A 72089-nucleotide genomic window follows, 5' to 3' on the forward strand; every position below is an offset into this window, starting at 1 on the left:
TTGAGTTCAAACCTCAGGAACCCTCCTCTCTCCTAAGAAAGTAGAAAAGCTATTGCACTATCCCCCATTATCCACTGGGAGTACAGTCCAAGATTCTCAATGGATGTCTGAAACAGCAGATAGTTCCAAACCCTTTAGGTCTGCTGTTTTTCCTATACAAACATACCTATAATGTCCATATGTAGGTTTCCTATACATTTATTCCTAAATAATAATACATACCTATACTAAATATATACATACCTATACCTAAACTACATACATACTTTAAATTTATAAATTAGTGTGGTGAACACATATAAGATTGTTGTTGTATTGATGGATTGTATTGTGTTAAAGTATGAAAAATTGTTGAAATAAGTATTAGCTAGTGTGTGTTAGAACTAAGAAACCAAGCCAGAGTATGACAGGCTGATATGCTAATAAGCCAGCCCTAAGGTGGTGGATGATATGCTAATAAGCCAAACCTAAGGTGGTGGATGATATGCTAATAAACCAAACCTAAGGTGGTGGCTGATATGCAAACAAGCTAACCCTAAAGTGACAGTGCAGATAACAGGGGTGGTGAGGTCACCACTAGGTATATAAACTCAGGCCAGAACCCAAAACCTCTCTTGCCTCCTCACCCATCAGAGACCATGCTGTCAGAGTCCATCCCAAGACCCTGATGTGGGGATAGCAACCACTTGTGAGCCTGCCCCCTTCTCCCAACGACCACTGGGTGTCGCCGGTGAACCTTGAACTGGACCTGCACTGAAGGCAGCTGTGAGGATCGCCTGGGGCGCAGCTATGTTCCCCCCATTGACTGAGAAGATGTCGCTTGGTGAGTGAGACTTGAGGGAAGGTCTGAGTAATTCCTCGCTGGCTAGGGTACAGAGACAGGCATTAGGATCCATAGGAAAGTGCAGTGTGAATTTGTTTGAATAAAAACCCTGTTCTCTGAAATAAGAGTCTCCTGAGTACTGTCTCTCTGTACTCAATTGAACCAATAAGTGTTTGCGACAATTAAGCACTGTAAGAATTATGACAATAACAAACTAAAGCAATTATAACAGTACACTGTAATAAAAATTGTGCGATGATTGTGATCTCTCTCCCAAAAGATCGTGCTTCTTTTTGTGATGGTGGGAGTTGGTACAATGCCCATGTGATGATAAGAAGTGAGGGGAATAGTGCAAGCATTGTGACTACTGTTAGGCTACTGCATGAAGGTTACCCACACACAAACACTATGTGAAAGCCAGAGTCCATCTGATAACAGAGATGGCTACTAGACGAGTAATGGGCTGTTTAGTGTGCATTGCCTGGGCACGCTAGATAAAGGAACAATTCATGTCCTAGATTCATGTCCTGGGCAGAACAGGGCAGTATAGTACTGGATTTCATCATGCTACTTGATGTGGTGTGGAATTTAAAACTCAGGAATTGTTTATTTCTCAAGTTTAAGGTTTTTTGGGCAATTGTCAGCTGTGGCTAACTTAAACCTCAAAAAACAAAATCTTGGATAGGAGGAGGGAATGATGTACCCAGGATTTTGATCTCTAAATCAAATGCTTGCTTCAGTCTTTTCTGCCAACAATTGTCTTTGGTTTTTGTACACAATGGGGTATAAATTAGGGCAAAGGTGATCTTGAAACATAGCCGTTGGATAAGTTCAATTCTCTTTTTCCTTTCCAATATGTGAATTTGCCTTCAGTGGATGGGAATGCTAATGAATGTTAGTACAAACATTTTAAAGGAAATAGTTTAACAAGTCTTATAAATTCAGTTGGGAATATAATATTCTCAAGGTAACAATTATCTGTAGAAGAGAGGAGGAAGTGAGAAAGGAAGGGTGAGTGAACAAGGGAACAGGATAGTAGGCGACCAAATATTGGGTTGTAAAAGGAGAAGGAGACAAGCAGGATGGTGGAGGGAAGAAAAGAGAGAAGAGGAACCTGTGATCTGGGGTGATAAAGTGCTGGTGACAGCTGCTTCAGGGGCTTTTCAGCAGCTCCTGGGCTCCCTTGTGTCCCCCAGAATCCATCTTTGCTGGTTTTCAAGGCAGGAGCCTGACATTTAGGAATGAGGGATGGAACCTAATCTGTTGCAACCCATGCCCTGACTGTATGAAAAACTGGCGACTGGCAGTGTTGAACGTGGAACCAGACAAGATATTAGAAGGGTGAGGAGAGAGGAAAAACTTGAACATGTGGGAGCTCTAGCAGGCGAGTCACTGAAGTGTGTGACATGTAGGTCTTGTGCCTGCCAAGTGGTTCATTAAATGGCAAGTCTACTACTTTCAGTTCACAGCAGAAGGATGCAATGACAGCTCGGTTGTCACCACTAGAAAGGACAGCCTTTCTCAACACATTCCTCCAATTAAAACCAGTATCAAATCCAACAGGAATAAATGTAAAATGTAATTGAATTATTTGATGGGAAAACTTTCTACATGAAAATATCAGAAGTACAAAAGTTGTATCTAGAATTTGTATACAAAAATAAGGAAATGAACTTGCTGGAAATATTTCTCATAAATTATGATAGATTTTTAAATACTACATTGTAGGTGATGTGTATTTCTAATAAGTAGGAAAGATAAATATGCATGGAAAAATTGCTAATTGGATTAAGTTTATAAACTACTCATCTTTCTGTATGGAAGATTTTTCTGATAATCCTTGCTTTTTATTTATCTATCTATAAATATATACTTATAAACTAAATATATACTTATTTACTAAATTCACATGTTGAGTACCAATTGTGCATCCATGAAGGTTGGTGAAATTCTACTTCTTAGTGACTTCAACCAGCCCTGCAAAGTAAATTGACAAGGTGATTAACAGGAGAAAAGTGCCCAGACTCTCAAATGCACACAGGACCTCCCATAGATAAGTGAAGACCCTAAGATTGGTAAATCCTAAATGCTTTCACAGATGCTCCTTGACTTACAATGGGGTTACTTCCTGATAAACCCATCATAAATTGAAATGATAGTAAGTTGAAAGTGAATTCAACATACCCTAGCCACATCATAACTTAGCAATTCAGTTCACTGTAAAGTGTCAGTTGTTGACCTTGACCTTGTGGTCAAATGACTGACTGGGAGCTGTGGCTCACTAGAGCTGTCTACATTTCGAAAGAATATTGTACTGCATATCACTCAGAGAGAGATCAAAATTCGCAATTTGAAGTATGATTTCTTCTGAGTATGTATCAGGCACTAGAATTCGAAATCAAGGCTTTGCACTTGTAAGGCAGGCGCTTGTGCCATACCTCTAGCCCCTTTTCACTCTGGTTATTTTGGAGATGGGATTTTGCTTTTTCCCCAGGCAGGCCTGAACTGCAATCCTCTTGTTAACCCTTCCAGCTGTAGCTAGGATGACAGGTGCACACCACCATGCTCAGCTCTTTTTCTTGAGAACTTTTTGCCTAGGCTGACCTGGAGCTGCAATCTTCCTGATTTCAGTCTCCAATATATCTTGGAATGGCAGGTGTGAACCTCCAGCACCTGGCTTGTGTGTCACTTTTGTACCATGATAAGGTAGAAATAGCTTTTGTTGAATCATTGTCCCATCTGTGCAGTAGGTTCAACGAGCATCACTATTGTGAATAAGAACTAAAATGTCTACGGATGCTAACACAAGATAAGAGTTGTCTAACAAGGTCTGTTTGCACGTATTTTTCTTGGTTTTGACTCACCATCTTTGGTACTAAGTATATTTCTTCTCTCCTGGTACAAGTTGGGCATCTTTCACATGGAAGTTTTCTCCTACTTTTGGTGATAAGAGTGTTTCTTCTTCCTTGGTATAGGGAGGGCATAACGTCCCTTTTATGCTCTTTTCAAGTACCTTTAGCTCAAAATAATCCTTATGTCAAAGTGGCATATTTTGGGGTGACATATTCTGCCACCCTTCATGAAGCATTGTTCTGGATGGTTGGGACATGTAAGTAAATCAAAGACACAAAATTACCTGCTCTTATGGCTTATGTCCTCAGAATCTTCCCCTCTTAGGATACGCAGAATAGGTATAGTAAATAATGTAACTATATCATTAACTATGTAATTTTATAAAAAGTGGTAAGTGTTACAAAAATCAAAGAGAATGAGACAGGAAGTATGTGTACGTGGGGAATGTAAGGCCATAGAGCAGGACTTTGCAGTAGGGAAGTTCTCATGAGAAAAGAATATTTGAGCAGACCTTAGAGAGAAGACTATTCCCAGCCAATGTCATGGAGGCCATCATGACGGGAACTGATGAGCAAGATGAAGGGAAGAAGATGACATCAGCAAGGCCACAGAGGTCAGAGGACAGAGTCCACAGGCTGCTGTAAGGCGTTGCCATAAGAGTGTTTTGAGAGGAAGGGAGACAGGACCTGACTTTATTCTGAAAGGATCACTATGCTTAGAATAGGCTGAAGAATAATAATAAAATCAAATTAAAAGCTTGTAAAATATATATATATATTCTCTTCACAATTATTTTTAATTCGTGAATATTAATAATGTTCAAATGTTTATATTTGCTAAAATCTAGAAATATTTTTAGGTAAAAGTGGAAGTCTAATTTTTAAAAATAATGTAAACAAATAGGCAAAGTAAGATATAACAAAGAGACTAATATATTTGATTAGCGCTTTGGAACTCTCCAAATGTTTTCACCTATGATTCTAAGAGCATTTTATTTAGGATACATGGATATCAACATTTGTATATTATCAATATTGACTGTGAACAAAATAATAATTTTATTTGTTAAAATCAGTTACAGTGTATAGGGTGCAAATGGGTTAAACCACAAGCCACTATGGGAATAAAGAATATTAGAACCTGTGTTAAAATTTATACCATTTTTCTAAAAAAAGAATGGCAAGTGTTGAAAGCTGCAGGCTGGTGAGGATGCAACTGCAATGACCCGAGTAAGAGAGGGAGGTTGCAGTCAGGGGCTGAACAGACCAAAATCGGGATGTATTTTGCAGTAACCCTCTCTTACCCATGCTTTCACTTTCTGTAGATTCAGCTACCTGAGTTTAACCATAGTTAACAAATATTAAGTGGAACATTCCAGAAAGAAGCTATTCACAAATTTCAAATAGTAGCTATCATAGCATACTATAATTGTCGTATTTTATTATTAAGTATTGCTAGTCTCTTACTCACTTAATTATAATTATTGCTTGTAATCTATCATGTCTAATTTATGAATTAAACTTTACCATAGGAGCTACAGGACATATAAAGTAGTGCATTTGAGTGCATATGTAGTGCACATGAGGTTCCAGGCATCCGTTGAGGGTCTTGGAAAGTATCCCCCACAGGGAAGAGGGGTGTCATATAGGCAAGACAGCAAGTTTTTTGGATCAAATGTATAGAAAAGCTGTGGTGTGAAAGAGAAAGACAGAAGTCAAGGGTGACTGACATTTTGACAAGGATGGAGTTGGTGTTAACTAAGGTGGGAGTTCTACAGGTTTGGACTAAAAGACTAAGAGTTTAGTTTTGTACATGTTATTTCAAATGCCTATTAGACAAATAGAAATGCTTTGTAGGAAGTTAGATAAGGAAACTGGAATTCAGAAGAGAGGTCTGGGTTGGAGATATAAAAGTTGTTCTATGGCCCAAAGCCCTGTGATTAAAAAATGAGTGTGTAAAAGAGGGGTCAGAGGTCAAAAGTGTCATGGTTGTTAATGGCTTTTGGAAATGGTGGGTCGGTGACATCAGAAAGACCCACTGTGGAATGGTGTGGGCACAAGGCTTACTGATTTAAACTTTCTTCTCAGCTTCATTGTGGTATAGTTGACAAACAAAAATTGTACATACTTAGGTTGTGCAATGTGATGAATTGCTATATGTGTATATTATGAAATGATTACCATAATCAAGTTAGTCAACACTTCAGTCACCTGACATAATTAATTTTTTTGTGTGTCTGGACAAGAATCCTTAAGATACACTCTTAGCAAATTTCAAGTCAACAATACAGTGTTATTAACTTTAGTGTTACATAAATACAGTTATTTATAAAATTAGATACCCAGAGTTTATTGATCTTGTAACCTAAAGTTTGTACCTCTTGACTAAACCTGTCCATTTCCCTTACCTTTCAGATCCTGGCAACCACCCTCTGTTTGTTTGAGCTTGACTTTTTAGATGCAGCATATAAGTGAGGTCATACCAAGTTTGTCTTTCTGTGTCTGACTTACTTCAATTAGCATGATATTCTATATGCTCACCCATGTTGCTGTGCAGGTCAGGATTTTCTCATTTTTATGGCTGAATAATATTGCTTTATAGAAATCTACCATATTATCTTTATCCTTTTATCTGTTGACTGACTCTTAGGTTGTTTCCCTAAATTTGCTTTTGTGATTGAAGTAGCAATGAACATGAGGGTGAAGATATCTCTTTGAGATACTTATTTCATTTACCTTGGATATATACCCAGAAACGAGATTGCTGGATTAAATGGTAATTTTATTTTTTTTTCAATTTGAGGAACCTCTATATTGCTTCCCATAATGGCTGCATCAATTTATATTTTCAGCAATACCTGTAGAATTCCCACCTCAGTTAACACTAACTCCACCCTTATCAAAATCTCAGTCACCCTTAATTTCTTTCTTTTCATACCACAGCTTTTTAATATACATTTTATCCAAAAAACTTGCTATTTTGCCTATACAGTACCCTCTCTTGTCCATGGAGATTCTTTCCAAAACTCTGAATGGTTGCTTGAAATCTCAGGTCGTAGCAAACCTTATATGCTATTTCTATGCACTGTGTATACTCTTATATGTGCATGCATAACCTATGTTATTTATTTCTTCTCCTCCCCCACTCTTCTCCTCCTTTTTCTTCCTCTCTTCAGTGATGGGGGTTGAACTCAGCCCTCACAAATGCTAGGTAAGCTCTCTACCACTGAGCCCTAGCCAAGCCTCTGACTTATGTTTTTAATAGTGGCCATCTTAACAAGGGTGAGGTGATATCTCACCCGTAACAGATTGTTTTGCATTTCCCCAATGGTTAGTGATGTTGGGAACTTTTCATTTACCCATTCACCTCACCATTTGTATGTCTTTGAAAAAATAGCTATTCAGATCCTTTCCCTCAGTTTTAATCAGGCTTCCCCACCTGGCAAATTGTATTAGTTCCTTATGTATTTTGAATATTAGTTCTTTACTGAATATATGCTTCACAAATATTTAGTCCCATTCTGTACATTGCATTTTCATTTTGCTGTGCTGAAGCTTTTTAGTTCGATGCAGTCTCACTTGTTTACTTTCGCTCTTGCTTCCTGTACTTTTGGTGTTATATAAAAAAAAATTATTGCCAAGATGAGATCTAAGGGGTTTTCCTTCCATGTTTTCTTCTAGGAGTTTCATAGTTTTTGGTCTTACATTTAGGTCTTTATCCATTTTGAATCAATTCTTAAAGACAAGGGTCCAATTTTATTCTTTTGCATGTGGATAGTTAAGTTCTTCCAACTCTCTTTACTAAAGAGACTATTCTTTCTCAACTGTGTATTCTTGGTAACCTTGTCAAATATTAACTGTGTTCTCTCTTTTGCTCCAATGTGTCTGTCTTTCATGCCAATTTCATCCTGTTGTAATTACTGTTGTAATATTCTATACTTTGAAATAAGAACGATGATGCCATCAGCTTTCTTCTTTCTCAAGATTTCTTTGGCTATTTGTTGTCTTTTGTGGTTCCATATGAAATTTGCCTTGCTTTATCTATATTGGCAAAACATGTTATTGAAATTTTAATAAGACTGCATTGAATTTGTAGATTGCTTGGGGTTGTAACAACATTTTAACCTTAATTCATCCAATCCATGAATATGGGACACTTTGCATTTCTACGTATCTTCTTCAATTTCTTGCATTAATATCATTATTTTCAGTGCACACATCTTTCATTTCCTTGATTCAATTTATTTCTGAGTTTTTTTGGGAGGGGCCAGTGACACTGGAAGATGGAACCTAGGTTTTGGGACTGCTAGGCAAATGCTCTACCACTGAACTATATCCCCAGGCTTCTATGTTTTCTTTTGATACTATTATAAATGGGAATACTTTCTTATATCTTTTATTAATAGTTCATTGCTAGTGTATAGAAATGTAACCATTTTTGTATGTTGACTTTGTTTTCTGCAACTTTACTGAACTCATTTATCAATTCTGTGTGTTTTGGGAGGAGTCTTTAGGATTTTTCTCTATTTAAGATTGCTGGTGGTGATTTTTTAATAACATATTTTAGAAAACTTTTTTTTCAGAGCCTTACTAAAACTTACACTTAAGTCTGCCATTTAGAGTAGATTTCATAATGTAATTTGTCCAACATATATTTTTCTTCTTAACACTTTTCTTCTTTGCTGTTATTGTTTTTGCAATATAACCATGAATGTGTCAAAGTGATACTGTTTGTAACTGTATCTCTGAGTCAACATTTTTCTCACATTTATTTTTTCACACAGCAGTAACTATGGCAACTTGAGGCCAATTGTGTCATCATTTTTGTTTTTGGTGGTGGTACTGGAGTTTGAACTCAGTGCCTCATGCTTGTGAGACAGATACTCTGCTGCTTGAGCCACTCCATCAGCACTGATACTTTTTCTTCCAAACTATGATACACTAATTGAAAACACTTTGCTTTAACTACATCAAGCATCCTCAGTGCATGAAAGTTTATCCTCAATGCAAAAACATGTAATTTTTAGACATAAATGTTGAACTATTTCATCCTGAAATATTTACTATGACAAAATAGCCTGTATTCATCACATTTTAAATTATTGAGCAAAAGCTAAATGACAGTGGCCAATTCTTTACCTGTCCCAGTATTCACATCTTTGAAGTGTCGTTCCATTATAAGTGGGGTGACTTGTCTTATCCTGGTTCACCCATGTGACTTGCTTTGGTCAATGGCATAACAGAGGTAGAGACTAGAAATGGGCTTATGTGTTGGGGTTTGCTCTCTTGTACCTCTGCCACGATCATGGGAACATGCCTGAACTTTCTTGCAGGCAGGTAAGAGACAAGTGGAACAGAGCAATGCCACCCTAGTTGTTCTAGTTAAAGTAGCCTACATCAGCCGACTGCCAGCTGAACCCTGAACATGTAAGCAATGAACAATTGCAGTTGCATACCACTGAAGTTTTGTGGCAAATAATCATTGATACCATACTTTTTCTTGGCTCCTATATTCAAATGATTCAGTAGGGTCACTGCATTAGATGTAATGCAGCTTAAACTAGACTAATTGGTGGACTGGTCTGAAGTGAATGTCAATAGAAGTCAAGGGTATCTTTCTGCCTCAGTTGTAGAGACTGTTGACTGTCTGCCAATGCCTACTGTTTTCTCATTTTGTCATTAATAAAAATCATCTGATTTTAACTGAACATGTGACTATCCAGATAAAGACTACATTTCCCAGCTTCCACTGCGGCAAGATGTCACAATGGGACTAGATTTTTTGCCAATGCAATACGATTAAGCTTATTGTGTACGACTTCCAGATAATGCCCTTAAAAGTGGAAAGGGCAGATTTTCAACTTTTCCCTCTCTTTCTCTCTGTAGTTGGAGACAGATATAAGCAGAAGAGGTGCAGAAGTCATTGTGGACTAGAAGTTGACAACACTGGGTTGAGAATGAGATAATAATAAGGAAAATACATGGCATCTGATATTACCTAATTGCAATATCCAGACTTTTACTTGTGAGGAGGAAATTTTTTTGTATTATTTAACTTCTTATATTTTGAGGCTTCTTATTATTGCAGCCTAACCTGAATCTTGACTAATATTTCCAGGTACCATAAAATTTTGATAAATGAGCAAGTACTTATTATTATTATGATATATTTGCTCTGATCCATTTACTATACTAATTGAACTCATGGAGGATAACTGACTGGGATATAATTGTGCATTAATACAGTTAGATGGTTGCAAATTGTTATATTAATAATATAACAATTTGTCTAGAGCGAAACAATCAATTAGCATTGAATTTTGCAGGTTAGTGCCCATATTAGTCATAAATGATTTTGAGTGGCTGATATTGTTGGGGATTATATTAGGCATAAATATATAGAGATATAAAACCAGTCACTGTCACCAAAAATTATGTCTCTACCACCATAAAACTTGAAATTTAGTTGGAGAATGAGATATAAAATTATAAAACCTCTCAAAAAACTAATCCATGCTTTGGGCCTCATGCCTGTTAGAGTATTGCTTGCATTAAGTGCAGCAGGTCTTTAGAAGCACAGTGTAGTGTGACATCTAGTATGGTGCCCTTTAAGACAGGGCACAAAGGCATGAAATTCAAGTAAAGTGGTGCAACAAGTAACCTCAAATGTCTTCAGTTTCTGAGTACCGTCTTGAATCTCTTAATAACAGGGATGCATTCAGAGAAATGCATCCTTAAGCAATTTGCCATGTATGAACATCACAGAGTGTGCTGATACAAACCTTAGTGGTGTGACTTACTGCTGTATAGGCTCTTGCATATATGGTATAGCTATTGCTCCTAGGGTTATACAGCAAAGATTAAACTGACCACAAGAGGAAACGATGCAATCAAAAGATGTAGAAAACACATTACACCATTGGTGTAATGAGGTGTACTGTGTTATGGTTAACCGTTTTTAATAAGTAGAAGGAGGAGTATGCTCTAAAATAACAATAAAACATACAGTATAGTCAGTACTTAAAGCAGTAACATAATCGTTTTTTACTATCAGGGATTTTCTGATGTACCTAATTGGTCTGCTATCCTTTTCCACCACTGGTAGTGAAGTAGATTTGTCACACCAGCACGACCTCACACATATGAGTAATGCATTGCACCATGACCTTAAGATAATCGCAGTGTCATCAGGTGACATTATAATCCCATGGGACCATCATTGTACAGCTAGTCCATTGTTGACCAAAATGTCGTTATGTGGTACATGACTATATTAGAAATGCTTGACAAAATTTGTCAAAAAATTGTCTTAAATACATAGCCAAGTTTACAGGATAAAAATAAAAATGGTCAAGGAGCAATGAATTGGTAAGAAATTACAGAGGGCAAAGATATTACTTAACTTAGAATCAATGTGAGCTTTATTTATTTTTCTTTAAATAATCTGCTTCTCTTCAGTGTTTGCTGAGAAGGAAAAAGGTTTCCAAATTATTTGATGGCTAAACACAAAGTTTTAGTTTACTTACCAAAGAATATGGCTTCTGTGTGACAAAAGACACCATGAGTAGGACATAAATGTGTGCCACAAACTGCTAGAAAATATTAGTGAGGCATATCAAGCACAGATTAGTTCTAGACTATGTAAAGAACTCATGTAGATAAAAAGAAATTAGCAATCAACCCAATAAGGAAATGTCCAGAGAACATGAACTTCCAAGGAACATGAAACTATGTCCGACTTCGTTAGTCATGGGGCCAGTCTGCCTGAGTACAAGTCAGATGCCATTGCCTGTCATTAGACTGATAAGCATTAATAAGACAGACATTCATAAGTATTGGTGAGAAGGTAGGTAAATGAAAGTAAATTGCTGTGGGTGAGTAAACTGGTTTAAGCTCTTCAAAAGTGATTTATAGAACCTTGTAAAGTTGTTTATACTTTGTGGTGTAGAATTTTTACTTCTGACTGTTTTAGGAATTTTTTTTTTAAGTGTGATTGGAATTTGAACTCAGGGCCTTACACTTGCAAAGCAGGTGCTCTTACTACTTGAGGCACACCTTAAGTCCATTTTGCTCTGATTGTTTTGAAGATACATTACTTGCCCAGGCTGGCCTTGGATTCGTGATTCTCCGGATCTTAGCCTCCCAAGTAGCTAGAATTACAGGCATGAGTCACTGGCACCCAACTGTCATCAGAATGCTTTTAATATGTGCACAGTAAATAATGTCCAGAAATTTTTATCATAAATAATAGTGAAACAGTGGAAACAAACTATATTTTTTTATTAGTGGAATGAAAAATATGCTACAGTTAATTTTTCCATATAATACTTTCTAACTATTAAAATAAATGAAGTAGATTTACATACATCTTAAAAATAATCTTTTGAGTTGGGTTTAGTGGCTCATGTCTGTAATCTCAGCACTCTGGAGGTAGAAGTAAGAAGATTGTGAGTTCAAGACCAGCTGCATCTACTCAGTGAGTTTTAGGCCAGTCTGGACTACATAAGCAAGACCCTGTTTTCCCCAAACAAGCAAACGAACAAACAAATAATCTTTAAACATAGTGTTAAAGACATGTTACTATTTATGCAAAATATTATATGCATACTTGTGTCAATTCTATATATCAACCTCTCAATTATTTCCCTACCTCCTATGCTTACTGTTTCTTATCTCGTATTAGCTGAATGAATAGTTGAGGTGTGTTCTAAGGTTTTATGCTGAGGACTTGGAGGAAGAAAAAGATGCTTTTTGGTTGTGATTGAACTTGAATATGTTACAAGCACCTGCTTTTTAAAACATTTAAAAAATGTACATCTGCCAGACAAATCCAGCCCAAGGAGTCTGATGCATTCTGAGAAGAATCTCAATCCCAGAAGAATCTCAGAATCTGAGAGATTACCCTTTGTGCATGGTGGTGGGAGAAAATCTAAAGGCATCTGAAAATGGCTGTGCCTTAAAAGGACAAAGTTTGAGTCTTTCTACAAATATATGTTTGGATGAGAAATAAGATTTACTTGAACAAGAGTTGGAGTTATCACATATCTTAGCATTATGGTCATATTGTTTGATAGAACTCAAACTTGGTGGTTAATCTGCTGTGTATTTTAGGGACTTTCTTATCTTAGTAAATACTGAAGAAAGGCATTTTCTTTAAGGAAAGCAATAAGCAGAACTTTTATAGATTTAGATTTAAGTAATATTATTGCCCACATGACCAGTACAACAGATCTTTGCTCATTTTGCTCCTGGTATTGGTAGAATAAAACCTTCTCTTCCGTAGGGACACGATGACTAGCACAATGCTTTCACCTCTGAAAGTGTTTATTTCATAATATGTGTTCAACCCAGGGCTTCTCTCCAATACCACCATGACATACATTCTACTTTAATTTTATTCAAGTCTGAATCAAAACCTTGGATTTATAATTTATGCTTTTACTGCAGCAAAAGAATGAAAACAGGCAGGAGACTGACATGCACTCATTTCCCATGGCCATGAGCTCTGGATTCAGTGAAGAGAGAATGTTTGCTGGGGTCTCTCTAGCCCACGATACACCAGTTTATCTCTTTAAAAAAACGATAACAATCTGAAGCAATTATAGCAAAATATTAACATCTGCTTGATCTCTGTAGAGTCTACATATGTAGTGAATTATTTTCTGTTTGAAATTTTCTGTAATCAGACATTTTAAAAAGAGAGAGTAAAAGAAGAGATATTACTATCAGAATAATCCTGGAATGGTCTGATCACCTGAGAGTAAACATATATTAATCCTAAATATCTGTATGTATTATTGTTATTGTTATTATTATTATTACTACTACCATTTTTTTTTTGTTTTTGATGGTACTGGGGTTTGAACTCAGGGCTTCATGTTTGCTGGGCAGGTGCTCTACCACTTGATCCATGCCTCTAGCCCTTTTTGCTCTGGTTAATTTGGAGCTAGGTTCTTGCATTTTGCTCAGGCCAGCCTGGACTGTAGCTGGGATGACAGGTGTGCACCACTGTGTCCAGCTATCGGTTAAGATGTGGTCTCTTGAGCTATTTGTCTGGACTGGCCTCAAACCATGATCTTCCTGATCTCAAGCTCCCAATTAGCTAGGATTATAGGCGAGAGCTGCCAGTGCCCAGCTACTTAGCTTTTGTAGGTAAATAGATCCAACTTCTCTGGGAGTGGATAGTTATCTGCTTTCTGACAGCCTCAGTTCAATGCTCCCATATTCAGAAGTCGTTGGATCAATACATCTGTAACTCCCCATCTTGCACCTGGTCAAGCTCCTGCATTAGTTCCTGCCTCTGTCCAGACCTGCAATCAGCCTTACTTCCTCTCTTTTATGACTCCAATTGACTTGACACCAACAATATCTTTGAACTCCAGTTTCTCTTGCTGGATAAATCTACTTAGTCACTAGCTTTATGTTTTCTGGCCTGATGTCACTTAGTTCACATGGTGTCTTTGTAGTCCTGTACAGCACTTTCCCAGCATTTCCTAGACTTTGTGTAAGCAGTCCCACCCACAGTCTTTCTGAAAGGCTGGAATTTATTTAGTTCTTGAAGGCAGCTCTCTGGGGATCACTGGAAGATAATAGCCACCATGAAGAAGACAGACCAGGACTGAAAATAAAGATTTGGGAATTACATAAATACACACAATGGAAAAAGTAATGGGAATGAATGAAATTATCCCAGAAGTCAGTGTAGTAATAAAAATAAGGACTGAATTCGCAGACAATCTATGATGTGTGGCTCAAGGCAGTGGAAGAGGATTCATCAAGAACAGAAAAAACAAAAACAAAACAACAACAACAACAACAAAATGACTCCAGTGAGTAGGAAAAGAACCTCAATGGAACACTATCTTGGAAGCTGGTGAAGATGACAAATGGCATGTCATTATAACCTTGTTGTGCTGAGATGGCTTCTCCCTGGCAGGGCTGCTCTGGAGGAGCCAATATGAAGAATGGTTTGCCAGCAGTGTGCTTTCCACTGTAAATTATTTAATTGTACTATGTCATATGAATTTGGACACCATGACATAAAATATCCCAGGGCCAGGTAAACCAAATGTTGATATTTTAGCCTCTTTCAATAAATATTTATTGTTTGATTGCAATTCTGCAGAAGCCAATGTGTGAGAATTAAGGAAAAACATTTCAAGATTCTTCCCTGCTCATCTTCTTATCATCCTCCTTTTCTGTTGACCAAGAACACAGGTTACTAGTGGCAACCTCAGAAAGTAAATCATTGAGAACCTTCTCTTCTTAAAATCTTGCTATCTGAGTTCTCACCTTTCTAGTCTACTAACATTGTGTAACATAGGACACCAAATGACTCCAAAATCCACATGTAATTACTGCTTTAGTTTCTTAATTTTTGATTACTCTGAAACATTAGAGGTTAAGCCTCCTTTCTTATGTTTCTGTAGCCTAAATGTGGATGGCCATGATGCATTTGGTTTTCAACCTCATTGTCTCATCTAATCCTGCAAACACAAACTTAAATTCCATGCACATTATTTAGAAATGCCTGATTTCCAACCCCATCTCTCTCTTTGTTACTCTCTTACATTTCCAACCAACAGAATTTTCAGCTTGGTTGACATGAATCAGACTGACCTGGAATCTTTATTTATCTTTATTTATGTCTTTGGTAATATAATGGTGCTTTCAGAATAAACACATTCCCTGGGTGTTACATAAGACTAGTTGTTAACTTCCATTATTTCTTTTTGGTGTATTTTGGAGTCAGCCTCTTAATTTTCATTTACATGCCACTAAATTTAATTTGGATCTTTTTGCAAAAGTATTTTTTATTTTGGGGATTAATGGGGTTTGAACTCAGGGCCCTGTGCTTGCTAGGAAGGTGCTCTACTTGAGACATGCTGCCAGTTCTTTTTGCTTTAGTTTATTTTTCTGGTAGTGTCTCCCTTTTGCACAAGGCTGGCCTTGGACTGTGAATCTCCTACCTATACCTCCCACATAGCTGGGATTAGAGGTATGCGACACCATGAATGGCTTGTTTTTTGAGATAAGGTCTTGCTAACTATTTTTTTTTGCCTAGGCTGGCTTCAAACCACAATCCTCCTTACCTTCATCTCCTGGTTATCTGCAATTACCGACATGAGCCGCTGTACTGAGTTCTGGGCCTGTATTTTTTAGGTTTATTCAGGTATAATTTATGTACAGTAGAATCCATTCTTTTAAACTGTATACAATTTTGATGCATTCTGACAACTGTATACAGTTATAAAACCACCACTACAATTAAAATACAGTATTTTCAACATCCCAAAATATTGTCTTGTGGCAAGTTTCAGTCAGTTCCTTCTAGCAACTGCCAACCTATTTTCTATACCTATGATTTTTGTCTTTTCTAGAATGTAGCATAGAAGGAATCATTCAGTGTGCAAACTTTTACATGGGACCACTGTCACTTAGTAAAATGCTTTGGAAGTCCATTCATATAGAACATTCCTTTTTTATTGCTGAATTGTATTACGTCATATGATTGTATGTCAACTTGCTTATTCCCTGAGCAGTTGGTGGATATTTGAGGCTTTCCCTTTTTTTGGCTACAATGCACCCAGCTCGTTGTTGGGTATGTTTTCCTTGCAGTAGCTTTTGAAATTCCCTCCCTGTATGCTATTTCACAAGCTCATGGCAGCACCAGAAAAATTTTAATAGTTTTGGTATTCTTTTTCATTTGCTCTAAAACTTTTAGTAGTTTTTCCATTACATTGGATTTATTAGAAAGAGATCATTTATTAGATACTCTTAGAAAAATGTCAAACTACTTGCCTTTCAAGATTGACCTGACAATACCAGGACTTACCTTATACTCAATCTGTTCTTCTGTATGATTTACCATTCCTAGCATAATTTATGCCTTAAGATTTTTTCTTCTGTTTACAGCATTAACTTAAATAGAATTTAGCTGTTTAAACATTCATTGATCACTTACTATGTATGAGTACCAATGCTTTTAGATACAAGTATTCCTTGCATATTAAATCTTATTGGTTCCTGACTTTGTAAAAGCAAATAAGTTCAGCTAATGAAGGATACTATAGTATGTCTGTCTTACAATTTTATGTAGTTTTTCTGACCCCAGGGCTAGGAAAGTCTCTAACGCTAGAAAATTCTCGTATTTAGTAGGTGCTTAGTAAATGCTTGCTTAAATGAAATTAATTGATAATAATAGTTTGGACATTAGAGTAGATTTCAAGTGGTTTTGGTGGGTTTATCTTTAGAGATATTGAGACAGGTAGCATGGGAACAAGGGATGAAAATTAAAGGGAAGACTTAGCATTAAGTAATAATTGCCCAGAAGTGGTGGGTAATACCAAGGGATAGGTACCCATAGAAAGTAAAAAATGAGGAATGACAGGATTGGTAAATCTCTGGGAATGTGGGCATTTCATAGCAGTTTACTAGACTGAAGTAATTAATGAGTAAAAGCAGTAGGAAATAGAAGAAAATGCAGGGAATGGGGGAAGTGGCAAAGGAGTGGGAAGGTGAAATGCTTGAACATTTATAGAATGGTTAAGGATTGATAGGCACTGTACATAATCTGCTTCATTTAATCTTCAAAACATTCTCTATGCATAGATAATATTAATTTCCTTCTATAGACAAGAAAATTTATGCTCAGATAATTCAATAATTTCCCCAAGGTAATATAGCTAGAAAGTGGTGTCACTGTCCAAGATATTAAGCACAGTGAGGACATGTTCCATGTCTCACATGTCTTGCTTATCATTGATCCCCAGAATCTAGTTTAGTCTATGGTGCCTACTGTATAATCAATAAACACTTACTGATGGCATTAAATCAAATTTAGATCTGTTTACTTCAAAACTCACCAATTCCCTAACAAATGACCATAGAAACCAAGGGAGATTCAAGTTTGAATAAGAAAGAAGTGCTAAATTCTTCAGAGATGTGGAATTTTCACAAGGACTTAGAAGAGGTTATTGATTTTCTCAGAATGGAGGTAGTTATTAGCAACTTTTAAAAGAGCATTTTCCATGGAGTAGGCTTTGAAGTCAGAATGCAATATATTGGAAAATGCATTGTCTCAGCAAACCCTGGGATTGCAAATTCTTGTGTACACAGAGAAACAATGGTCCAGTGCTCTGGGATAATTGCAGTTCAGTAGATGGTTTCTTGGTTGGGCATCAGACACAAGTCTCCTGTGTGCCTCCCAACTTCAGTTCTTGTGCTAGGCTTCCAGGGCAAACTCATTGATGCTTCCTCATTAGGCTTGAGGGCTCTTCCTCCACTCAGGAATATGGGAGTCCAAGAACAGTCTTAGAAAGAACTCCACTGAGAAAATCTTAGTAAATACTGAAGAAAGGCATTTTCTTTAAGGAAAGCAATAAGCAGAACTTTTATAGATTTAGATTTAAGTAATATTATTGCCCACATGACCAGTACAACAGATCTTTGCTCATTTTGCTCCTGGTATTGGTAGAATAAAACCTTCTCTTCCGTAGGGACACGATGACTAGCACAATGCTTTCACCTCTGAAAGTGTTTATTTCATAATATGTGTTCAACCCAGGGCTTCTCTCCAATACCACCATGACATACATTCTACTTTAATTTTATTCAAGTCTGAATCAAAACCTTGGATTTATAATTTATGCTTTTACTGCAGCAAAAGAATGAAAACAGGCAGGAGACTGACATGCACTCATTTCCCATGGCCATGAGCTCTGGATTCAGTGAAGAGAGAATGTTTGCTGGGGTCTCTCTAGCCCACGATACACCAGTTTATCTCTTTAAAAAAACGATAACAATCTGAAGCAATTATAGCAAAATATTAACATCTGCTTGATCTCTGTAGAGTCTACATATGTAGTGAATTATTTTCTGTTTGAAATTTTCTGTAATCAGACATTTTAAAAAGAGAGAGTAAAAGAAGAGATATTACTATCAGAATAATCCTGGAATGGTCTGATCACCTGAGAGTAAACATATATTAATCCTAAATATCTGTATGTATTATTGTTATTGTTATTATTATTATTACTACTACCATTTTTTTTTTGTTTTTGATGGTACTGGGGTTTGAACTCAGGGCTTCATGTTTGCTGGGCAGGTGCTCTACCACTTGATCCATGCCTCTAGCCCTTTTTGCTCTGGTTAATTTGGAGCTAGGTTCTTGCATTTTGCTCAGGCCAGCCTGGACTGTAGCTGGGATGACAGGTGTGCACCACTGTGTCCAGCTATCGGTTAAGATGTGGTCTCTTGAGCTATTTGTCTGGACTGGCCTCAAACCATGATCTTCCTGATCTCAAGCTCCCAATTAGCTAGGATTATAGGCGAGAGCTGCCAGTGCCCAGCTACTTAGCTTTTGTAGGTAAATAGATCCAACTTCTCTGGGAGTGGATAGTTATCTGCTTTCTGACAGCCTCAGTTCAATGCTCCCATATTCAGAAGTCGTTGGATCAATACATCTGTAACTCCCCATCTTGCACCTGGTCAAGCTCCTGCATTAGTTCCTGCCTCTGTCCAGACCTGCAATCAGCCTTACTTCCTCTCTTTTATGACTCCAATTGACTTGACACCAACAATATCTTTGAACTCCAGTTTCTCTTGCTGGATAAATCTACTTAGTCACTAGCTTTATGTTTTCTGGCCTGATGTCACTTAGTTCACATGGTGTCTTTGTAGTCCTGTACAGCACTTTCCCAGCATTTCCTAGACTTTGTGTAAGCAGTCCCACCCACAGTCTTTCTGAAAGGCTGGAATTTATTTAGTTCTTGAAGGCAGCTCTCTGGGGATCACTGGAAGATAATAGCCACCATGAAGAAGACAGACCAGGACTGAAAATAAAGATTTGGGAATTACATAAATACACACAATGGAAAAAGTAATGGGAATGAATGAAATTATCCCAGAAGTCAGTGTAGTAATAAAAATAAGGACTGAATTCGCAGACAATCTATGATGTGTGGCTCAAGGCAGTGGAAGAGGATTCATCAAGAACAGAAAAAACAAAAACAAAACAACAACAACAACAACAAAATGACTCCAGTGAGTAGGAAAAGAACCTCAATGGAACACTATCTTGGAAGCTGGTGAAGATGACAAATGGCATGTCATTATAACCTTGTTGTGCTGAGATGGCTTCTCCCTGGCAGGGCTGCTCTGGAGGAGCCAATATGAAGAATGGTTTGCCAGCAGTGTGCTTTCCACTGTAAATTATTTAATTGTACTATGTCATATGAATTTGGACACCATGACATAAAATATCCCAGGGCCAGGTAAACCAAATGTTGATATTTTAGCCTCTTTCAATAAATATTTATTGTTTGATTGCAATTCTGCAGAAGCCAATGTGTGAGAATTAAGGAAAAACATTTCAAGATTCTTCCCTGCTCATCTTCTTATCATCCTCCTTTTCTGTTGACCAAGAACACAGGTTACTAGTGGCAACCTCAGAAAGTAAATCATTGAGAACCTTCTCTTCTTAAAATCTTGCTATCTGAGTTCTCACCTTTCTAGTCTACTAACATTGTGTAACATAGGACACCAAATGACTCCAAAATCCACATGTAATTACTGCTTTAGTTTCTTAATTTTTGATTACTCTGAAACATTAGAGGTTAAGCCTCCTTTCTTATGTTTCTGTAGCCTAAATGTGGATGGCCATGATGCATTTGGTTTTCAACCTCATTGTCTCATCTAATCCTGCAAACACAAACTTAAATTCCATGCACATTATTTAGAAATGCCTGATTTCCAACCCCATCTCTCTCTTTGTTACTCTCTTACATTTCCAACCAACAGAATTTTCAGCTTGGTTGACATGAATCAGACTGACCTGGAATCTTTATTTATCTTTATTTATGTCTTTGGTAATATAATGGTGCTTTCAGAATAAACACATTCCCTGGGTGTTACATAAGACTAGTTGTTAACTTCCATTATTTCTTTTTGGTGTATTTTGGAGTCAGCCTCTTAATTTTCATTTACATGCCACTAAATTTAATTTGGATCTTTTTGCAAAAGTATTTTTTATTTTGGGGATTAATGGGGTTTGAACTCAGGGCCCTGTGCTTGCTAGGAAGGTGCTCTACTTGAGACATGCTGCCAGTTCTTTTTGCTTTAGTTTATTTTTCTGGTAGTGTCTCCCTTTTGCACAAGGCTGGCCTTGGACTGTGAATCTCCTACCTATACCTCCCACATAGCTGGGATTAGAGGTATGCGACACCATGAATGGCTTGTTTTTTGAGATAAGGTCTTGCTAACTATTTTTTTTTGCCTAGGCTGGCTTCAAACCACAATCCTCCTTACCTTCATCTCCTGGTTATCTGCAATTACCGACATGAGCCGCTGTACTGAGTTCTGGGCCTGTATTTTTTAGGTTTATTCAGGTATAATTTATGTACAGTAGAATCCATTCTTTTAAACTGTATACAATTTTGATGCATTCTGACAACTGTATACAGTTATAAAACCACCACTACAATTAAAATACAGTATTTTCAACATCCCAAAATATTGTCTTGTGGCAAGTTTCAGTCAGTTCCTTCTAGCAACTGCCAACCTATTTTCTATACCTATGATTTTTGTCTTTTCTAGAATGTAGCATAGAAGGAATCATTCAGTGTGCAAACTTTTACATGGGACCACTGTCACTTAGTAAAATGCTTTGGAAGTCCATTCATATAGAACATTCCTTTTTTATTGCTGAATTGTATTACGTCATATGATTGTATGTCAACTTGCTTATTCCCTGAGCAGTTGGTGGATATTTGAGGCTTTCCCTTTTTTTGGCTACAATGCACCCAGCTCGTTGTTGGGTATGTTTTCCTTGCAGTAGCTTTTGAAATTCCCTCCCTGTATGCTATTTCACAAGCTCATGGCAGCACCAGAAAAATTTTAATAGTTTTGGTATTCTTTTTCATTTGCTCTAAAACTTTTAGTAGTTTTTCCATTACATTGGATTTATTAGAAAGAGATCATTTATTAGATACTCTTAGAAAAATGTCAAACTACTTGCCTTTCAAGATTGACCTGACAATACCAGGACTTACCTTATACTCAATCTGTTCTTCTGTATGATTTACCATTCCTAGCATAATTTATGCCTTAAGATTTTTTCTTCTGTTTACAGCATTAACTTAAATAGAATTTAGCTGTTTAAACATTCATTGATCACTTACTATGTATGAGTACCAATGCTTTTAGATACAAGTATTCCTTGCATATTAAATCTTATTGGTTCCTGACTTTGTAAAAGCAAATAAGTTCAGCTAATGAAGGATACTATAGTATGTCTGTCTTACAATTTTATGTAGTTTTTCTGACCCCAGGGCTAGGAAAGTCTCTAACGCTAGAAAATTCTCGTATTTAGTAGGTGCTTAGTAAATGCTTGCTTAAATGAAATTAATTGATAATAATAGTTTGGACATTAGAGTAGATTTCAAGTGGTTTTGGTGGGTTTATCTTTAGAGATATTGAGACAGGTAGCATGGGAACAAGGGATGAAAATTAAAGGGAAGACTTAGCATTAAGTAATAATTGCCCAGAAGTGGTGGGTAATACCAAGGGATAGGTACCCATAGAAAGTAAAAAATGAGGAATGACAGGATTGGTAAATCTCTGGGAATGTGGGCATTTCATAGCAGTTTACTAGACTGAAGTAATTAATGAGTAAAAGCAGTAGGAAATAGAAGAAAATGCAGGGAATGGGGGAAGTGGCAAAGGAGTGGGAAGGTGAAATGCTTGAACATTTATAGAATGGTTAAGGATTGATAGGCACTGTACATAATCTGCTTCATTTAATCTTCAAAACATTCTCTATGCATAGATAATATTAATTTCCTTCTATAGACAAGAAAATTTATGCTCAGATAATTCAATAATTTCCCCAAGGTAATATAGCTAGAAAGTGGTGTCACTGTCCAAGATATTAAGCACAGTGAGGACATGTTCCATGTCTCACATGTCTTGCTTATCATTGATCCCCAGAATCTAGTTTAGTCTATGGTGCCTACTGTATAATCAATAAACACTTACTGATGGCATTAAATCAAATTTAGATCTGTTTACTTCAAAACTCACCAATTCCCTAACAAATGACCATAGAAACCAAGGGAGATTCAAGTTTGAATAAGAAAGAAGTGCTAAATTCTTCAGAGATGTGGAATTTTCACAAGGACTTAGAAGAGGTTATTGATTTTCTCAGAATGGAGGTAGTTATTAGCAACTTTTAAAAGAGCATTTTCCATGGAGTAGGCTTTGAAGTCAGAATGCAATATATTGGAAAATGCATTGTCTCAGCAAACCCTGGGATTGCAAATTCTTGTGTACACAGAGAAACAATGGTCCAGTGCTCTGGGATAATTGCAGTTCAGTAGATGGTTTCTTGGTTGGGCATCAGACACAAGTCTCCTGTGTGCCTCCCAACTTCAGTTCTTGTGCTAGGCTTCCAGGGCAAACTCATTGATGCTTCCTCATTAGGCTTGAGGGCTCTTCCTCCACTCAGGAATATGGGAGTCCAAGAACAGTCTTAGAAAGAACTCCACTGAGAAAATCTTCCCCTATCTCCATGCTCATTCTTTTTACATTTTCAATGTCAGTTAGGAATTTGGATATTGTTTTTAATCAACTATTTTAAAAATGGCTCAACACCTCATTTGGAATGTAGCATTGTTGCATGGGTACTTCCATTGAAATTTATCTCTTAACATCCTGTATGTCAGCAAATATTTGCAATATGGTTTTTGTTCATAGAATTCAAGGAAGGTTAAAGTTTGAATAAGAAAGAAATGCTGTCTTTCAGAGATGTTGGGTCACCACAAGGATTTAGTGAGTATCATATAAGAAATCGTGTAAGAGTGTTGTATAAGTGAAGGCATAGAGCAAGGGAAGTGGCTATCTGATCTTACCAGGTCTGGGTGTGTGGTCACACAAAACTTCGCAGGGAGTGTGATGTCTGACCTGGGTATTGAAGGAGGGCAGCTGGGGTGGGGGACACGGGGCTTTGACAGTGCTTGGTACACAATGCTCTCCCTGTAGCTATGTCTCCTTTGCTGGCCTCTTCCAGAATTATTTTAGTTTAGGTGGTATCTAGAACTATACAGTCTTACACTTTTGTATTTGGTGGAATAAACTTTTTTCTTTCCTTTCAGTTTATGTAAGAAGTAGTTCTGCTGCTACTGTCTTGTCTCAAGGTTTGCTCGTGTGGAAAATAAAAGGAAGAAATGACTTACACAGAAATACAAAGGAAGCATAACTGTTTAAAAAAGGCCCAAGGAAGAAAGCTCTTAAGGAATCAGTCATGGCAAGGGCTACTATTAAGAAAATAGGATGTTTAGTAAGAATGTTATTGTGCCTACTGAGTTGCTTTACACAGGAAAGTTGAGTCATAGACATAATTTAATATGACAAAATAGATTCTCACAGATTAAACCAAACCAAACAACATTAATATGAGTATGGTAATAGAGTGATATTTTAAGTTGAGTTTTAGACAATGCAGATAGACTGGAAGAATGTTGGGATGCTTGTCATTTAGGTGATCATGAATGACTGTTTTGGGGTCCATGGGGGTTGGTGGTGAACGGGGCCATGAGGATCTTGGCCTCAGATTGTGGGCCTGAGTTACAACTCTAATTTTGTCATTTGGTATGGTTTAACTTTAGGAAAATTTACTCTTAAAGTCTTGCTTTTCTCATGTTAAACATGGAAATGTATCTTGGCTGCATTTTGTTATGAAAATTACATGAATTTATGCATTTAATGTAACTTACATAGAGCCTGGACCAAAGAAGTTTCTCAATAAATATTAATTTCTCTAGAGTTTGAGCATGGAGGCCTGTGCCTGTAATCCCAGCTCCTTAGGAGACAGAGATCAGTAGGATAACTGTTTGAGACAAGCCAGGAACAAAATGTTAGCAAGACCCCATCTTGACAAATAATTTGGGGTTGGTGGTTCAGGCCTGTAAAGCCAGCTATGCATGAAACATAGGTATCTGAAAATTAACTAAAGCAAAAGGGCTGGAGGTGTAGCTCTAGTGGGACAGTACCTGCTTAGCAAGCATGAGGCCCTGAGTTTAAACCCCAGTGTTGCCAATCAATCAATCAATCAATAATATTCATCTCTCCCATCTCTTGATTTCCTTTCCATCCCCTCTTTACTTCCTAGTGTCTTCCTTCCCACCTTAACTCCCATTGAAGGATGGGAAAAATGGAAAAGGAGGCTACAGTGTATTGAAGAAAAGGCTTGGGAATCATGGAAGATTGAAGAATGAAAGCTTCACATTCGTATTTAAAAAGTAGCCCAGTAGAGGTCATGCTGGAGATTTTACTTGTTACTGTCATTTTACATGGGAGGGAACTAAGGTTTGAGGGGATTCAGTGATGTGCCAGGATTAGAGCCTAGTAACTGTCAGATCCAGGACACTCCATTCCCATCCTATTGACTCTGATGAGCAAGCTCCCAATTCCGATTCACATTGGGAAATCAGCTAACTTCTTCAGCTCTTAGTTCACCTGCTGCCTTCACACCACAGTTCCTCAGGGTGGACTTGCATAACAGAATTTTTTCATTTCTTTTGTTGTTGCACTGACATTTCATTTATCCTGATTACATTTCATCTTGTCAGGATCGGTTCATCTCTCTAGCCTGTCAAGATCTTCTTGACTTATGATACTGTCACCCAACAGATTCCTTACCCTCCCAAGCTTTGTAGCATCTGCAAATGTAACACACATCTATTTCCTGTCTTCATTCAAGTCATTGATAAAAATCATTGAACAACACAGGGTTGAAGGCAAAGCCCACAGACAATGACATCATTGCATTAATCAGCATCCTCGAGAGGTAGCTTTTTAATTCATTTCAGATCCTTCCAGTTGTATTAGCATTCTCCATCCCTTTCACAAGGGTATTCAAACAGACTTTTTCAAAGCACTTCGCCTTGATGAAGTCTAAATACCTGATATCCACTGTATTTCCCTGAGGTATCAAATGAAAGAACCCTGTCAAAAAGGAGAATCTTCAGTTTTCACCTTAATTGCATGCATTACATTTTGTTTGCTAAAATATTTCCATTCAAAAAGCGATAAAGTCTCATGTGACCTTCCATTTCAAGCTACATACTTGAAACACCGAAGACAGAATGCCTGACTATAACTTCTTTGCACAGAGTTCTCACTCATGCCTTTTCTAAATACTATCGGTTCATAGCTCATTCTTTTAGCACTAAATTAAAACAAGCACCTTCTGCTAATTTTTACAGCTCACATATTCCCAAGAGAATATGTCTTAAGCCTCTAATTTTCCCCGGGTATGGAACTTGAAGATCAATTCCAGGAAGCTGAGAAAAATCATAACATTTTATATTAAATGTGACTGACTTAAAACAGAATTTATTTAAATCAAGGATATTTAAAGTTGAAGTCAATGTGATTGTATTTTCATTAGAAGAGGAATATTAAGCATACTCTCTTGGTGTGAAGAAAATGATTGTGTTTTCACTTAGATCTTTGTATGTTGCTTTTTAAGGAGACGGATACATTTGTAAAACTCCTGCCCTTCCAACCTACAGATTTGGTGGTGGTTTTGAGCAGGCTAGGGATATGCAAGAAAAGGAGTTTATTAAACATTTAACATAATTTGATTGCTTTTGTCTCAGTACTAAAAAGGACAGATATCTGTCATTGAGTATGGGCTCAAATTCTAAAAATCCAACAGAGGAAATGACAGATAAGAATCTCTAGGTTTAGAAGAACATGAGTGGACTCAATTTTTTAATTTGTGGATGTGACTGTTTTAGAGTGACACACTAGCCCAAAGATTCTGGGATCAAAAACTAGGCAAAGAGGAGATTAGAGATTTAAAAATTTATAAATAAAAATTTCATCTAAAATAATAATTCTACCTTCTATTCTACACTGACTTTCTCTTTCATACTGCTGTTAAGAAATATTATTCAAAACTTGGAAGCAAGGGGCGAAGGTACAGCAGGTTTATCTCTTGGTGCACCGGGGTATCACCAATTACCTTACCTAAGGATTGTTAACTATCTAGGGCAATGTATCTGGTTTGACTTTGCTAATTTCTATTTGCTTGTGAAGATTTCTGTTCGGAAAGAGAAGATAAGAAACAGAAGATAAGCCTAGAGGTTTCAGTTTTATTAACCTGTAAGACTAATCAAATTTGTATCTTACCTAGTGATCTTATTTTTATACTTATATTTTGTTTGGTGAAATGCCTATAAATGCCAGCTCCTCAAAATGTTCTTAGAACCAGCTTTAAGGTTTTACTGGGTCTCACATTGATGAATCAAAAATTTTTTGACATGCATTAATTTATATGTATAAGGGAGATGTTTTTAACTATTTGAAAATCATACTTTTTGATTCTATAGACAAAAACCAGATAGAAATTAGATTAGTTATAGAATCTCTCAATGGCTTTGGTTGTCACCTCAGCTCTCTGTGAGGTGAATGGCTAGAGAATGGAGGCAGGTACGAATCATTTTCTAACAGTGTAATGTATCATTCTTCTCCTGAGATGTCTAAGTTTTAATTAGGAAGTAAAAGCATGAGGAATCTTTGGTTCATTACATTAGGGAGAATGATACAAAACTGCCATTTTCATAAGTCAAATAATTGAATATTGGAAATTTTATATGGTTTAGCCTAATAATGATGTGTAATTTGAGAAGGAAATTTTATTCAAGAAATCTCTCTGTAATTGGTTAATAGCAGGAAGAAACTAATTTGTGTGATTTCTGATGTAACAATGCCATTACCATCGTGCAGCTTATTCTGCTAATTGGCACTGTATAATTTCCCATATTCTGAAGAGGAATGAATGTTCCTATGATGCCAGAGAAGGAAATATACAATGTTTGGATGCCCAAATAGAATCTTTATAGTGATGAAACAAACAAAACGTGCAAAGCTTGCCAAGGAGAATAATCACTGCTGTAATAGAGTTGAGCCAGAGCAATGTTTAGTTTTCGAGGACGATGAACAGATGGTCTGTTCTCATAATAGGAATGGTACCAGGTCACTTACTGGAGTTAGTTACTGTGATTCATTGGTCTTACGTCATATTTGGGAAAGAAGATTAGTTACATAGGAGTGTTTGGATGGCTTTGCTTGTCAACTTGTTTTAAAAATACTTCAAAGATTTAAAACCCTGAAATAAAAAAATGAGATGAATGTGTTGGATGAATTATATCTTGTTCATTTGTAGACTCTGGTATTGATCCCAACAGCAATTTTGTAGGTACTCTAGAATGAGATGAGGCACACAGCTGTAAACCCTCGCATAAATTTTTATTATAAAATTTGGTGTCTTTTCCAAAATAACACTTTGTCCTTGGACTGTCTTTCTGTTCTTCCTGTATCTTAACCTAATAAGTGGACCCTTTTTGTCAATTAAATGCATCTTGAAATCTCATCTCCTTTTCACAATCTTCTAGTATTGATCATATTTTAGAACCATATACTCATGAGGCTTTATATCCATCTTTTTTAGTTTTGAATTTCACTGGATGTGTGCCTAGTGAGTCTTACTTAGAAGCTTTTGTCCTGCTGATTTTCATAGACATCTGATCAATTTACAGTACCTCTAGATGGATAACTATATCAGCACAATATTCCAAATTAGATATTATAAAGTACTTTTTAATAATAAAACAGTAGAATAATATAATAATTATTAGCCTAGTTCTATTAGATTATAGAATTCCATAGAGTAGTGGCTCAGTTTATGAAATTCTTTATCACTATGTTAAGACTAATCACTTATACTGATGGTAGTTAAAAAAGAGCAAGAACAAGAACCAGTAAACTTTTATATGTTCTTGTTTCAGTTTGAGACCTAAAGTAAAAGAACAATTATCATTTATTACACAATTGTAAATATTTTACATTCCACTATGGTAGGAGACTTGTGCTTTTTGTTATATCCCAGTGTTCAGTGAGTAGGAGCTCCATGAAATTTGTTAGTTCATGAATGAAAATGCAACTAGAGAATAGAGAATTACTACTTTTAAGAGTACAGATATCCTGTACTATTAATTTGTGTTAATAAAAAGATTACATACATCCTTTCTAACTTAGAGTCTTAGTATTTACTGAATTTTGTTTTCTATTATGATCCAGTTGAAGTAGTGGCCAATGAACATAGATGTATGAGAAATTAACCCTTGACTAATTAGAAAAAGATACTGCATGATTAACATATCCCAAATTTTAATTTGTATGGCATTGTAAAGTTTTTCCCTATCTCCTCTCTCTCTAAATACACATACACATATACATATATGAACATAAGAATGTCGTAGGGTCTTATTCATTCTATCTACTAAACCAAACTTTTTCTCTATTTGTATTACCAAATAATTATTCTTCAAAGGAATAGTACGTCAGTGTATTTTTAAGGAACTTATGTGAGATTGTTTCTCAATATAGATTATGTATGTATGTATGACTTTTATTATGATATTATACATATTTAAGATATTAATTGACAATGATGGAGGAAAAAACATCATTAGATGTCACATCAAAGTAAAATGAAAGCCAAAAATTTCTAAAGCAGCTTGAGATGACTCAGATTGATAATTTTTCACAACAGCACTAATATTTGTATTCAAAGAATAAACCAATTTATATCTGTTCCCCTTTCATTCCATTAAAAATGCTTTCCTACAGTAAGTGCTTATGAGTTATAGAAATAAAAGAAAACTGCAGTAAATCACATACCAAACCAAAATCACCATCATACTTTATTTATAACTAGGTACTAAGCATAATGCAGAGAATAAAAATAAAGAGAAAACTCATATGGGCACCAATCTTTGCAGCTAGTATGCCCAGAATCCTGGACCTGAGCCTGGGCAATGAAAAAGAATTTTAATTTAACTACAGTAGACTTAAACATTTAAAAAAAATTTCTTCTGCAAAAGAAGACTTTGAAATAAAGGAATCAAATGACAAAACAGCAATTTCTCCTGAATTCAATTCCAAAAATATTTGACCTGAAGTAGTTGAAAATAGGAGCATGTTAGGCTCAGAAATAGGACATATTTATCTAATTTTTGTAACTTTTGTGCCAGTCATTAGAAAGTCTATATTGGAGATTTGCACATACTAATCTTTCTCCTTTCTTACCTGGATAACCCCTTGTCACATTTCAGATTTCAACATATGGGTCACTTCCTTGGAGAAGCCCTTTTTGATTGCATAAACCTCCTATTGCAAACTCTCATATTACCATGTCCTTCCCACTTATAGCAATTATTACTGCTTAGTATTAATTAATTTTATTAATGCTTTTGTTATGATTATTTGATTGTCCTTCCTGCTGTTCCCCAATATAACTGTAATCTTTGAGATTAAGGACTATTGTGCTAATTAGCCTTTGATTACTCTAATAAATACATGAGATAATGAGCTTATAAAGATAAAAGGTTTATTTTGGTTCATAGTTTTGGAGGTTTCAGTTCATGATGGCTTGCCCTGTGACTTTTGGAACTGTGGCAAGACAATATACCACCACAACAGGGCCAGAGTGCATGGTGGAGCAAAATTGTTCATCTTACAGACAAGCAACTAAAACAAGAGAGAGGAAGGGACTGGGTCCAAGGTACTCAAGCAATGACAGGAAGCATTCCCATTAGGCCTTACCTCTTAAAAGCTTTCCCAATCCTTCTAGTACCTGTTGGGGTCAAGCCGTCAAAGCTTGGACCTTTGGGAGATACTTAAGGTCTAAATTCTACTGAAGACTGTTTTGGATTTTGAATGCATTTTTTCCCCTCCATCACTGAGTGTCATGGTTGACTCATTGTAGCATTAAGTACATACCACTGAATGAATCAATGAATCAATGAGTATGTTATAGTGCACTCAATTAGTTTATGGGAAGTGAGCTAAATGAAGAGAACAAAAATAAAGGAAAAATGCACTTGGGAATGAGAGATGAGTAGTAAAATAGCCTCAATATGGAGGATGGTACATATAAATTGTTATGTCCTAGCATAGTTTACTGCATTATTTAATTTGAAGTTACCAAAATAAGAAGGGAAGTGGATTTAACAACCACAGTTTAACTAAGGATTTTATGGGCATTGTGGGCCTTATCAGAGCACATAACATCCATTGTTATATTTTTACAGAGCACCATTAAGGAAGATAGTTGAATGACAGCCATTACCTAATTTTCTCCAGTGTTTAATCCCTTTAATTCACTATTTCTGTACCCAAAGAGCATGTAAAAATGAAGGAAGGAACCTGTTATAAGAAAGTGATTATTATGTAGTTTCTCAAATTGTTAGGCAATTTAGGAGGCAATGGATTATCATTCTAATGAGTTAACCAAATAATTCTTCAAATCTTTCTGTTAATATTGGCCAGAGATGGGGAAACATAGACATTTGAATTATCTCAATTGTACCACCTATTTTCATTCTTATTTTGAATGTTTTATTGGTTATTTTGTCAACTAGAACCCAAAAATGTAACAAAGCATAAACATTTATCTGTTTTTTTACACTCATTTTGCTAACCAAGTCTGATTTTTCAAATTTACAATTTAAAATTAGTAACTAAAACAAGAAAGTAAAATTGGCATTATTTCTATTCCTAATTTGCTGATGGCAAAACGGGCCTCACTGGATGTTTTTATAAACATCCTCCTCTTCTGAATGCAGCAACAGTGATAAACTATGATGACCAAAGAAGGGATTAAAAAAAAACTGGGTACCAAACAATGTTACACTGTCTTGATGCCATAATCCTTCATATTTTGAGTTTGTTTTTTGACATGCAATACTACAACTATATACAGAGCTCTTTGCAGAGATGTTTTTGCTAATGAAGCAATGAATCTATCAAACTCCAATGGCATTTACACACAAACTTGAAATATAACTCAGGGGTAGAGCACAAGCCCAGCATGCATGAGCCCTGAATTTGCTCTCCAGAGCAAGAGCTCTACCACCAAACCACATCCCCAGTCCTAAGTGTTATTTTTTTAAGAAAAGAAAACCAACAAAGAAATAATTTACTTGTATATTTTCTTTTGGAGTAGTGCTGTTATCAATCCAACTTTTATTAGATACATTAACAAGAAATAAACTTTTCTGTTCCAATAAAATTTTTATAAACAGAAAAAAAAATAACCTTGCCTCTATTTGGTATTATAGTCTTTTTTAAAAAGTCATCTTCTTGGTGTGATGTGACATCATAATGTGGTTTTATTATTGCCATACAATTTCTATTAATGTATGCAACATATACAAGAATGTTCATAGCATCATTATTTGCAGTGACTAAAATATAAAACTAATCAAACTGCAGTAGAATGGAAACAAATTTATGGCATATTCATACAACAGAGCAGCAATGGAACTGATTAAACTATTGCTATATGTAAATAAATGGATGATTCACAATCATACACTTGAATAGGACTAAGTCACATACAAAGAGTACATTAGAAGAGTTTCATTAATATACACAGGCAAAACTATTCTGAATATTGGTCATCTTGGGGAAAGGAGTAGATAGTGACAGGAGCAAAAGGGAGATTTGAGGGTGTGATCAATCTTTTATTTCTTGATACAAGTAGGGGTTGCAGGTACATTCATTTAAAAAATACTAAAGGGTTGTACACTTATTATTTGCATACTTTATTGTTTTCTGTGTGTTTTAATTCAGTAAAAATTTTTACTTAAAAACTAGCTAGCATTTGTTGCCCTTAATGCAGAGAAACTAAAGCAGATACCTTAAAGCAACTGAGGCCAATAGGAAAAGGGGACCAGGAACTAGAGAAAAGGTTAGATCAAAAAGAATTAACCTAGAAGGTAACACCCACGCACAGGAAATCAATGTGAGTCAATGCCCTGTATAGCTATCCTTATCTCAACCAGCAAAACCCCTTGTTCCTTCCTATTATTGCTTATACTCTCTCTACAACAAAATTAGAGATAAGGGCAAAATAGTTTCTGCTGGGTATTGAGGGGGGGAGCGGGAGGGGGTGGAGTGGGTGGTAAGGAAGGGGGTGGGGGCAGGGGGGAGAAATGAACCAAGCCTTGTATGCACATATGAATAATAAAAGAAAAATGAAAAAAAATTTTTACTTAAAGATTGAGATATTAAGATATTAAGGCTTTGTTTGGAAACCCAATTTGTCTATTTACTGGCTCTAGAATATGTTAAGTAAACTACTTAAAGCAAGTTAATGAAGAGAGCTGGATATGGTGTCCCACACCTTTGATCCTATCTGCTCAGGAGGCAGAGGCAGGAGGATTACAAATTTGAGGCCAGTTCAAGTAAAGTTAGGGAGACCCTATCTCAAAAACAAAATTAAAACAAAAAGGCTGAGAACATGGCTTAAGTGGTGGAATACTTTCTTACCAAGTACAAGGTCCTAGGTTCAATTCCCAATACTGAAAAAAAAAAAAGAAAGAAAGTAAATGAATGGTTTTTTAGTGAAAAGTTAAGCCTTTAGCAAGGTGGAAAGAAGGTAAATGTGGGTGATGTACTTCCTATACAAAAATGAATATAGAATTTTTAAACCTGTTGAAATCACTAGAAGAAGGGGAATAGGTATAAAGGAGAAAAATAGAGGGGATGAACCACTTCGGGTTATAATACACAAATACATGGAAATGTCACAATGAAACTCCCTGTATAGCTATCTTAAATCAACAAAAATGTGTTTTTTTTTTCAAAAATGGAGAATAGGAAGGTAAAACAGGTCCTGTCTGGAGGTTGGTACTAGTGGGAGGGGGGAGAATACAAAGAAAGGGTGTAGGAGGTGAATATGGTAGAAATATTATATGCTTATGTACGAAAATAGAAAAATGAGACTGTTGAAACTATTTAAGGAAGGAGGAAGAGAAGATACAGAGAAAGATAGAGGGGGTGAATTCAACTATGATATAGCGTAAGAATTTTTGCAATGTCACAGTGTACTCCAGTACAAATATAATATGATAATAAAAAAGAATAAAAAAAGAAAACTAAAATAAGGCATGCCTGAATAAATGGATCTGAAGACATAATTTATAATACAGTAGATATCTTTAAAAAAATTAAAATCTATGTTGAAAATTTTGAGCACTTACATTTAATAGTTGATACAAGATTCGAAATTTAAAATTTTCTTTAGTAAAAATATAAAACCTGTAAAAATTACAAAACATTTCTTACTTATAAAAATTACTATCATGAGTGAGACCAGCAAGGTGGCAAAATAAGACAATTTTTCCCCCCGAAACATTGATTTAGCAACTATTCAAGGACTAAAGTGTCTTTGTAGGAGTCTAAAGAGGAATTTGTGACATCAAGATGGAGGAAAATGACTCTGAGAAGGGGCTCATACCTCCAGTAGTAGGTCTTCTAACCGTGGAATTGGCTAGAGACCTAGAAGCTGCCTTGCATTCTAGAATCACTTGTCTTCAGTCTTGCCACCAAGCACCAGAAGGAACCATACCTGCCCGTGACCCTGATGGCAGGTCATCCAACTACAGACTCAAGAGCAGTCTTATGGTCAGGCTCTAGTCTTAATTAACCAACCAGGAATACTTTATCTGGCAGAACTGTCCTTTGAAAATGAAAGAGAGAGAAAACTTTCCCAGACAAATAAAAAGTGAAGGAGTTAATCAACACTCAAACTGCCTTAGTAGAAGGTCTACAGGGAGTTCTTCAAGTCAAAATGAAAAGGTGCTAAACAACAAAAAAGCATAGGAAACCATAAAGACAAACACAGAGTATTATAACATCGCAATGATGGCTCTAACAATAAATGTTCAATTAAAGTCCCATGGTAGCTATAAAAATATAGTAGATAAATAAAAAAAAGAGTCAAAGCCTACCACTACAAAAAATCATAGAAAGCTAAGAAGAGAGGTACAAAAGAACTACAAAAGAAACAGAAAACAATTAGCAGAACAATAATAAAAAGTCCTTACTTGCCACCATTACTTTAAATATATATGGACCAAATTCTTCAAAGAGGAGACACAGAGTACTTGAATGCATAAAAAGGAAAAGCCAACAAGTGAGCTTGACATGCTATCTGTAAGAGGCTTACCTTAGATTTAAAAACTCTCCTAGGATGAAAGTGAAGTGGGTGGAGAAATATTTTCTATGCAAATGATAACCAAAAGAGAACAAAGATGGCAATTCTTATATCAGATAAAATAGATGAAGTAAAAAACTGTCACAGAAGTCAAAGAAGTTATTATATAATAAAAGATTAATTCAACAGGAAGATATTATAATTATAAATATATATGCACCCAATATTATGCCACCTAAATATATAAATCCAACACTGACCGAGCTGAAGGGAGAGAGAGATAATAATATAATAACAGTAGGAGACTTGGCTATCCCACTCTCTATAATGGATAGATCATCCAGATAGAAAATCAGTAAGGAAATAACAGAACTAATACTATATAATAAATGGATCTACCTGACATATAAAGAACATTCCACCCAATGGTAACAGAGTACTAGTTCTAACTGTACATAGAACACACCCTAGAACAGACCACATGTTAAGTCACTAAACAAGTCTTAACAAATTTTAGAAGACCTAGATCACTTCAGGTAGCTTTTATGAACAAAATAGAATAAATTTTATATAAATAACAAAAGAAAAGTAGGAAAATTCACAAGTAGATAGAAATTAAACAACATTCTATTAAACAGGTATTGGTTCAGAGAAGGTGAATATGGTTGATATACTTTCTACATAAGAAGGAATATAGAATTTTTAAACCTGTTGAAATCACTGTAAGAAGGGGACTAAGATAGAAAGAAGAAAAACAGAGAAGATAAACCAAGTTGGGTTATAATACATATATACATGGAAATGTCACAGTGAAACTCCTTGTATAAGTATCTTTAAAAAAATGCCTTTTTTAAAAAAATGGAGAATAGAAAGGTAAAACAGGTCCTGTCTGGGGGTTGGTACCAGTGGAGGGGAGTGGCTATAGGGAAAGGGTGTAGGAGGGTGAATGTAGTGGAAATATTGTATACTCATGTATGAAAATGGAAAAATGAGACAGGTTGAAACTGTTCCAGGAAAGGGAAGAGGGATAAAGGAGAATGATGGCGAGGTAAATTCAACTATGTTATATTGTAAGTACTTTTGTAAATGCCACAACATACTCCCAGTACAATAATAACATGATAATAAAAAATATCTGGAGCTAAAGGAAATTGGAAACCTAGGACACCAAAACATATGAGATTCAGCAAAATCAGTACTTAGAGGCAATTTTTAATATGTGTCTACATTAAAAAAAGAAAAGATTTCAAATAAATAATCAAATCTAACCTCACATCTCAAAGATCTAGACAAAGAAGAATAAATTAAACCCAAAATTCACAGAAAAAAGAAAAAACATAAAGAAATAATGAAATAGAGTAGGAAAGCAATAAAAAAAATTCCACAAAATGAAGTTGGTTTTTTGAAAGGAGAAACAGTTGATATTTAGTGAAATTAACTAAGAGAGACTACTTAAAAAAAACCGTAAATGAAAGTGAAGACATTACAATTTGTGCAATAGAGATAAAAAGTATCCTAAGGAACTATCATGAATAGTCATATGCTAACAAAGTGGACAACCTAGAGGAAATGGAGAAATTTCTAGAAACATAACCTAAAGTTGAATTAAAACTGAGGCATAAAATGGGAACTTTCCCTTTTTCTAAAAACTGCTCAAGCTCTTTTTTGGAATATAGGCTCAGAAACTTAGGACCTGAACTAAAATGACCTTGAGAACTCGTGGACCCAAAAGTAGAGCCTGAAGAACAAGAACAGGTTCCTTGAGGACCTAGATTAGGAACAAAGTGTGCAGTTAACATTTGTAGGATGGACCAGAATAAGGGAGAGGCTGGGAACTCTCCAGCTTACTGGGTATAGACCATTCTGCCATGACTCATGGTTACAACTAATCTCTTCTCCATTTCCCTAGAAACTGTTATTTGTATTTGCATTTGATAGAGAAGGAAATGGAAATTCAGAATAAGTGACTTGTCAAGATCACACAGATAGCAGGTATCAGAATCCAGATTTGTGAGACTTCTAATTCTGTGCTTGATCCAAAATTTCTCATGGCCAAGCTTTCCAGGAATGATCAAAGGTCCTAATTTCCAACCTTTTATGATTCTTCGTCAACAATCAGTTAAAGATCCAATCTTTGTTAAAGAATTTATGAGTCATTTAGGTGATTCTCCTATCCTAGGAAAAAATTTTCACTCTCACATAAGATATTTGCATATTTGTAAGTATTCTTCTGATACTCAAAACTGCAATTTGAGATTCCTAGTCTCCACTGTACACATCGCAGTGCTGAGAGTCCCTGATTGTTCCTTCCAAGCTCCAAATGAAAACTTTGGGGCCTTTATATTTTCAAGGAAGTTTGCTCATTCTCAACTTAGCTAGTGAGTAGACTCAATGAGAAGGTACTGCTTCAGGGAAGTCAATGGCTGCTCTATGTCTTATTTAATAAACTGGAAATCTTTTTTGCACACCCAGCTTCATTCACAGTTTAATCTCAATATTTAGAACTGTATTCAGAAATGAGCAGGTAAGGAGCTATCATAACAGATCCTACATGGCATGTGTCTGTAATGGCCAAAAAAATTCTTTGTTTTAATTGCCCTAAGAAGATCCATTAAGATGGACATATGTTAGAAATTGTGAATCTCCTCTGTTAATATCCCATAAGAAAGGGAAAGCTTTTCATTTTTCCACACTCAGCCTGTTCCAGTGGAATAACAGTGAAAAGATAACTTGCTCTCTGTTCAATTTTAGATTCTCTAAATGCCAGAGCTTTTTCTTAACAATTAGAAAATTAAAATTTGGTTACCAGGTCATCAGAAATAAGATATCTTTCAGGAAAAATAAGAATACTTAATATATAATTGTGGTGGGCTTGTTTTGGGATGAGAATTCATTTTTAAGATAGCAGAGATGTTTTGAACTGAAGGAAAGTAACTTTTTTCTCCATTTCCCCTTCCTGTTTTTTACATGTAAATATGGTTTTGACAAAACCCACTCTTCAGGGGTAGAAGTAGGAGACTGAAAGATGTTTTTCAGTTTGGTTAGCCAAACCACTCCCTCCTGAACAAAATAGGAAATTTTCCTTCACAGTGGGAGATAAAATATTTTTATGAATAGGTAAATAACTTAATCCAGAGCTGAAAAATCTGGAAAATCCTGAGCCCAATCTGTGGACACTCATGGTAGAAGAATTATAGAAAAGTTAAGGACAGTTGACTGGTGCTGATTAGTTTGGAAACTTTTAGAGATGTTGGAACCCTTTTGACCAGATTTCTTGTCTTCATTCTAAGAGACAATAATTTTATTTTATAAATAAGTGCAATGCCCCACCCTTAAATAAATTTATTGTAAAAACCAATTGGTCAATTATAGTATACTTTAATTTGTGCTATTTACTCTTTTCTCAAATATTTCTGCTTATTTGGGGAAAGAGGAAAGATAGGAATGAGAAGTGAGGGGAATGTTTTACCTTGTCTGGCATCTCATTTTATTCTTGCTTTTCTGAAACTTATGACTTGCAGGCTGGAATTTTCATCCTCCACAGAAGGTAATACAGCACTAATAGAAATATCATCTGGTAGAAATTCATCTTAATTTGGTTGACAGTATCCAAGTATTTACTGGCAAGATGGCCACTTTCATTTGCAAGCTTTCAAGAGTGGACCTAGAAGAAGAACAGAGAGATGGCTCTTGCCAGTTGTCTTTGTTCTATGTCTTCATGACGACAGTTGATGTCCAGTTAGTTCAGTTCATCTGAGTAGAGTGTTCACTGGTTCCAGATCATTAATTCAGTTTCTATGTGGGTCAATTGATTTTGTTGAGCTCCATGACTGATCTGTCGTCTCACAAGTGGGTACCTTTGGTAATGACAGACAGGCCCAGTGATTGTCAAGGAGTAGTATAAATCTATCACCACCACTGTGAAAGATCTCAAAACACAAGCCTCCCATGGAAAAATAGTTTCAACCTCTGTATCTATGAAAGAAAAGGGTGTCTTTATTTATATTAGATTTCAGGTCTATACAGCACCTTTAAATTAGCTCATTTAACCTCCACTGTCTTCCAGGAAGGTGGAGCCCTCATCCACAGGTGAAGCACACAAGGCCAGAAAGACACTCAATTGCTTTGCATGAGAAAAGGGGCTCAGATGTAGGTCCTGGAGCTGAAAGAGCAGGATATGGGAGAGAAGGGAGACGGTGTATTGAGAATATTTGGGGAAACTACGCAAATTTAGTCATACCATGGAGAACAGAAATCCTCTTTGCTATGCCCCCACAAAGTCTTCAAGAATGTATCTTTTCATGTGTGATAGTGTGTTGCAGAGCTGGATCTATGTTCTGATGCTAAGGATGTCCCAAAGTATTAAGTCCAGCTTCCTGCTGAGTGTGAGGTGAGATGAACTGTTTTTCCATAGGATGCAAGCAACACCAGTTGGTGAGTTTCTGTATATGGTAACCAAAAAAAGCATCAATTAGGACTATTTTTACAGAAGAGATGCAAATTTAGCCTTTCAGTATATTATACATGCAAATTTCTCTATATCTATCCTAGTGGCCCTATAACTGTCAATAGTGGCCCTTTAATTTTTATTCCCTGTAGACCTGACGTTTAGACTTGAGACATCAAATAGCGCTTAGGAAGAAAACAAGCTGCCGGTATTCTCTACTTTATATGGTATTCATCTTTGTCTTCCTGCTACTCTTATCATGATGAAGAGCCTCATTTCACTTCACAACAGCTGCATTTTATCGATGTAGCTTGTTATGTTTGTAAAAAGTCCACAGGTTGCAAGTTGGCTTGAGTGCAAAGTGTTCTGATTAATGATCATCTTCAAAATGACAAGTGATAAAGCACTTGAGGATTCAGTGGATGGAGATACAACCTTGTAACATCATTGGAATCTTCTTCATTTTCTAGTTACTGAAAAAACACCTTTTCAAGGATGGGCTAACATATCCTTCAAGAGATTAGAATTTGGATTAGGTATCCCTTCTCTTGCCAAAGAGCTATTGCCAAGAGCTATCATGTGTTTTAGTCAGAGAAAGGTCAGGGTATGTGCAAGGTATTTGGAAGACTTTACTGAACACATGATTGTTTTTATCTTTTGCATTTAGGTTATAAACCAATAAAATCTACAATTGCCTTCTATAAGCATCAGACTATCTATTTAGAATTCCAAGAATATTCCAGAAATATTAATAAAAACGAGGTGATTTGCTTGTGGATTATTTTGCTATTATTTTGTTGACTTTGTTTTTATAACTTTTCAGAAAAGGAGAGAAATTCTTCTGTTGCTATAGCCTTTTCCCAAGACACCCATATGGGGCATACTTGAGATGAAATAGACTCTTTGTTGACAACAACTCTCTCTCTCTCATATCACTTCCTTATTAAGAATTCTTTTCTTAAAATTTACATCTGGAATAGGAAAACAGAGGATTATAAATTTGTCTTTGAAAATTAATTTTGTAGTACATCTTGCTACCTTGGGAATTGTAGCTTACTGCAGATTCTCTGTAAGTGGCTCTCTGAATGCAGGGCAGGATCTAGTGTGTGAGAAAGAAGAAGAGTATGGAAAACGATGGAATATTAGTGAGAGCAATCAGCAAGCATTAAATAGCTCATGTTTTCAAAAATGAGCTCTGACTCAGAAGTCATAATCACTCAGTCACCTGCTGGGTTCATTTGCCCTTCAGAAATAAGGACATTTCAAACCGTAGAACATTTTAATAGAATAGCACCAGACAAGCTTGTTACTTAGAATTTTATTTGACAGACTGGAGCTTGTTTCTAATGTTCTTTTTCCCTGAATTATATGGAAAATTGTATTCTAGGATACACTGTGGAAGAGGGATAAATTGTAGATGATATGAAAATGAAATAGTGATTTTGTTTCTCTGCCTCCTTACACAGATTATCTTCCTGGGGCTGTGACTATCAGATCCCATGATAAGGAAATTGAGTACTCCGTTCATTTTAAAGGTTATCTCAATGACAGGCTGGAAATATGCCACAAATAGATGTGCTTTTAAGCATGTGCTTTGGTAAAACTAACCTGGTGTGGGTATTGCAATGAAAATGGTGAAATACTTCAATCAGTTATTAGTTTTTCTTTGTAACATCGTTGTAAGGTCTTCCACACAAATTAGCATTTCAATCTTGTCTTCTAAGAGCATAACAGCATTATTTTGGTTATTAATAATTTTTACCTTTGTTGAAAATCTTAGACACATTTTCTGTTTCTGGTAAGAGACGAAGGGCTCACCAGTTTGCTGACTTTCAATCTGTGTTCAAAAAGATCTAAAGTCCTGCCAATTCACAAAGATTTGACATACAGTTCCTAAAAAAGCAGACTGAATTGGATGAGAAATCAGGAGGGCCACTCTTCCACGGCCAAAACCATTCTTCCTCCAAGTGGGAAAAGCCTGCATCAGAATAGGTCTTAATAGTCGGTTTTAGGATGCTTTAGGAGCCTTGTCTCCCTCCTACCTATTTCCAACAGTTTTTCTTCCATCCTTTTTGAGAGTATCATAAACCATAAATTCTTATTCTTAGTTCCATAATTCTTACTATATAAATTTGATAATTATAGAAAATTAAGAAATGATAAAAAATAATCCTAAAATCCTTCTATTCCACACACTAGTGATGTTAACATTTTTCTTTTCTTTCTTCCCTCCCTCCAACTCTCCCCATCCCAAAGTCCTCTTTCCTACCTTTCCTTTATGTCGGATGAAATCAAATTGTAAATAAAAACAACAGTTTTCTACACAATGCATTGGTGAAAGCATAGAAGCTGATCTCTACCTGGCCATTTTGGTCTATAAACTCCTTAGCTATGTGACCCATGCACGTGTGTAAGGACATTTGTCTAATACTTAGGGTGTAGCTTATGAGCTGCTTAGTTATTTCTACATGGAGTTGTCTCACAGAGTCTGATGCATCACTTGTAAAATAGACATAGAGACTGCATCAATATGGCCATTCTTAGGAGAGAGTATTTTGTCTCGATTTTGGCATAGACTCAGCTTATGGAGAGCCTCTGGGATGAGATAGAAGGAATGTTTATTTTTATTTTCTTATCTCCAGCCCCATAAAGAACTGGAGAAGGAAAAACAGAGCAGTTTATACAATATAGTAGTAAAATGAAGATTCTTGAGTCAGGCAGACTTAGTCATGAACAGTCTCAGGTTATCTAAGCTTTCATGCCCTCTTCTTCTATTAAGCACAGATAATTATGTGTGGAGCCCACAGTGTTTTTATGAGAACCCCCACACACCTAACTTCCATGCTCTCAACTTATAATAACTTCTTCTAAAGTAAGCAGCTATATTCATTTCTATAGAAGTTAGAGTGTTGTTGATTGAGTTTCTGGAAAAGTCTCAGATAGGTGTCTGAGCAGTAAGTTTTTCAATTTTTGTCTTCTCACCAGAAGCAAGTAGAGAGGCAAGAGTTGGCAGAGAGAAGAGTTGCTCAGTGATATAGTACCACAATGGCCTTGGGTGATCCCATGAGGGGCCTGGGGCTGGGATGCTGTTCAGAGTTGCTCCATAGAGGCCAGGAGCTGGGGTCTTTGTATCAATGCACAGAGCAGCCAGTGGATGTAGGTAGTCATAAGGGAGAAAGAGTGAACTTGGACTAGATGACTCCCATTGACTGAGGATCGTCCTCCTAGAGAGAGACACAGCTCTGAGATGTCAGCGGCTAGCCCTCTTGGCAGCCTAGGAAACAAGCACCTCCATTAGGAAGGAAAGAGCTGAGCTGAGTCTCACAGCATCCTCTTCTCTCTCCCCTGTAAGCTGCTTGGATCCACTTGCTTTGTAAAAGGTCATCCTGTTTAGAAACAGATTCTCTAAGATTCTGGTTTTTCAAATCATTTCCTGGGAAAGCACACAAGGTAAAGGTTAATGGGAAGAAATCACAACGCCCCTGTTACTGCTGGTCTCAGGCTCCCTCCTCTCTTACCCAACCTAGATTCTTTTAATCCTCAGCTAGCACTTCTGTTGGCCTATTGCCTTACTTGAGGACAGCCTAGACCCTTATTACTAGGAGGTCTGAAACCCTGGTCATTTTGTTTTTCTCATGGCTGCTGTCTTTGTTCATTTTACCTTCAAAATTTGGCAGAGGAGCAGTGAGAGACTTATTCTTTCTGCCCATGTGTGTAACAGCAGCTACTTCCTTTTAAAGCTCAGGTTCAGTTACCTTGCAAGGTGATAAACTTTTTCCTTGGCTCCTGTTGCTTGGCACTTGGATACCAGAGCGATTGCCTATTAGCTGTACGTTCCTGTGTTCCCTGATGGAAGCATTCACCCTCTTGAAATAATATCTATGATACTGGCAGAGTCCTCATCTGTAGGGATGGTATACATAAATTCAACAACAGTTACTGGGAAAGATGGTAGACTGCCACATTTTAATTCCAGGGCCCATGTATTCTACTTAACAGGGACTCATGACCATGCAATATTCATTGCTGTAGGGCATATGCTGTATCCTCAGTGATGGACCTCTATCCTCACAGGCATCTTCAAGCTGGTAACTCAGTCGTGGCTTCAAAAGATGGATCCAAGTGGGAGCCATGGATCCTGTGGTTATAGGCCCACAGCTTCACTTGCTATTCTGTGAAATGTGTCTCTTACTCCAATGTAATACTGAGGGAGAGTCTCTTGTCAGTGGATCAGATACTCATTAAACCCTTGTAGAGTGGGACTTTCCTGGTCGCCAGGAAAGAAACTCCATTATTGAAATTTTGACTCTTTTTAGGATGGGAAAGTCTTGGCTTAACTCAGGTCAGGTGTCTTTTCTCAATCAACCGATATAGTTAAGTGGGATAGAATCATACTTCAGAGACATGACTCAGAGAACCCATCCTGTATTGGGAGGCTACCCAGAAAAGGGGAATCTAGCAGCCAGCCACCCTAAAGGATATTTAGCCATTTTTCTTTCTTTTTTCACAAAGATATGAATTTTTTTAGGTTTTTGAAGCCATATTTCTTTTCAGAAAAAATTATTACAAATTATAAACATTTTGGTTTATCAAAATGGTTATTATTATTTGACTTCTGAATATTAAAGGTGCTATATTCCAGTTCTGCATAAATTGCAGTTCAAGAAATATTCTCTATAGATAAAGATTTCTCTCTAATTTGATTAATTGAAAGCATTTCAAGTCTTTTATTATGTCAATGTTTAAAAATAAATACACTAAGTGGAAAGAAAATTACACTATATAGTAAAATTTACCAAAACTCTTCTATGAAAGTTTTCCTTTTACTATTTTTGAAAATGCTATAGAAAAGATAGTCATAATGCTAGCAAAGACTCTTTAAATTTCTCTTTCAACATCTCTCTTATGGCAGATTGATGACATTGGCCCCCTCTCTGATCCACACTTGTCATGTTTGTTACATTCACAGTTCCCAATAATCACATTTCCCTGTACCTGCCCTATGTAATCTTCTCTAGCACTGACCTTGGCCTTGGGTCTGTGACTTGCTTTGTCTACCGGGACTTTAGCAATCATGAAACAAATCAATTGTGCACTGGGGCTTGCCTTCTCTTACCACTTTTTAAAACCAACCACTGAGAAATCCTGGGTTGCCCTATTCATATACATGGCTCAGCTGATAACCAGATCAACTATCAGATACCTGTAAGGATGTCTTCAACTACCAAGCTTCTGCTGGACTGGTGTTTGAGCTCAAAAAAAGAGCTGCAGACGGCTCATCCTGAACAATAAACATGTTAAATGGTAGTTGTTTTATACTACAAATTTGGGGATGATTTTTAATGGAGAAATAGAGAACTGGACACTTGGCCATGGGACTCACCATAAGGGAGAAAACATGATTGGGAATGAATAATCCAGTTAATGATTAGACATTAGACTTGTTTTGAACAATGGGAGGTCAGCAGATATAATGGGAGTTGGAGACTTGAAAATGTACTTGTGGGGTTGGGTATATGGCTCCAAGTCCTGGATTCAATCCCCAGTAATGGAAAAGAGGAGGAGGAGGAGGAAGAAGAAGGAGAAGAAACTCATGTGTGTGTTTGCTTCCTCTGAATTTTCAATGAGAAATGCTAGCTTGCTGAAGAAGAGATCCAGTTTTGAGCTGCTCCAGTTCCAGCTGAGGCCATCCCAGGTCACCTGACGTGCAACTGATTGCCAGACATGTGAGTGAGTCCTGCTAAGTAAGACCAGAACTGCCAAGTCAACTTCAGTCCAAACTGATAAGCCACCAACTAGAAGGCCAAGTAAATGTCTATTGTTTCAAGCCATGAGTTTTGGGGTAAATGGTTATGCTTTGTCACTGTGACAATAAATCCGTAATGCTTTCTGTTGCCGTACCGCTATGCACTCCCAGAGTCTGCTAAAACACTGTCTCATCTTCCCAGATCTTTCCTCACGATTCTCTCTCTGCTGTAATTTTCTCAGTGGGTTTCATCTCCTTTTATCAAACTCTCTTTGGTGACTCAGGTTTGAATTCTCTTATTTGGTCCTGTCCACAAAGGGCCTCTAACATCACTTCAGATCCGATGAGCTTTCTAAATCTGAGATTTATACAGCCTTTCACTACTATGATGAAGCTCAGAAATTTTGAGTAATCGATGGGTTAAAAAAAAAATCACATGTTGGACTGACCTAATCAATTCAAATGCTTCTTAATAGCTAGCTCATGCTAGCCTTCCCTCTACTAGATGCACAAAATGAGACATTTCTTCCCAATTTCACGTGTAGTCATGAATTCCTCATGCAAATTCTTGCTTAATAATTTAAGCAAGGCTAGGCATGGTGGATCACACCTGCAATCTTAGCTATACAGTAGAAGTAGGTAGTAGGATCACAGTTTGAGGCTAGCTGCAGGCAAAAAGCATGAGACTCTAGCTGAAAAATACAGCAAACAAACAAAAAGGGCTGTGTTTCGGGGCAAGGCTCAAGTGGTAGAGTACCTGCCTACCAAGCATGAGGCCCTAAGTTCAAACCTCAGTACCATGAAAAAGAAAATAAAATTTCTCTCTACTTTATAGCCTGCTATACAAGCCTTTTGGAATGGGAAACAATCTATTAGGGACATGGAGAGAAAGTCTGGTGTTTTTGATTCCTGAAATACACAAATGCTAAGGCCCGCACATTCCTACTTAGTTCGTTAGTATTATCAATGGCTAATATCTACCCTCCTTCTGGCATTTTTATTGGCTGTGTCAATAATGGCTCAGTGAACCCCCTGATTTAGTGTTATGTGAAAATGTCTGGACTTTTGGTATCTGTCTTGTCTACATCATTGCTGAGGCTACTTGGATCAACTGGGAGCCTGCAGCAGCCACTAAGTCTGCACTTAGGAAAACAGAAATATGAATTCAAACCAGCCCAGTCATGTTTGATTCATGTTTTGCCAAAGGTAGTTCTAATTTCTAAAAAGTAATAACTATGTATTGAGACTAGATTAAAGGCTAATATTCAGTGCACAACTTTGTGAGTGAATTTTTTTATACTTTTTCATTTTAGTAACTTCATATAGAGCTATATGATTCTGGTTTCTGCCTGGTTCTGTCATTCTGGATCATGTTCTGCCCTCTGAACTTTAGATCCAGCTCAGCATGATCTTAGGGCCCCTCTGGTTTACCATTATTACTCTAAGAACTTACTAAAATTTACTAATCCAGATAAATGCTTATCAACATGATGATTGCAATTTGCAGACGTACCTCTTTTCCTCAAATCCACAATAAAATATATTTGGGTGATACATATATTATTTCCATATCTTTTTCTGATAAATATTGTTACCTTTGGAATAAAACAAATTCACTGCTTATAAGAAGTCCTTAATTCTATGAGGTCTAATCCATTATGCCTTGTATATGATGTATTATGACACATTATAAAATGCTATCATGATTGTGACTTCCTTCATTGAGCAATATTCTATTACAATCAACTCCATGGAACTTAAGATAGGATGGATCCTCACAGTATTGAAAGGAACCATAGGAAGAGGGGATGGAGGGGTTGATTATGTTTATTGTACAGTATACACATGTGTAGAATTATCAAAATGAAACTCCCTGATATTATTGATGTATGATAATTTTAAAAGATCATAAAACTCTTATGAAAGGAACAGACCCGTATGTCTAATGTATAAAGCATACTGCAGGGTCCTATATATTTTTAAAGGCTCTTTTTCTAATTCTTGGCAACAATCAAACTATACTTTAATAGATGATGTTTAATTAAGCAGAAATAGGATTATTTTATACTTATAGCTGGCATAGCTTTCATTAGTTACCGTGACCTGGACACTGATATCTCTAGGAAAGGATGTTTTGCTTTGTCTAAATGATGAGATGAATAGGAATTGCACTGTCATAGCATTTTCCTACCCATTACGGTCCTTTCCCTTAGGATTGATCTTCATTTCTCAATGGTTACTTAAGCTACTTTCCTTAAAAGAGGTTGGGGTTGAGTAAATAAACACTTAAACACACCAAGGAAGTAGCTGTTAAAAAGTCCTTTGTAATTCAAATAATCACCCCCTCTTGTTTTATAATAGTTTTTGAGGGAAGCTTGCTGTTATACTGTATACTGTCCCATGGGGTAAGAGCACTTTCCTCAAAAGATAATGTGAATACGTTATAAAATATATTACATGGTTTGAAGCAAAGAGCATTTAGAAGGAAAGATAATAGCTGCTATTTAAAAGATACCATGCCATGTCAATTTAACAAGAGGAAGCACAGTCTGTAGAGAAAGGAGAATGAATCAAATGGATATAAATAAGGAAAAAAAAAAAAAGGAAAGGAGCTGACTTAAATACAGGGTGAATTTAATAAAGTTAAAGCAAGAGAGTAGCATTTTATAAAGTATTCTTGAGTCCTCCCCCACCCTCCCAAGGGGACTGCATCTTCTACTCATGTGAAATGTCAAGTATCGCAAGGAATGATGATGGCCTCTCATGGCTCTCCTTACCTGTTTATGCTGAGCATATAGAAGGTTTCTTTGATTAAAAGTCATTGACAGGGAAACTCAGCATGGTTTCTTTTGAACAGTCATAAATAGTTGAAGACTTGCAGTATGCTTAGAATTAAAATTCCTGGTAGTTTCTAACCAGAGAAAATATCATTCTCTGTAATTTAAAAATACACTTGATCATATGTTTAAGTGTGACATATATTCAAATCTTGAGCAACCAGATCAAACTCTCTTTTATTTGATACTGAATTTAACACTTAAGACCACTGAATAAGTTGGGCATGATAGACACGTATTATTATTATTATTATCCTTGAATTTGGGAGGTAGAGGCAGGAGATTGAGGGTTCAATCTCAATGTGAGACCATCTTAAAAAGCTAAGGGTTGGTGTAGTGGGGGAGTAGTAGACTACTGGATCAGATTTTTGGAGGATGAAATGTCTTCTCTCAGTCCTTGAAGATTACATTGCTTTCATGCTACTTAGAGAAAACTATACCATTTTTATAATATCTTGCTCCTGGAAGGTTCTTGTATTCTGTTTTGCTTTGCCTAAATTAGTGGCAGAGCCATTACCAGACCTGGATGTCCAACTCACATCTCCTATAGTCTTTCTGTAAAGTACTATTCCATGTACAAAACACTTAATTTGAATATGAATACTGTCCAGTGGAGACATAGGCTGGGATTTATTATTATTTTCTTAATAGACATGAGATTTGACTCCTTCTGGCTCTGCTTTCTACCAGCTGAGTAAATTTAATCAGTTTACTAAGTTTCACCAGGTTTCAGTTTTTCACTTAAAGTGATCAGGATATTAGATTAATCTCTAAATTCTCTTCAAACACTTAAATTCTGATTTTCTGTTGTGCTTTTCACTACTGAGCATGTTACATTTAACAGCTGAGAAGGATTTATTAGCATCTTTCTATTAGTGCATGATGAAAAAATAAGTCCATAGCTCACAGAACTGGTTAAAATCTCAAATACCCAAAATGATTCATAATATTTGACTCTCCTAGACAAAAACACTGAACATCTGTGGATGTTCAATGTTTTTATGTTCAACTTTAGCAACTGCTTCCTGACTCACTCTTCCTCTCCTGCTTGGTAGGCAAGGGTTCTTCCTGTTACCTAAGTGTCATAAAACCCTGCTTTCCCTGTGGACATCAAAAAAATGCAAGGGAATAGATTTAGGCTGAACTGGTTGTAGAAGAAAGTTGTGATTCAAATGGAATTGGGCTGACGTGGTCCTCAGCCAATGGCAAGTATGAACTTCCTTTCTCATTCTCCACCATTTATTTGTGTGTGTGTGTGTGTGTGTGTGTGTGTGTGTGTGTGACAGAGACAGAGAGAGAGAGAGGGAGAGAGAGAGAGAGAGATGTATTTCTGTAGCCTTTTCCCTGCATAACATGTGCAGCTACTTCCAGAGAAGAAAAAGTCAAGATCTTTGTCACTGAGGATCATATACCTCGGTTGTGAAGCCACATAGAGAAGGATGCTGTGTGGTTTAGCTCTATTACATGGTGTACTTATGTAGACCAGAGGACATGAGCAATATTTGGGATATAGTGAACGTAGGCTTTTCTATGCAAGCCATCAGGTTCTGTTACTCAGTGAGGATGGGGGAAGGGAGAAGAGGTGATTTTTTTTTTTTTTTTAGAGAAAGGTAATGGAATTCCTGAGTTAGGCAGATATCATCAAAATGTTTGCAGTACTAATTGATTTCTCCATGTCTATAGACAAAGAACCAGGCTCAAAGAAGCTAAATAATCTATCTACTGATACGTAATTAGTAACTAGTAGCAGATCAGGAATTCAAATTCATGTCCATATAATTTCAGAAGACATTATTTTCCTGTCCTTTATCCAAATCCCTTGGTTCCAGATATACTTCGAATATCAGAATTTAGAAGGCCATAGAGTGTAAATATCACGTATTATATAAACAATCTCAATAAGGTCTGGGGCTCAGCAACATGAATATTCACCTATACTGGAATAAACGAAGTCTATAAATAGCTTTACACCTCAGGTCAGGATTTGCAGCCAAATGATTCAGGTCAGTTCAGCCAAAAAAACCTTTGAGGCTTTAGAACTGTTGAGATTTCAGGATTTGGGATTTAAGAGTTGCTCTTTTGATTGACAGTCTGCTGGTCTATTTGGAGAGCTTCTAGTGGGCCCTGGACCGGAAGCTGAACCTTCAACAAGAAACTATTTTTCTACTACTGAACTGTCTGTCCTAACTTCACTGAACGCCAGGCCTTCTGCTCTCACTCAAACTGGGGACAGTCAGAGGTAGGCAGGGCTCCAGCCCAAGGGAGCCTCTTGAGGCCACCCTCTTGTCCCTGCCACCAAACTTATGCCAAAAGTTATAATGGGAACTTGCAATAATTTCACATTTTTTATTATATTTGGGAGGTCATTGAAAAATACAGGACTTATTCTGTGTGAATTCACATTGTAGCCAAATTCAATGAAGCATATCTAATTTGAAAAGTGATGGATGGCTACAGTTAATGAGCTAAAGCTGTGTTATGCTAAGGTTATTTGAAAATAGAAGGAGATTAGAAGTGGAAGTGACAGTGAGTTTTTCCCCCACAGGCCAGGCAACTGAGGAAAAAGCTACTGTGTACTTGAAATATGTTAAAAGTTAATGTAGAATCATTTTTTACACGGTGCTTGAAATATAACTGGATGGGGGCCTCTTTGGTATTGCTCTATAATTCTCATTGATTCTACATATTAACAAAGAATAAGCACTAATACTTTCTACATTGTGGTTGAATCTCAACTTAATGTTATGATGACATTATGAATTCATGTCATGACAGTAATCTGAAATACAGAGGTACATTATGTTGTACCCAAGGTAAATTTGACCTTGGTGCTTGGCATGCATTAATCACTTTCTTCTGGGCACAATAGCTGAACACTAACTGGATGTGAATAATGGATCCAAAACTTTTAGATTAATTTTTAGCTCTTTAGTCATTGCAAGAACACAAAATAAGGCTAGGATTTTGATTTTGTTTCATGTATGTCAGTTCTCAAGTATTTGTAATTTAATTCCCTTGGAGGTTTCTCTCCAGCATTAACTGAATAACTATGACAATAAATATAAGGATGAAGGGATTTATATCTTGTTCTATAGGTCTGTTGCTTTTCTTTTATCTCTATAGTCAAATTCACATTGATGAATTTAGGTGATAAGAACAAATAAGCTAGAACCCCCCTCAAAACAAACAAACAAAAAAACCCCCCACAAAGGCTAAAGTAGTTAATTTGTACAATGATAGGTGAAAAAAGATTCATCTAAATAAGAATCATCAAGCCAGGCACCAGTGGCTCACACCTGTAATCATAGCTACTCAGGAGACAGGGATCAGGAGGATTGTGGTTCGAAAGCCCACTCCTCCCTTCCCCAGGGAAATAGTTCATGAGACCCTATCTCAAAAATACCCAAACACAAAAAGGGCTAATGCCAAAAAAAAAAAAAAAAAAAAAAGAATCATCAAGGATACATCTGATAATGAAGCTAACTTGATTATGAAGTTTTAAAATAAAATTAAGCCTTTTTCTATAAATCAACTGAAAACTAAAGTTCATGCTATCTTCAAGATGGATAGAGTCCTGTGTTTTGGTTTCTAAGCTTTAGAACATAGTTTGAAGGAGCTGGAGGTGTAGCTCAGTGATAGTACACTTGCCTAGCATGTGTGAGGCCCTGGGCTTGATCCCCAGCACCACACACACACACACACACACACACACACACACACACACACAAAGTAATTATTGGGCTGCAGGCATGGTTCAAGTGGCAGAGTGTCTGCCTAGGATATAATGTGAACTTAATTTAATTTTGATGTATTTAAGATTACTAGATTTATTTTTGTATAATAAGCATAAGTAGTCTCAATAGAGGAACTAAAATACCTTAACGCTCTGTAATTATATCATATATAGAGACTTCATTATCTGCCTAAATTTCATTGTAAAATGAAGTAAAAAGGGACCAACACAAACATGCGAATAGAAGTAAAAGCTAAATAAAATTCTATAATGGAGAAGTAATATTTTGCATTTAGAGAAATGATATTTAGCAGTCACTGGAGCATTACTTTTCTTCCTAGAGAAAAGTTTGATTTCATAGAAATATGCAAAGGATATTTATAAATAAATTATATTTCCTTTCCTATTACTAAGATACCTATTTTCAAATTCCCCTACAAGGCTCTTTTGGGCTCTTCTTCATTCTTTACAAGGATTATTTCTGTTAAAATGAGATAAATCTTCATCATACATAAGAAGTGACTAACATTTGAATTTTGCATTAGAATTAGAGCCTAGAGCTAGCTAAGACTGTTCATAATTAGGTAATATTTCAGTTTTCTTAGATACACTTTCTCCTGAAGGAATGAGGGGGACTATTCCCTTTGGATGGATTTAATATCATTGCCTGTATCCATGTGTCTGAAAACTGCTTCTATGTGTCTAAATAGAGAATTTTGTCTTTATTGTTGTGCAGCAGGGGTAGCACATGCTCAGTTGTTTTTAGTTAAGCTTACATGGCATAATTAGGGAATACATTAAATTTCACATTGTCAGTTAAACATTGATATTTCCTAATCCAATTACAAAAATAATAACAAAGAATGCAGTGCATGATATGGTTTCTGGTGAATATGTTATACTGTCTTGGAAGGGAAAAGTTATGGTGATCTACTATGTGTTTTGTTGATGTTATCAGTAACTGAAACAAAATTACTAACCTTTCTGTGAGATTTGGGAAAAAAAACACAGCTGCAGAGGCTGCCAATTAAGAGCAATTAGTAAATGGTTGTAGAAAATAAAGTTGGGTTTTTGGTTTTGTTATTTTTTGAGGGAGGGTCTCATGATGTAGTCAAGGCTGGCCTCAAACTTTTGATTCTCCTGCCTCAGTCTCCTGAGTGCTGGCATGGTAGGTGTATACCACCTGACTTCAATTTTGACTTTGATTGTTCAGTCTGTTAAGTCTTGCTGGAAGAAAGGGCCAGCCATTTCCACATACCCCCACCCAGAACTTAAGCCACACGATAGCCAGTATCAGAATTGTAACTGTGGGTTCTTGAGTAGATCACCACTTTCCAGGGGAAAGAACTTGCAGATTCTACTGACTTAAATGATACAACCAATGACATTCATCACATTTCTATGAGCCCCTGAGACCTACTGTAAAGCTGGGTATGTTGCAATGGAATAAGAAATATCCTATGTCTTATATAAGCTCTTTGCAGACTGTTCATTTGGTAAATGTAATACTTGCTTAGATCTTAACTCCCACGGTATGGCCCTGAGAGTAAAATCCTCTAAGTTTATGGGGTGGGGGAAGGCGGAAGAAAGAAAAGTTTATCAAAAGTCAAGACCACGTTAATTCTCTAGTGAGTTTATTCTTCTTGTACATCATTAGAATCAGAAAGTCTTAGTAACTTGCATTCAATATTTAATTATATCAGTCTGTGATTGCTTCATGCATTCATTTCTACATTGTATTACACATTATTGTGAGGGAGTAGATCCAACCACTAAGCTGGAGGCTTCTCCTGTAGGAGGTATGATATAACCCTACAACTTTCCTTTTTCTCTGCTTCCATAGTTGACAGATCTCTTTTAATATGCACATCTTTTTCTAGGGTTAATATTGTTTTTTGATTCCCAAGATTTTGGGAACCCTCATGTATTAATTAGGTTTCTGTCACTATGACAAAATACCTGAGATAAATAGTTTAAAAGGATGAAAGATGGTTCCAGAGGTTTCAGTCCATGGTAACTTGGCCCTCTTGCCTTTGGGCTTGTGGCAAGACAGAACATCATGGGGGGAATCACAGTGGAGCACAGCTGATCAACTCTTAGCAGTCAGGAAACCAAGACAGAGAAAGGAAAGACCAGGGTCCCAATATCCCCTTTAAGGGCACACCCCAGTGGCCCATACTCTGCCATTGGGCCTCACCTCCTAAAGGTTCCGTCAGCTCCCAACATCTCTATCATCTGGGACCAAGCCTTCAATACCTGAGCCCTTGGAAGATGCTTAAAATCCAAACAACTGCACATTATAATGTTCCCTACAAACCAATAACAAAGTTTAGAAATCATTTCTAAAAATCAACTAATAAACTAGGAATATTATAATACTATATCACCTTTTTAAAAGATAGAATAAAGTGCCAGGTATGGCAGTTCATGCCCATAATTTCAGCTCCTTGAGAGGCAGAGGCAGTAGGATCACGGCCCAAGGCCAGCTCCAGGCAAAAGCACTAGATCCTATCTGAAAAATAAACAAAAAAGTAAAAGGACAGGAGTATGGCTCAAGTGGTAGAGCACTTGCTCAGCAAGCATAGGCTGTGAGTTCAACCCCCGGTAACACACACATGCTCACATACACAATAGCATAAAGTATGTTCTGGGTTCATCAATATGAAACCAGACTTCTAGAACTTGGGAGGGAAAACAAATTGTTATGTACTTGCCAGAGTGTGCCCCACACAGTTATACAAGGACACAGTCTTTAATGTAAGCTTTTCATTTAACTGTGCTTAAATAACCATTGTCAATGATCAACTAGAAAGAAATATGGGGTTGGCAAAATTTGGGTCAGTATTTCTTAAAGTCTTAATTGAGAAAAGAATAGGTCTCTTATAAGCCAACTGAGATGTCTACCACGAGTGAAGTTATGACAATCATGCCATGGATAATTGTATCCCAGAATCTGGTTTCATTCTCTACTTTAATTGCTATAACTCTTTTTTTTTTTTTTGATGGGACTGGGGTTTGAACTCAGGGCTTTGCACTTGCAAAGCAGGTGATCTACCTTGAGCCACGCCTCCAGTTCCTATTTTAATTGCTAAGCTCAAATCCTTATCCCAGAATCTTAAGAAAGTTATAAGATAATTTAAATTATATAATATTTTAGGGATCTTCTGAATTCTTTTGATAATGATGATGATATTACTTCTGGTTGTCTCTATCAAATAGAAACTGCTAGGTGAGCCTCATTTATACTAAAAAATAGAGTAGATATTTACTATCCCATTCAAATTTTTAATTTTTATTATTTACTATTTATTTAGAGAGAGTGTCTCACTATAGAGACCAGGTTGGCCTCAAACTCCTGATCCTCCTACATTAAGCTCCTGAATACAGATGTACACTACCATACAAGGCTCAATAATTTTTTAAACAAAAATTAGGTATCCAGTTGTGTCACAGAAAAATCCCTGCCCTCAATGATCTTTCATAGCAGCAGGAAAGGCTGTATAAATACATGCACAAGAACTATATAGTATGTCAGATGGTGATAAGTTATACGAGTTAAAAACAGTCAGGAGAAAAGGGGTGGGAAATACTTAGGTAAGGCGAGGGAAGGTTGTCTATTTCATATAAGGTTAGGAAAGGTCTCACCTATATGGGGAGATTTGAACAAAGACCAGCAGAGAGTGGTCCTGTAGCTCTGCAGGAAAGTACTCTAGGAAGCAGAATAAACCCAAATGCAAAAGTGGTGAGCTGGGGGTCTGATTGTAGTGTTGGAAGTCCAAGGACCAGTGTGGCAGACTAAGGAAGAGTGGTAGGGTGTGAGTTCAGAGTCATGACAGGAAGACAAGTTGTGTAGGTCATTTAGAGATTTATAAAGTTGAGTGATTTAGGGCCAAGCCATGATCCAATCTGATTTCTATTTGAAAAAAGGTCAACTGGCTAAGGAAAGCCACAACAAACATCATATTTAATTGTGAAAGACTGCATGCTGTCTCCCTAAGGTCAGGAACAAGGCAAAAATATCTACTGATTATTTGTATTCTGGAAGGCCTAACCAGGACAATAAGGCATAAAGAAGGAATAAAAAAGGTTCAAGATTGGAAAGAATCAAAATTAGTCACTCTCAGATGGCATGGCTTTTAATGTGGAAAATCCTAAGAAACCTACAAAATATCTAATAGAATTGGTAAAAGAATTTAGCAAAGCTATAGTTTACCATGTTCATATTTCTATATAATAACATAACAATTATAAACTGAAATAAAAATATAACTCATAATAACATAAGCAAACATAAAATTCCTAGGGATAAATTTAACAAGAGATACTCAAGATTATAGACAGAAAACTATAAAACTCTGTTGAGTGAACTTTAAAAAAAGGCAAATTAGAAAGATACATCATGTTCACAGATTAGTATACATATGTCAGAACATGTTGTACATATATAACATTTTATTTGTCAGTTAAAAATGAGCAAAGAATTAAAGAATGAAAATAAAAGTAAGAAACAAAAGGAAGCCAATATTAAGATGACCAGTCTTCAATGAGTAAGTAAACTTATTGGAGAAGGAAGGACTTAAACTGTCAGAAACAAATAACTTTTAAAGAAGTGAGCTCTTGGGGAAATTTCCTCGAGGTTTATAGATATCTGTATGCTTAGTCCTTAAGTCAAAAAGTTTTTCTTGCTGGAAAGAAAATCATAAAGGCTTACAATTGTTTAGATGAAGTGATGAGCTTATAAAACTCCAGCCTTTAGGAAATATAGAATATTAAGCCCCATTACAAAAGCTAATGTCTAGGGAGGCTTGTCTTGATATCCAATTGTCATATTTAAAAATAAGAAAAGGAAAAAAACATTTTTTTTTCCGTAATGTTAGTTTTGGATTAGCCTGTATTTTAAAAGGCAATTACTGTCTCTCTAAATTAGCCTATTAACTTGTGGTGTATTCTGTCCAAATCCACTACTTGCTTAATATTCTCAGGGCAATATTTATTCTAGAAGCAGGTTTTATATATGACTGCTATACACCTTCTAAATCAGGGAAGATATTAGGTAATTTGTGGCTTATGTAGATATGCAGAATTGTTATTGCTGTGAGATTTAGAGTGGTTAGTGTAGGTAGAAAGGAGGAAAATAGAGGGGATGAAACAATTTGGGTTATAATACATACATACTTGGAAATAGGTGCTGTCTGGGGTGTTGGTACCAGAAAGTGGAGGGGGGAGGATATAAGGAAAGGGTGTAGAGGGTGAATATGGTGGAAATGTTTTGTATACATGTGTATATACGGAAAAATGAGACCTGTTGAAATTATTCCAGGAATGAGAGGAGGAGGGATAAAGGAGAATGATGGAGGGGGTGAATTTAACCATGATACACTGTAACAACTTTTGTAAATGTCACCATGTACCCCCAGTACAACGTTAATAAAGCAAAGAAGAAAGGAAGTAAAAAAATGTAGAGTGGTTAGTGACTTCTCCCAGATCAGGGAGTTAGAAATTGTGAGCACGTGGCTAGGTTTTGCCTACTGCTCATTCCTTCCCTGCCTCATTCTTGTTTTAAATTTATCTTTTTGTCTTCTAGTACCACTTTTTTTTTTCTAATATCACTTTTGAACAGGCTAGAGGCATATACTTGCTATGAAAGATAAAAGACATCAACAGTTCTTATCTAAAAATAGGTTTTTTTGTGCTTATTCCCTAATTTTTAACTGGGCAATGAATAGCAATCACATATAAAAATGACTGTTTGCTCAGCTACATATCTGGATAATAGTTTATCCTGGAAGGAACATAAGGAAATAGCATCGCTCAGAGCTAAGCTTCTGAGGTTGTCTTACTGAGAGTGTATTTTGCCAAGAGAGGATTTTAGTTTTATCTGCCTTTAAAGTTTTTCAGACTAAACCTGTTTTGATCATGCTCTTAGAAGAAAACTTTTAAACTTTGCTCATTCATTTATCTTTGTCCTGGAGGAGATTAAAAATAATTTTCCGAGGAGAATACAGGCACTGGTACAGAGCACTCCCTCTGCTCATAGCAAAGGCAGAATAGGTCAGGTGTTTTGGCTCATATTACTATTTTCTTGAGGGATAGAAACCCACTCAAAGAGCTCACATGGAGGTGGGATTATAAAGCTTAGATTACTTTCCCAAGGCTGCCATAACAAAGAACGAAAAATGGAGTGGCTTAAACAACGTGAATTAATTTTCTTAGTGTTCTGGAGGCTTTGAATGCAAGATCAAAATATCACAGTCTGAAATCTGTGAGAAAGATCCTATTCCATGCCTCTCCTCTATTTTCTGGTGGTTTTCTGGCACTGTCCGACATTCATTGGCTTGCAGAAGCATCAATCCATCTCTGCCTTTATTTTCCTGTACCTTTCTCACTGTATGTGTGTCCTCAGACTTCCCAAGGACACTAATGCTAGGGTACTATAGTATTACCTAATTTTAACTAAGTACATCTGCAAGGATCCTATTCCACAATGTGGTCACATTCTGAGGTAGTGGAGGTTAAGAAGTCAGTGTATGGATTTGGAGGGTGGATGGGTAGAATTCAACCCACAGAACCTTATACAGTATAGCTGGGCCTCCCAGGAACTGGAAATCAGTCAGGTAGCTCTGGAACCTGTCACTTTGCCTCAGGGTTGTGTGGTGCCACTCTTCTCTGCTTCCTTTGCATGTGGGTTCTACTTGCTTCTCTCCAAATCTTAAATCTTCTGCAAGGTTTTTGCTTTCTACTCCCATGTAACTGTGGCTTGTTCTGACTCTGGTTTCTGGGGCTATTCTGGCAGCATGACTCCTTAAAATTAACTGACTGTGGTCTCTGGGTCTTTTAACTGACATTTTCAAGAGAGACATCATGGTTTCTTCCTGTGGGTTGTCTAAACAAGGAGTCCATCTGCTGGAGGAGAGGCAGACCTATGGCCAAGGACAGTGCAGGTGAAGTTGGGTACTGTGAGAGGGTTCCAGAGTCAGGGCATGGAACAAGAAGAAATATGGTGATTAAAGACAGCTATACTTTCTTTGATTCTCCTTGCACTGATAAAGGAGATTTTATGCTAGTACAGTCCTTTGAGAACTAGATGACAAGATAACATAAAATATCCAAGGAGCCATGCCTATGTGAAAGAAGAAGAAGGAAGAGAGGACAATGAGAAGGAGAAAGAAGAGGAAGAGGAAAAGAAAGAGGAGAAGGATGAGAACAAGGAGGAGAAGTTGCTAGGGATGGCTGGGATAATCAGCAGGCAGCAATGTACATCTGACCTTGAGTGAGGGAGAGAAAGGAGAAGAGTGCACATATCACAGATTGCTGTGTTATCTAGGAAAAGTTGGGCAAAAATAATGGGGTGTCCTTGGGAGGAGGTGGCTGAAAAAGGAGCCCTATGTTTTCCAGGAATGGGTCCCCACAATTCTCATCCATTCAATCATGGACGAGACAGTATAGAGTTTGAAGAGTATTATATGGATTCTTTGGTCAAATATATTCCCAGTGCTAGAAGGTGCATGAGCCTATTTTTCTCCCCACTTGAATCTGAGAGGGGTGTGAGTCTGTGTTGACCAGTAGAACATGGCAGAAGTGACATGATGCAAGTACCCTGGCTAAGGCTGTAAGAAAATAGCATCTTCCACTTCCTTTCTCCGCTGAGATCTCTGAGTCACCGTGGAAGGCTTATCAATGCTTTGAGACTCCTGGGAATCTTTACAGTGTTAGCTGGAGATGCTATATGTAGGTGCTCTGGCTGACAATTCTTGCTGCATTTGATCTTCTAACCATTTTTGCCAAAGACTGTGATGCTTAGAAGAAGGTGTCTTGGAGCCTCCAGCCCAGCTGAACACCAAGAGGTAAATTCAGTCAATGTCCTATGGAGCACAGAGTCCCCAGTGGAGACCTGCTCAAAGCCTTGGTGTAGAGAATCATGAACTATAGTAAAGGGTTATTGTTTTAAGCTTCTAAGATCTGGAGGATAATTTGTTATCTAGCACTAGCTAACCAGAACATGAAATCTTTTAAATAGGCTATACAGCACTGTATATCCCATTACAGGTGAGCACTTGCACTTAGTTGGGGCCTCTTCCAGAGACAAACAAGAGAATACAAGTAGCATGGTGTTGGGAAACTCAACTTTGAGAACTGAGTTCTGAAAACTGTTTTTTTTACCTTTTTAGGATTCTAATCAATCCAGAATGAATGTTATCCTGTTCAACTTGAGAAAATAAAGAGTCAGAGGAGCCATTTGGAGATTAACTGTATACAAGACCCGCATCTTAGAGTGGAGTCCGCTTCCTTTCTCTTAGGACTCTGGCAGTCTTGAATAGTATCTGGGTAGGAGTTTTGGTGATAATCGTAGGCACTAGCAAAGGGACAACCATCTCCGAGTTTAAACTCTGGCAGTGCAAAACACCAAGTAACTCATGTCAAAAATGGGCTAATATCTGAATAGATGTTTCTCAGAAAGTAACATACAAATGGCCAACAGACACATTAAAACTGGTCAATACCATTGATATTTAGGGAAATGCAAATGATACCACAGTAAGACACCACCTCGTTTCAGCTAGAAAACTATTAGCAAAAAGACAAATAACAAAAAATGCTGGCAGAGATGTGGAGGAAGAGGAACTCATACACATTGTTGGTGGGAAAATAAATTAACACAGTCATTATGGAGAACACCGTGGAGGTGCCACCAAAAGCTACCGTGTGACCTGGCAAACCCACATTTTGATGATATGTTAACAAATTACATGTATGTTTTAATTCTTAATCGAATACACCACGTGCAGTCAGGCTCAAAAATACAAATATGTAATTATCACATGGAGACATTTAAAAACTTGGTACATCGTGTTCACCATTGTTAGATTTTGGGGGAAAATGTGCTGTCATGTCTTCTCTCTTCTATTCAAGTAGCTTCACAGTCTCCCAGTTTTTTGAAGATGCTTGAGTGCAGCCACTGGCAGGTGTGACTTATTAATTAGGCACAAATGACTTGACCCCTCTGGTCCCCAATTCCTCTGCCCGTAAAGTGGGGATTAGAATAGAATTTGGCTCATAAGAGTAGTGAGTAAGCAGAAAATGCAGGTAAAGTCCTCTCCATAATAAATGCCATCTACTAAGCAGGAAATGTGGTTTATTGCTACCTGTGATTTGTTGTATAAAATAATCATAGGTATTGACATTCTGCTTTAATATGACTAACTAGAAATGTAATATATGGCTAAGGAGTTCATGTCTTTTCTTGTTATGAGTTCTAAAAAATTCCCATGTCCTAATGACTTAAGATAAATGGATATTCTATCCTTTAAATATGTTGACCTCTGTTATCAGTAAAATTGATTTTGCTTCTCTGGTTATTCCAGTCAGATATCATTTATAAAGAAATGCAATTAAATTCGGTACTTTATCTAGCAGTGTGGAACATTGGTACATTTTCAACTGTAGTAATAACTTCATTTTTTTCTTTTGTCATTCCAAATACATACTCACTCCATCTACAAATATCTATGTCTTCATTATTACATGTGTTCCTCTGTTTCTTTTCCTGCCTGGATAACATTGCCAATGTTAACACGTGAGCTGCCTGTCTTATTAATAGATTAAGTAGAAATGGTAAGAGTATTCTTTGATGCTTTTTAAAGAAGTGACTTAATAAATCTGTATCAAATTTGTCAACATATAACTTAAGATATCTATTCCCTTTGAGGGTCAGTTAGGAAAGTTTCGGCAACTTTCCTTTTAGACTTGGAACATAGAACAAATACTGGGTTTTGTCCAATGTGTCCTGGGTATTTGCTGCATAGCTTGGAAGGTTTCTAACTTTTTTCCCTTGTTAATGTGATGAGTCATGTGCCACATCAGCGTGAAATCCAAGAAGTTACTGGTATATTTTATAAGTGAGATTTGTCTAATAAGCCTATTGTGGTATTTGCTTTTTAAATTTCATTTATTTATTTATTTTTTTGGCAGTACTGGGCATTGAACTCAGGGCCTCACACTTGCTAGACAGGTGCTCTACCACGTGAGCACTCTGCCAGCTCTTGCTTTTTAGCTATTAGGATAAACAGGTTTTTTTTCATAAAAAAGTTGGCAGTATATTTTAATTTTATGTAATCCTAGATTAGAATAATAATATTTATTCTTTGTGAAATTTCAACAAAGCTTTGCAATAAGTCTGTAACAATGGAATGTTCTTATTATGTAGCAACCTTTTATACTTTTGTCTCACCAATTTTATTAGTGCAAATCTTTTTGTTGTATTTGTTTGAATATATTCTGTTTTTGTGAATAGTTACCAGTGTTACTCGGTTCTCTAGTTTGAATTGTGATAGTTAAGAATATTTGTCATAAGTGATCTTTTTTTGCTTTTGTTTGTTTTTGAAACAGGATCTTGCTATGTGGCCCAGACTGACCTCAAACTCTAGATTCTCCTGCCTCAGTCTCCTGAGTGCTGGGATTAGAGGTTTGTGTCACCATACCCAGCTCTGAATGTTCTTTAAAGATATAATTTATTGGACTATTTTTAAAATTTGACCTAGGATTGATCATTTATGCCAGGTTTTTCTGTTGGGTAATGAGCTGTCAGGGCACAGCTCTGGATTGGGAAGCCAGAAGTCTTACTTCTTGTCAAGCTTTACTAACCAAGGTTAAGGAGATGGACACAGGCAGACAATGGGTCAGAGGCCACACAGAGATGTTCTTCCCATGCTGGATGCACTGCTCTGGCTCAGGTTTGCATGTGGGGTTGTAGCAGCCCCTGCGGGGGTGGGGGGCGGTGTATTTCAATTGTGAAACACCTCCCTCTTATTCCTGGGGAACTGAGTAGTGTGAGAGATGTTCTCTATGGAGTCATGCCTCAGAGATCCTGGATCCTACTGACCACAGGTAATCCATAGCCAGAGGCTTCCTGCGAAAGGCATTTTAGAAAAAAGTCCCACTCTCTTAATGCATTCTCTAGTCAGTTGACACAGGGGTCTAAGTTGACAAGCAGGAGGTCACTAGGTCTCCTGCGTTCTGCTGCGGTGAGAGCGGAAGACTAGTCTGCATCCCCACCCCCATGAAGGGAGTGAGGGAGTTGATGTCGTCTGATTTAGCCACTTCCCCTAGTAAATTACTGTTCCTGGGGATCAGTTTTTACTGATTTTTGTCTTACCTTCCAAGCATGCTTGTTCCTGTTCTTCCTTGTGTCATTTTCTTTCCTAAATTTTATTTGGCTTAATTGTTTCTTTCCCAGATCTTAGTATCAGTTAGTAAACACATTCAGAAAAGTAATTTTTTTTTACAAATTTTTATTAGCATATATTCATTATACAGGGGGGATTCATAGTGATAATTCCAATTAGACTTATATTGTACATTAGTTACATTGCCCCCATTGTCTCTCCCCCTCAACCCCCTCCCCATCCCACTTGAAGCATTTGCAAGAGGTTTCTTAGTTCTGTTTCATATAGGTATGTATAGGTATATGAAGTCCATCTGCCATATACCATATCCCATCACCTTAATCTCCTTCATTCATCCTCCTCCTTCCTACTAGTACCCCCTACACTGTACCTATTTCACTGTCCTTGTTTTTTGTTATTAATAATTAAGTTGATGCTCAAAGGGGTGTCTCAATGTGTGCCCACTGTGCATATACTTTTCTTTGGTCCATTCAGCCTCTCCCATTACTCTCCCTTATCCCTTTACCTCCCACCACCCCACTTTTCTTTTTTCTTTTTTTTTTTTTTCTTGAGAGGTTTATTTGTTATTGCTGCTTTGGTTTGGTTTACTTTTTTTTTTCTTTTATTATTCATATGTGCATACAAGGATTGGTTCATTTCTCCCCACTGCACCCACCCCCTCCCTTACCACCCACTCCGCCCCCTCCCTCCCCCCCCAATACCCAGCATAAACTATTTTGCCCTTATTTCTAATTTTGTTGTAGAGAAAGTATAAGCAATAATAGGAAGGAACAAGGGTTTTTGCTGGTTGAGATAAGGATAGCTATACAGGGCATTGACTCACATTAATTTCCTGTGCTTGTGTATTACCTTCTAGGTTAATTCTTTTTGATCTAACCTTTTCTCTAGTACCTGTTCCCCTTTTCCTATTGGCCTCAGTTGCTTTAAGGTATCTGCTTTAGTTTCTCTGCGTTAAGGGCAACAAATGCTAGCTAGTTTTTTAGGTGTCTTACCTATCCTCACCCCTCCCTTGACACCACCCCACTTTTCAACAGCATTCAATACACATCTTATACCACATCTTATGTTATGCAGTATTACTGATGTCCTATCATTCTGTTTTCCTTTCCCTCTTTCCCTGTGTTCCATAGAGTAGTTCCACTGTTACAAACGTTCTACATCTGAGTTTGTATATGATCATGCTTGTTTTTGTGTATATGTTTATCTTTGGATCTATCTTCCACGTATGAGAGAAAGCATATGACTTTTGTGTTTCTGATCCTGGATTACTTCACTTAACATGATGTCCTCCAATTGCTTTCGTTTACCTTCAAACCACATGTCATTATTCCTTATGTCTGAGTAACACTCCATTGTGAATATATACCACATTTTCTTGACCCATTCACTAGTTTTTGGGCACCTGGGTTGTCTCCATAGCTTGGCTTTTGTGAATAGTGCTGCGATGAACATGGGTGTACAGGTGTCTCTACTTTATCCTGGCTTACGTTCCTTTGGGTAGATGCACAGGAGCGGTATCACTGGATCATATGGCAGTTCTATCTCTAGTTTTTTAAGTAATCTCCATACTGCTTTCCATAATGGTTGTAGTAATTTGCATTCCCACCAGCAGTGTATAAGTGTTGGAATAAACTTAACAAAAGAAACCAAAGACTTTTAAAATAGAACTATAAACCACTGAAGAGAGAAATCAAAGAAGACATCAGAAGATGGAAAGACCTTCCATGCTCATGGATTGGTAGAATCAACATTGTGAAAATACTAGTAAAAGCAATCTACATTTTCAATGCAATTCCCATCAAAATCCCAATGCCATTCTGCACAGAAATAGAAAAAGCAATCTTGAAATACATATGGAAATACAAAAGACCTCGAATTGCCAAAACAATTCTGAGCAAAAAGTCCAATGCTGGAGGCATCACAATATCAGAAAAGTATATTTTCTTTTGCTAATATCTTAAGAATTTCAGTGTGTTTTATTTACATTTTTACCATTTCAATATTTTGGTATATTATCTCTCACTTAAATAATATTTTGAAGTAGTCTTTAAGTTTTTTTATTACTGTATAATTTTATTTTTGTGCAATTTTGCTATGAATACAGCAAATGTAGAACAAGCTACTGCCTCTTGATAGCTTCTAAGTAAATGCTTGAACTTCAGAATCTATTTAAAATGTGTGTAAATACTTGGCAGGCACCTCAAATGCACTAAGTACTGTCAGAGAGGGAGAAGTGTCTCTGCACCCCATTCCTCTCATTTTGTAAGGATTTTGCCATCATTTCTCTTTTTTTTTTCTGGCATTATCACTTTTTCCTCTTTACTAAATCATTCTTATTAGCACAGTCCAGTATCTCCTGCTTTATGTGAGATGGGAGGGATTTGGGATGATTATATTCCTTAATCCTTAAACATGTGGCTCTGTCACCTTACACAGAAAAGGGACTTTGCAGCTGGGATTGAGGTAAGGCTCTTGAGATGGGAAGAGTCTCCTGCTGGGCCCACGTGATCACATAGGTCCTGATAAGATAGGGGGCAGAGAAGGAGATGTGATGGCAGCTTCAGAGGTTGGAGCTGAGGATTTCAGGTGCTACAGATTGGAAAAGACAGGAATTCTTCTAGAGAGGAACAATGTATTATCAAATTTCAGGAGAGCATTTTAGTGCGTTAGTTAAGTGTATGGGCTCTGACTCCAGAGTTTCTGGGTTCACAGTCCAGCTCTGCCTCATAATGTTTTATGACCAGGGCTGAATCAAGCTCTCAGCAGCCTGTCTTTCCTACTGTAGTGAGGGCAAGAACAGTGCTTAGTTCATTGGGCTGAAGTGTGGGTGAAATGAATTGACATATAAAATACCTAGAATGGTGCCTGGCACAATGCAAGTGTTCAATAAACAATAGGTATTCCTACTGATATCCTTGTTATTATTATAGTGAATCTACAAGGATTGAAGGAGAGATGTGGATCCAGGGTTGGTGCCCCTTCTTTTCAAAAAAAGAAAGTAAGAGAATATTGTGGTTAGTGAGTGAGGAAGTTAATTTAATCTAGGTCATGGGAAAAAACTTAATTCTTTTTGTAATTTTTGCAGAGAATAATAGACAAATAATAAAGGAAATCAAGAATAGAATTCATAGGATAAGCTGACTGAAGCCAAAGCAAAAGTAACAATTGTGACATTTGATGTAAATGGGCTAAGCCTTACAGTAATAAATGAGCTGCTATCTGATGGTAGGTTTTTTTTTTTTAACATAGAGACATTCTTCACACAAGAGTACTTCATTATGAAATTAAGCAGGAGCAGAGAGATTTGTTAAGCAAAGATTTTTTAAAAATGATGGCATTAGTCATAACCAATAGATAGAGATAGTTAACAGGATACTGATTTTGTAATGTTAACAACTATATGTAAAATTGAGACAAAATGTCTTGGAACAATAAAATAGTGTAAGTTATAGGCCCAGACTTGTTAGAAGTATCAAATGAAATGTATAGAGCATAGGAGATTCTTAAAATATTTTTACTAGTACAGATAGTTATAAAGGGGGTTTCATTGTGACATTTCCATATCTACATGTATTATACCCCAGTTTGGTTCATCCCCTCCATTATTCTTCCTTCTTCCCCAATCCCCTTCTTAAAGTAACTCCTATAGCTTTCAGTGTTCCATATTCACACACATGTGTAGAAAGTACTTCAATCATATTCACCCTCCTTTACCTCTTCATTTCCTCTCCCCTTTCCATCAGCGCCCTTCCTTTAACATAACCTATTTTACATTCATGTCCTTCATTGTTTTAGTGTCTGTTCTTTGCTCATGGAGATTTTGCCTGGATATTTTACCCATGAATATACTGTATTTAAATCAGTCTTATCCCTCTCCACTGCTATTTCTCCCTTTTTATCCTCCTACCCCTGTGCTGAATAGTTGTCAGTGTGTTTTGTTGTGTCTTGTTGCTGAATTTCAATATCATTCATTCTCTTCTTCTTTTCCTCATCTCTTAGTCTCATTATAATAGGAGACTTTAACACTTCTCCAAATATCCATGCTAGAGCAGGAAGACAAAAAACATATGTTATATTTAATATGATTAGTAATTTAAAACTTTTAACTTGGTATCTGACTTTGTAAGTTATGAACTTTTTTTTATTTTTCAATTTTTTTTCATATTATTGTTGTACTGGGGGTACATTGTGACATTTACAAAAATCTTTACAATATATCATAGTTGAATTCACTCCCTCCATCATTCTCTTTAGTTTCATCAGGTCTCATTTTTCCACTTTCATACATGAGTACATAATATTTCCACTACATTCACCTTCTTATACCCTTTCCTTATGTCCTCCACACTCCCACTTATTTTTCAAATGTTAAAGGACCATGTATTAGGATGAAATCTGGACTCTGCCCTAAACAAACAAACAAACAAGAAAAGGCATGATATAGTTCAAAAGTAAAGTTTGTTGTAATGAATTTGGAATGCAATTTGACATCTTGCTAAGTTGAAGATGTGCATAGCTTATCATTGGCAGTTATTGGCCAAGGTGTCTTATAGAAGCTCTTCCACTTATGCACAGAGATGCGTAGGAGAATGTTCTCCCATCATTCATGCTCACCAAAAACATGGAGGCAATTTCCTGACCTCTACAGAATAATAATTGCATGAACTGTACGTGAAACAGAAAACTCTACAGCACTTCAAAGGAATAATCTGTGATTCTATGCAACTACGGATGGGTCTAAAATATAAAATTTAACCCCAAAAAGCAAGTTTTAAAATTAAACAATGTATTATTTATATAAATCTGAAAACATATTAACAATATATTTTGTTAATGGTCACGTATAATTTTTAAAAATTGAAACAGTAAATACTAAATGCAGGGTAACAGTTATCTTCTGGAAGTTAGGGACCATATATACCACATTTGTTGGCTCACTAAAATAGACCTGGAATTAATAACCAAATTTTAATAAAATCTCTTTGATCATTCAGATATTTAAAACATCTCCACAAATTTCCATAGGATCAAGGGACAAATAAAAACTCAACAGCTTAGCAAAGAAAAGAAACAAAGTAAGCCATGTCAAACTCTATGGTATGTGGCTGATGGCATTCTTACTCAAAACTAAATCCTGTCTCATGTTTTGAATATTCTGAAAAGAGAAAAGAATGACTCAGACATTCAATTAGAAAAAATAGAAAGAAAACACAGAAATTAACTTTAAGAAATCTGAGTGGAAGGAGATCATATGTGCATACAAGCACACATGCACTCCAACACAAATAAATAAGACAAAATTGAAAAAGTGGTAAGTATATACAAGAATTCGCTTATAAGAAACAGGCCAAATCAATGGAAATTCCAAAAGCAGTGATCACACAGCTGTTTGATATGAGAAAGAAGGGTTAATAAGCATGGAGTGGAAGAAAACCAGCTGAGGTTTTGTGAGTATCAAAGCATACAACTTGAATGTTTCAATGACACGATCAACTTTCCAAGCAAAATGTATTAAAATTGACTCAAGATGTAGAAAACCTTTCGAATGTAATCATTAGGAAAGAAATTTTAAAACATGCCAATTATCTAAAAATACATGCTCCAAAGTCACAGAGTCTTTGAAAATTATTCACTTAAATGTGCCAGAAATAGCACAGCGGGCACTTTGCTGCGAGCACTGACAACGTGCGTGTGCCCTCCAGAGCCACTCACCCTGTCCAGCTGCCCTCTGAAGCCAGGTGCATCTGTCTAAGGACTCCCTGCACCCAGGGTTCAGCCAAGTGGAGGCAGGGAGGACAGGGAGTGTATATTTCCTTCTGTGGCTGCCTTAAGGAGTGACCTTAGGCTGTGTGAGACCTGGCTAAAGATACCAGGTTTTCTCAAGGTGACCATTTTTCTGCTGCTCTGTCCTTACAGGTTCTGTAACTCTTTCTCCCTTCACTCCTTCAGGTCCAGGTGTGTTAGCAACCCTGAGGAACTGCAATATAGCTGTAGTTCACCTGTACTTCCTGTCATCTCTCTGTACATGCCAACTTCATTAATCTTTCTCAGAATTACTTTAATTTCACTGTAATATTTGTTTCTTGCTGGTATCCTGATTGATACAATAAACAAGTCATTTACTAAAGTATCACATATGGTACCAAAACTTGAAAAAGATGGTGCACAAAAGAACTTCAGACTAATCTTATCCTTCACTAAGAAGAAAAATCGAAATGAAATATTAGTAAATCGATATGCTCCACCAAAGCATAATAACCAATTAAAAAAAATAGCAGGGTATCTCTTTCACAGCTGCAATAAAACAAAGTATAATATATGTAGGAATTAACTTCAGGAATGTAAGGAAACATAAACCTCTAACATTTTACTGCTGTCTTTGAAAGGATTCTTGAATATACACAGAGATGTGTCATAATACTTGATGAGAAGGTAGTGCTAGGTTTTGGGTCTGAAATGTTCCCCAAAAGCCCATGTGTTGAAGGCTGGGTTGTCAGCCAGTGGCACTATTGGGAGATGTTGGAAACTAATGAAGGGAAGTTAGGTCTTTCCTTTGAAGGCAACACTGGGACCCAGCACTTTCCTCTCTCTCATTTTGCTTCCTGGCTGCCATGAGATGAGTGCTTTGTATACCATGTGCTCCTCACTATGATGCACCGTGCTGCCACAGGCCCAAGAACAATGGGCCAATCAATCATAGACTGAAAACTCCAAAACTGTAAGCCAAAATCAGTATTTTCACCTTTAAATTGATTTTTCTGGTATTTTGTGCCAGTGATAGAAAACAGTAACACAGTTAGTATGTCATGAAGATTAAAGCTGAGATTGTAGCTCTTTTGCTTACTGGCTGCTTAAAATTCCTGAAACTCAGGTTTACTATGTATAGACTAGTGCTGATAGTGATTGTTTCTGGGGTTTTTGTAGATGAATTAAGTGATCAAAGTGACTTAAAATGAACAACAGCTCAAAAATGTTGAAATGGCTGTAACTTTTCCCCCAAACTCGATCAAAAGTTTAACAGAATCCTAATCAATTTGAAAAATAAGTTTGGCCAAAATTCTAAAGTTAATATAAAGAAAATAATCACATAAAGATAGTCAAGAGCTTTGGGAATAGAATTGTAACAGTGTCCTCATGCAACATTTTGGAAAATGTATGATGGGGATTTGAACAGGAAAATGGAATGATAATAAACACAGTATCTATAGGAATTTAATATACCATAAATGGGGATCTATAAAGTCATGGTGGAGACAAGGACCTTATCCCAAATGCCATTGTCACTCTTGGTGGAGGAAAAACAAACAGTTTGATCCAATTTCACATGAGTTAGCAAAATAAAATCCAGATGGTTTACAGTTTAAATATATCATAACCCTATCAGAATGCAGGGGAAATGTATTTGATTTAAATCCCTTATTGAAATGTACCTTGCTTGACATTGATAAGTGCTCTTTGACCTCATCAATAAGTCATTTAGGTCCTCTGAGTCTTTAAGTAGTGCTCTTCTGTCTTTTCTGAGGAAATTTGCTGGATTGGACATATGTGATTATCCCGGTATTATTACTGCTGTTATTACTGAAGACTTGGGTATATTCCACTCCAAACTTTACATAACAGCAGCGTGATTAGGTGTAATGATATTAGTGTATTGAGTTTTGGAATATTTTCCTCCATTCTTCATGGTACGTTTAAGACACTGCCATTGACTTACATTTAAAATATTCTCACTAGGACTTATTAAGGAAAGTATCCACACAGGAGGTGAGTTTCATAGGGGAGAGTTCTGCCCACCATCTCTGATCCCATAAGCTTGGATTGGACTTCCTAATTGATTCTCCACCATTCTGAGTGTTCTCCACTTAGATAGATAGCTCTTTGTTTCCATAAAGACGTGCTTTCACAAGTACTAAACGAGAGAGGCCTTTTCCTATCAGGAAGTGACACGCTACTTCCATCTTTCAAGCTGCCTGCTTCAACTATGCTTCATGGCAGGTTGACCGAGGCTCCCTGTAGAGCTTCGTTAGGGGGATACAGTTCATTTCTCTACCCATAATGCTTCATTTCACTCTCATTATGGTTCTCTTTTCCTGGCTCAAAGGTGACATTTCACAGTTTTTGTCCCATTAGCTCTTAAAGTGGCAGAAGCTGGGGAAAGCACTGACAGTAGCATCTGGCATTTGCATTTCTACCCTAAAATGACTGAAAATAGAACTATGTATCTAGAACAAATAGGGCATGGGTTCACTGTACCTGGAACCAGTCAAAATACATCCAGTTATATGGTGCTCAATCCTGGGTATTGTTTATTGGGAGGATACTTGAAATATTAGAATAGCAATAGAAGAGAGGATGGTGGTGAAGTGTCTAGACAGCACATCCCATGAACTTACAAAAAAAATCTGGAGGTCTTGGGTCAGGTAGTTAGTTATGAGGTAGTAATAATACTTGATGGTATATTGATGAGAACATGGGACTTGAATCAAAGGGAGTTGGGTTCCATTGTGGCTTTGCCAAGGACTTACAGAGACCCTGGGGAAAGCACTTCATCTCTTGCTGAGAGTTGAAGGTATTGGATGAGGTCACCTGTGAGGTTTTATGATTTCACTATCTTTTTGTGATATTACGATACATCTATAATTTTTCAAGAAATGTTTTTGGCAGTACTGGGGTTTGAAGTCAGGGCCTCTGCTTGTCAGGCAGGTGCTCTACCACTCGAGCCACGCCGCAGCCCTTGTTGGTTTTAGCTATGTTTTGAGTAGGGTGTCCTGTTTATGCCCATGCTGGCCTGGACTGCAATCCTCCTATTTATGGTTCCCATGCAAGTGTAATGATAGGCATGTTCCACTACGCCCGGCTTTACCTGTTGAGCTGAGGTCTCACAAACGTTTTGCCCAGGTTGGTCTCCAACAGTGATCCTACCAATCTTTACTTCCTGAGTGGCTAGGATCACAGAAGTGAGCTATTGTGCAAAATTATATTATTATTTTACTTTATTATTGTGGTGGGACAGGGGTTTGAACTCAGAACTTCGTGCTTGCAAAGCAGGTGTTCTATGGCTTGAGCCATGTCTTTAGTCCATTTTACTCTGAGTCTTTTAGAGATATGATAGGGTCTACTGAACTACTTTCCTGTACTGGCCTTGAACCATGATCCTCCTGATTTTGGTCTCCAAAGTAATTAGGATTACAGTGTGAGCCATCAGCACTCAGATTTAAAATTATTTTTTTATGAAGTTTTGTTTTTCTTTCATTTAAACAATGTTTTACCAGGAGTTCCATAATATAAAAAATTCAAAACAGCTTTTCTTACATTTTTCCACAATGTCTTCCCCCAACGTGACACCAGCCACTGTCACTTCTCAGGAGGAGTAGCCTACACATCTCCACGGAGCTTCTA

Source organism: Castor canadensis, chromosome 6, assembly GCF_047511655.1.
Source record: "Castor canadensis chromosome 6, mCasCan1.hap1v2, whole genome shotgun sequence".
NCBI classification, from domain to species: Eukaryota; Metazoa; Chordata; class Mammalia; order Rodentia; family Castoridae; genus Castor; species Castor canadensis.